At 44.8% G+C, this 63,561-nt stretch overlaps 1 protein-coding gene across 1 annotated transcript; it reads left to right on the top strand.

The window, feature by feature from the left end:
• The first annotated feature begins 3,932 nt into the window (after window positions 1–3,932).
• LOC116658128 (translation initiation factor IF-2-like) lies at window positions 3,933–27,878 on the top strand. The gene is made up of 8 exons (XM_032462360.1): window positions 3,933–4,160; window positions 4,391–5,115; window positions 5,568–5,777; window positions 5,872–6,113; window positions 7,535–7,606; window positions 13,114–13,356; window positions 22,979–23,047; window positions 27,041–27,878. Exons 1-8 carry the CDS (start codon window positions 3,933–3,935, stop codon window positions 27,082–27,084), a joined length of 1,833 nt encoding a protein of 610 aa, XP_032318251.1. The 3' UTR covers window positions 27,085–27,878.
• The last annotated feature ends 35,683 nt before the right edge of the window (window positions 27,879–63,561 follow it).

The following is a 63,561-nucleotide window of genomic DNA, read 5'->3' as shown; positions in this document are numbered from 1 at the left end:
TGCTTTACCACTCCAACCTTTCTGCTGTTTTCATGTTTTAATTATATTTTATTTAATCACAAGACATTTTATTACTATGAAGTGTGACTTGAATAGTGTTTACTTGCTTTGTTCATGGATGTCTTTCTTTAATTTCCTTTTCTTTGTTCTATTTCAGACTCCCTAGCTAGAATAACATTCCTTCGGCCTAAAGTTAATTCCTTTACAATTCTGTTTACACTTCCAAAAATTGAGAAGAAAATGGCCAACAAATTAATACAAACATTAATGATATTTATGTAGTATTTTCACATAAAAATAAATAAATGTGACCCTTAAATATATGAAAAAAGCTTAAACCTATAAATCCTTATAATAAAGGATTTCAAAATAATATACTGCAAGAACATTATTCAGCTACCAAATTATCAACAAATGAAATGTCTGACAACATATTCTGTTGGCCAGCCTCTAAATAATGATGCATTCTCAAGCATTGCTGATGGGAATGAAAAACGGTACAACTCTATGGAGGGGATTTTGCAATACCTAATGAAAGTATACACACGGTCACCTTATAAATTCAGGAATCCTATTTCTAATAATCTGTCCAAAGATACAATGGCATGAACATAAAATGTTATATTTCATCTTTATTATACGAAAAAATTATCAATAAAAAAAATTATTATTTTTAACTCTTACGGCCCTCTTCCCTCTGTCCCAGGGCTAATGCCCCACCGCCCCGCCCCCCGCCAGGCCCCGATCGGTTCCGCTCGGCCGCACTCGCCACGACCCGAGCAGCAGGAGCCCGAGCACGAGGGTCCGCGCTTCCGGAGGGAGGAGGGTGGCGCGCACGCAAGCGCGGATACGCACGCGCGTAAACGCATGCGCGGATGCGCCTGCGCAGACGCCAGAACTGCCCGGAGCTTGAGGAAGCTGGGCATTTCTGCAGCGGCTCCCGAGGAAGAAGGTGGTCTGGGGACTGGGCTGCCGCTTGCCGTAACCTCCGCAGCCGCGGCCGGGCAGGTAAGGGGGCGCTGGTGGGGGCGTGCAGGTCGGGGAGCCGGCGGGTGGGGCCTGGGCTGCGCGTTTGAGGAGGCTCACGGGTTGAGGGTGCGTGGGTGAGGCCCCAACCGCGCGGCCAGTCAGGACCCTGAGGCGAGTGCGGGCCGCCGCCGTGGTTCGTAGTGCCCCCCCCACTCCAACGTTAATAGTCCCTGAACCCCGTTTCTTTGCTGCAGCTTCTACCCGGGTTTGGGGAAGCGAATGCAGCCCCGGGAGGTGGGAGGGCGCCTGAAGGGCCCGGGAGTACTTCCGACCGGCCCTCAGGTCATGGCCTGCTCCCGCGAGGCGGGTGCGTTGCTGTCGCGGAGCTGCGGTAGGAAGGGGGTTGCGCGTGCGAACTCCTGGATTTGTTACCGATCCCTCGCGGCCTGGGGCGGCCTCTGCTACCCCATGTTCGCGGGGTGCACGTCTGGCGGTCAGTCGGCGAGGCTTTGTTGTCAGGGTGCGGGGGCGGCGGCGGGCGGTGGCGACGGGCGGCGGCGGACGGCGGACTTCGGCGGCCGCGGGGCGGCGAGCTGCGGCGGCGGCCAGCGGCGACTGCGGGCTGCGGCGGCGGGCGGCAAGCTGCGGCGGCTTGGAGGTGTGCCCCTGGGAGCCAGCCAAGTTGCTCCTATCTACCCCGTGTGTTCTGGGGGCGGCCTGTCCTGCCGCAGGTTCCCAGGACTCGGGGTATTGGGTATGGAGACCCGGCCGAAGGGGCAGCGGGATGTTCCGTCCCCGCCGCCCCGCCCGGCCCGCCGCTCCGCCGCCCGTCCCCGCTTGGCCCGCCAGGCCCCGATCGGTTCCGCTCGGCCCCACTCGCCACATCCCGTGCAGCAGGAGCCCCAGCCCGAGGGTCCGCGCTTGCGGCGGGAGAAGGAGGGCCGCGCACGCACGCATGGGCGAATGCGCCAGCGCGGACGCCAGAACTGCCCGGAGCTTGGGAAGGTGGGTGCTCCTGCAGCGGCTCCTTAGGAAGAAGGCGGTCTGGGGACTGGGCTGCCGCTGGCTGTCGCCTCCGCTGCCGCCGCCGGGCAGGTAACGGGGCGCCGGTGGGGGCGTGCAGGTCGGGGAGCCGGCGGGTGGGGCCTGGGCTGCACGTTTGGAGAGGCTCACGGGTTGAGGGTGCGTGGGTGAGGCCCCAACCGCGCGGCCAGTCAGGACCCTGAGGCGAGTGCGGGCCGCCGCCGTGGTTCGTGGTGCCCCCCCCCACTCCAACGTTAATAGTCCCTGAACCCCGTTTCTTTGCTGCAGCTTCTACCCGGGTTTGGGGAAGCGAATGCAGCCCCGGGAGGTGGGAGGGCGCCTGAAGGGCCCGGGAGTACTTCCGACCGGCCCTCAGGTCATGGCCTGCTCCCGCGAGGCGGGTGCGATGCTGTCACGGGGCTGCGGTGGGATGGGGGCTGTGCGTGCGAACTCTTGGAGTTCTTACTGGTTCCCCAGCGTCCTGGGGCGTCCTCTGCTACCCCATGTTCGCGGGGTGCACGTCTGGCGGTCAGTCGGCGAGGCTTTGCTGTCAGGGTGCGAGGGCGCGGCGGGCGGTGGCGACGGGCGGCGGCGGACGGCGAGCTGCGGCCGCAGCGGGCGGCGGCGGCTGCGGGCGGCGAGCTGCGGCGGCGTGGAGAAGGTGTGCTCCTGGGAGCCAGCCAACTTGCTCCTGTCTACCCCGTGTGTTCTGCGGGCGGCCTCTCCTGCCGCAGGTTCCCAGGACTCGGTGTATTGGGTATGGAGACCCGGCCGAAGGGGCAGCGGGGTGGTCCGTCCCCGCCGCCCCGCCCGGCCCGCCGCTCCTCCGCCCGTCCCCGCTTGGCCCGCCTAGGCCCCGATCGGTTCCGCTTGGCCGGACTCGCCACATCCCGGGCAGCAGGAGCCCCAGCCCGAGGGTCCGCGCTTGCGGCGGCAGGATGAGGGGCGCGCACTCACGCGCCTATACCCCGGCGCGGACTCCCGAACTGCCCAGAGCGTGGGGAAGTTGTGTGTTCCTGAGAGGCTCCCAAGGTGGAACGCGGCCTGAGGTCTGGGTGGCCGCTTGCCGCCGCCTCCGCTGCCGCCGCCGAGCGCATAAGGGGCGCTGGTGGGGGCGCGCAGGTCGGGAGCCTTCGGGTGACGCCCGGGCTGCGCAGTTGGAAGGGTAGCGGTGCGTAGGTGAGGCCCGGGACTCGAGAACCGTTAGGACTTTGAGGTGCGTCGGGGCCACCGCGTGGTTCGTGGTGCCCACTCCCCTCCACTTTAGTAGTCCGGGAACGCCGCCTCTTCGTTGCCGCTTATACCCGGGGGAAAGCGCGTACCACCCAGGAGATGGGAGGGCACAGGTCGGCCAGGGAACACCCACTGGCCCTCAGGCCATGGCCTGCTCCCGCAAAGCGAGTGCGGTGCTGTCGCGGGGGTGCGGTGGGATGGGGGCTGTGTGTGCGAACTCTTGGATTTCTTACTGATTCCCCCGCGGCCTGTGGCGTTCTCTGCTACCCCATGTTCGCGTGGTGGACGTCTGGCAGTCAGTCTGCTCCTGGGAGGCGAGGCTTTGCTGTCACGGTGCAGAGGCGTTGGCCGGCTGAGGTGGCGGGCGGCGTTTAGCGGCGCCGGGCGGCGGCGCCGTGGAGAGGGTGTGCTCCTGGGAGCCAGCCAAGTTGCTCGTATCTACCCCGTGTGCTGTTCTGGGGGCGCCTATGCTGCCGCAGGTTCACAGGACTCAGGGCATTGGTTATGGAGAGCGGGCGGGAGGGGCAGCCGTGTGGTCCGGCCCCACCGCACCGCCCGACCCGCCGCCACGCCTCCCGTCTACCCTTGGCCCGCCATGCCCCGATCGGTTCCGCTGGGCCCGACTCGCCACATCCCGGGCAGCAGGGGCCCCAGCCCGAGGGTCCGCGCTTGCGTCGTGAGAAGGAGGTGCGCGCACGCACGCGCGGATGTCCCGTAGTGGACGCCGGATCGCCCCGCTGCGTGTGAAAGCTGGGCGCTCTTGCAGCGGCTCCCGAGGAAGAAGGCGTTCTGGGGACTGGGCTGCCGCTTATGTTCGCTTTGTCTGCCACCGCCGGGCAGGTAAGGTGGCGCTGGTGGGGGCGTGCAGGTCGGGGAGCCGGCGTGTGGGGCCTGGACTGCACGTTGAGAGAGGCTCATGGGTTGGCAGTGCGTGGGTGAGGCCCCAACCGCGCGGCCAGTCAGGGCCCTGAGGCGAGTGCGGGCGGCCGCCCTGGTTCGTGGTGCCCCCCTCCCCAACGTTAGTAGTCCCTGAACCCCGTTTCTTTGCTGCAGCTTTTACTCGGCTTTGGGGAAGCGAATGCGGGCCCGGGAGCACTTCCGACCGGCCCTCAGGTCATGGCCTGCTCCCGCGAGGCGTTTGCGTTGCTGTCGCGGTCTGCGGTAGGAAGGGGGTTGCGCGTGCGAACTCCTGGATTTGTTACCGATCCCTCGCGGCCTGGGGCGTCCTCTGCTACCCCATGTTCGCGGGGTGCACGACTGGCGGTCAGTCGGCGAGGCTTTGTTGTCAGGGTGCGAGGGCGCGGCGGGCGGTGGCGACGGGCGGCGGCGGACGGCGAGCTGCGGCGGCGACAGCGGGCGGCGAGCTGCGGCGGCGGCCAGCGGCGACTTCGGTTGGCGGCAGCGGGCGTCGAGCTGCCGGCGGCGGCGTTGGGCGGCGAGCTGCGGCGGCGTGGAGGTGTGCTCCTGGAAGCCAGCCAACTTGCTCCTGTCTACCCCGTGTGTTCTGCGGGCGGCCTCTCCTGCCGCAGGTTCCCAGGACTCGGTGTATTGGGTATTGAGACCCGGCCGAAGGGGCAGCGGGGTGTTCCTTCCCCGCCGCAACGCCCGGCCCGCCGCTCCTCCGTCCGTCCCCGTTTGGCCCGCCAGGCCCCATTCGGTTCCGCTCGGCCCCACTCGCCACATCCCGAACAGCAGGAGCCCCAGCCTGAGGGTCCGCGCTTGCGGCGTGAGAAGGAGGGGCACGCACGCACGCGCGGATGTCCCGTCGTGGACGCCGGATCGCCCCGCTGCGTGGGAAAGCTGGGCGCTCCTGCAGCCGCTCCCGAGGAAGAAGGCGTTCTGGGGCCTGGGCTGCCGCTTATGTTCGCCTCCTCTGCCACCGCGGGGCAGGTAAGGGGGCGTTGGTGGGGGCGTGCAGGTCGGTGAGCTGGCGTGTGGGGCCTGGACTGCGCGATTAGAGGCTCACGGGTTGGGGAAGCGTGGGTGAGGCCCCAACCGCGCGGCCAGTGAGGACCCTGAGGCGAGTGCGGGCGGCCGCCCTGGTTCGTGGTGCCCCCCTCCCCAACGTTAGTAGTCGCTGAACCCCGTTTCTTTACTGCATCTTGTACCAGGGTTTGGGTAAGCGAATGCAGCCCCGGGAGGTGGGAGGGCGCCTGAAGGGCCCGGGAGTACTTCCGACCGGCCCTCAGGTCATGGCCTGCTCCCGCGAGGCGGGTGCGATGCTGTCACGGGGCTGCGGTGGGATGGGGGCTGTGCGTGCGAACTCTTGGAGTTCTTACTGGTTCCCCAGCGTCCTGGGGCGTCCTCTGCTACCCCATGTTCGCGTGTTGGATGTCTGGCAGTCAGTCTGCTCCTGGGAGGCGAGGCTTTGCTGTCAGGGTGCGGAGGCGGCGGCCGGCTGCGGTGGCGGGCGTCGGCGGGCGGCGGCGGCGGGCTGCGGCGCCGTGGAGAGGGTGTGCTCCTGGGAGCCAGCCAAGTTGCTCGTGCCTACCCCGTGTGCTGTTCTGGGGGCAGCCTATGCTGCCGCAGGTTCACAGGACTCAGGGCATTGGGTATGGAGAACCGGCGGTAGGGGCAGCCGGGTGGTCCGCCCCCCCCGACCCCCCGCCCCTCCGCCACGCCTCCCGTCCCCGCTTGTCCCGCCAGGCCCCGATCGGTTCCGCTCGGCCCTACTCGCCACATCCCGAGCAGCAGGAGCCCCAGCCTGCGGGCCCGCGCTTGCGGCCTGAGAAGGAGGGGCGCGCGCGCACGCGCGGAAGTCCCGGCGTGGACACCGGATCGCCCCCTGCGTGGGAAAGCTGGGCGCTCCTGCAGCGGCTCCCGAGGAAGAAGGCGTTCTGGGGACTGGGCTGCCGCTTATGTTCGCCTTCTCTGCCAACGCCGGGCAGGTAAGGTGGCGCTGGTGGGGGCGCGCAGGTCGGGAGCTGGCGGGTGAAGCCAGGCCTGCGCAGTTGGAGAGGGTCGCGTGTAGCGGTGCGTAGGTGAGGCCCGGGCCTCGCGACCCGTTAGGACCTTGAGGTGGGTCGGGCCACCGCGTGGTTCGTGGTGCCCACTCCCCACCACATTAGTAGTCCGGGAACGCCGCCTCTTCGTTGCCGCTTATACCTGGGGGAAAGCGGGTGCCCCCCAGGAGATGGGAGGGCACCGGACGGCCAGGGAACACCGACTGGCCCTCAGGCCATGGCCTGTTCCCGCGAGGCGGTTGCGGTGCTATCTCGTGGATGTGGTGGTGGGATGGGGGCTGCGCGTGCGAACTCCTGGATTAGTTACCGATTCCCCCGCGGTCTGGGGCGTCCTCTGCTTCCCCATGTTCGCGGGGTGCACGTTTGGCGGTCAGTCTGCTCCTGGGAGGCGAGGCTTTGCTGTCAGGTTGCGGTGGCGGCGGTGGACGGAGGCGGGCGGCGTCGGCGTGGAGAGGGTGTGCTCCTGGGAGCCAGCCAACTTGGTCCTATCTACCCCGTGTGTTGTTCTGGGGGCGGTCTCTGCGGCCGCAGTTTCCCCGGACTCGGGGCATTGGGTATGGAGACCCGGCTGGAGGGGCAGCGGGGTGCGCTGTCCCCACAGCCCCGCCCGCCCCGCCGCCACGCAGCCCTTCCCAACTTGGCCCACCAGGCCCCGATCGGTTCCGCTCGGCCCCACTCGCCACATCCCGAGCAGCAGGAGCCCCAGCCCGAGGGTCCGCGCTTCCGGCCTGAGGAGGAGAGGCGCGCACGCACGCGCTGAAGCGCCGGCGCAGATGCCGGATCAGCCTGGAGCCTGGGGAAACTGCGTTCCTGCAGCGGCTCCCGAGGAAGAAGGCGGTCTGGGGACTGGGCCCTGGTTCGTGGTGCCCCCCTCCCTAACGTTAATAGTCCCTGAACCCTGTTTCTTCGCTGCAGCTTGTACCCGCGTTTGGGGAAGCGAATGCAGACCCGGGAGGGAGAGGGCGCCTGACGGGCCCCGGAGCACTTCCGACCGGCCCTCAGGTCTTGGCCTGCTCCTGTGAGGCAGTGGGATGGGGGCTGCGCGTGCGATCTCCTGGATTAGTTACCGATTCCCCCGCGCCCTGGGGTGGCCTCTGCTTCCCCATGTTCGCGGGGTGCATGTTTGGCGGTCAGTCTGCTCCTGGGAGGCGAGGCTTTGCTGTCAGGGTGCGGGGGCGGTGGTGGTCTGCGTTGGCGGATGGCGGCTGTGGGCGGTGGCGGGGAGAGGGTGTGCTCCTGGGAGCTAGTCGACTTGTTCCTCTGTATCCCGTGTGCTGTTCTGGGGGCGGCCTCTGCTGCTGCAGGTTCCCAGGACACATGTCTTCATGTCAGTCTGTTCCTTGTAGGAGGATGCAGTGAGGTCAAGGGGCAGCATCAGCGGTGGGCAGGGACTTTCCCAGGACCCGGCCCTGGCCCAGGTAGCTAACTCTCCTTTCTTTTGCTTCCTGAGTTGGTGGGTGTAACGGCTTTTGCATTATAGGTTATTTCCAGATGTTGAGCCCAGGTTTCTGTGCTATACAGAAGAACCTTTTTAAAAAATCTTTTATGTGTAGTGGCTAACATTTGTAAATCTCAGACTCCCACCCGATTTCTCTTCTCACCCTCTTTCCCTGGTAACCGTAAGATTGTTTACTAAGTCTGCAAGTCTGTTTGTGTTTCGTAGGTTGAGTTCATAGTGTCTTTTGTTTTCGATTGCACATATGAGTGATACGGTATTTTTCTTTCTCTTTCTGGCTCATTTCACTTAGAATGATGATCTCTAGGTCCATCCATGTTGCTGCAAATGGCATTTTTACCTTTTCTATGGCAGAGTAGTATTCCATTGTATAAATACACTGCAGCTTTTTTATCCAGTTGTGTGTTGCTTCATTTAAGTTGCTTCCATGTGTTGGTTATTGAGTATGTAGTGGTGCCGTGAATACTGGGGTGGAGCTATCTTTTCGGATTGGAGTTCCATCTGGATATATACCCAGAAGTGAGATTGCTGGATCACAGGGTAAGTGTATTTTTAGTTTTATGGGGAATTTCCAAACTGTTCTCCCTAATGGCTACACCAAACTACATTCCCACCAGCAGTGTAAGAGGGTTCTCTTTTCTCCACACCCTCTCCAGCATTTAGATTTATGAACTTTTGAGTGATGGCCATTCTGACTGGTGTGAGCTGCTAGTTCACTGTAGTTTTGATTTGCGTTTCTCTGGTAATTAGTGATATTCAGCATTTTTTCATGTGCCTGTTGGCCATTTGTAGTCTTCATTGGAGAAATGCTTGTTTAGGTCTTCTGCCCGTGTTTTGATTGGGTTGTTTGTTTTTGTTACTAAGTTTTGTGAGCTGTTTATATATTCTGGAAATGAAGTCTTTGTCAGTTGAATCGTTTACAAATATTTTCTCCCATTCTGTAGGTTTTCATTGAGTTTTGCTTATGGTTTCCTTTGCTGTGCAAAAGCTGATAAATTCAGTTTGGTCCCATTTGTGTGTTTATTTTTGCTGTTATTTTTATTGGTTGGGTAGACTGCCCTAGGAGAACATTGCTGAGATGTATGTCAGGTGATGTTTTGCCTATGTTTTCTTCTAAGAGTGTTTTGTCTTACGTTTAAGTTTTCAAGCCATTTTGAATTTATCTGTGTGTGTGGTGTGAGGGAGTAGTCTAATTTCATTGATTTACATGCAGCTGTCCAGTTTTCCCTACACCATTTGCTGAAGAGACTGTCCTTACTCCATTGTATGTTCTGGCCTCCTTTGTCAAAGATTAATTGACCAAAAGTTTGTGGGTTTATATCTGGGCTCTCTGTGCTGTTCCATTGATCCATATGTCTGTTCTTGCTTCAATACCATGCTGTTTTGACTGTAGGCCTGTAGTGTTGTGTGCAGGCTGGGAGGGTTATTCCTCCAGCTTCATTTGTTTTTCCTTAGTAATGCTTTGGTAATTCTGGTCTTTTGTGATTCCGTGTAAGTTTTAGGATAATTTGTTGTAATTCTTTGAAAAATGTCCTGGGTAAGTTGATGGGGATCACATTAAATCTGTAGATTGGTTTGTGCAGTGTGGCCATTTTAACAATATTAATTCTTCCAATGCAAGAACATGGGATGTCTTTCCATTTCTTTAAGTCCTGTGAAATTTCCTTAGTCAGTGTTTTGTAGGTCTCCACATAGGTCTTTCACTTCTTTGGTCGGATATATTCCTAAATATTTTATTTTTTTAGATGCAGTTTTAAAAGGGGTTATTACTTTCATGTAAAGATACGCCACTCATTTCTGTATGTTGATGTTGTGTCCTGCTACCTTGCTGAATTCTTTCATTAGCTCTTAACAGTTTTTGTGCGGAGCCTTTAGGGTTTTCTGTATATAGTGTCATGTCACGTAATGATACGTAATGACAGTTTTACCTCTTCTCTTCCAACTTGGATTCCTTTTCTTTCTTTTTGTTGTCTAACTGCTGTGGCCAGCAGTTTCAATACTGTATTGACTAGAGGTGGTGAGAGTGGGCATCCCTGTCTTCTTCCAGATAGTAGTGGAAAGGCTTTCAGCTTCTCACCGTAGAGTATTATGCTGGCTGTGGGTTTCTTATAAATAGCTTTAATTATATTGATATATGTTTCCTCTGTACCCACTTTGGTAAGACCATGGGCTCAGTGCAGTCATGGGGCTGGGAGGACGGTAGCAGCAGTGGCTGCGGTGGTGGGAGGAGGGCGGCTGCCCCTTGTGAGCCAGTCATTTGCTCCTGTCTCCCCTGTGGCCTGGCCTGGAGGCAGCCTCTGCTTCCCCAGGTTCACTGGACCCATGTCTTTAGGTCAGTCTGCTCCCAGGAGGCTGCCGTGATGTGGTCACGGGGCAGGACTGTGGTGTTGGGAGTGAGGCTGCCCTATGCAAGCCCTTGGATTTACTCCCATCTCCCACGTGGCCTGGCCTGAGGGTGGCCTCGGCTGCCCCAGGTTCCGCTGTAGGTTTGTCCCGAGGCCAGCCAGCTCCCAAGAGAGGGGCGTGGTGCAGTCAGGGAGCAGGGGACAGCTGGGGGAGGGGGCCTGCCTTGTAGGAGCTGGCCTCTTTGCTCCAGTCTTCCTTCTGGCCTGGCTGGGGGGTGGCCTCTGCCACCCCAGGTCGCAGGACACACGTGTCCCAGTCTGCCTGCTCCTGGGAAGCGGGCGTGTCATAGTAGACATGGGGGGCGGGGATTCTGCCCTGGAAAATTTTGACAAGACAAATATTTTTGCCTTTACCACTGGCTAAAAGAAAAAAGAGGGAAAAATAGGAAATAAAGAATGAAAAAAATGGAAAGGAAAGAAAGAAAAGAAAGTTTTGTCATACAGATCTATTTGCAATATAAACTAGATATTTTATACTTATTATATTTCTAGTTTGTAGTTTATGTTATAAGCTAATAGTAGCAATTTACCAGAGGTAAGAGAATATGTAAATTTATTCTTGTACCTTCACATTGTGGAATAATATAAAGTGGAGAAGATAAGTCAAAGGTTGCTCTGGTGATAGGAATCAAGGTTAGTATCAATTAGTAATGTTTTTTACAAACTATAAGAAGGGAAAAAACTAAGCAATAAACTGTTTTTTTAGGCATTTATGTCATTTTTTCTCTCTCATGGCTTTTGGAACTTATACAGTATTATGTATTTACCACACGTATTTAATTTACTAAGGTCTTAAGTTGAAAAGTATTTTGATCTTTGTTCCAAGCAAGAAAGGGAATTTAGAGTCCTTCAGTTTTGATCTTCCTTTTCCTGGCTAATATATCATTATTGTTAAATATGTTATTTTACTTTTTTAATCCCAACATACTGAACATACTGTGTTTTATGTACATACATACTGTTTATTTAGATTTACCTATAAGTTTTCATTCCTGTCTGGGGTCATTGATTTTCCTGAAGCACATCTTTTAGTATGTCCTATACATGTTCAAATATAGAGATCTTCTGATGATAAACTCTTGATTATATTTATCTATAAATACTTGCCTTTTACTCTCAATGTTGAATAATTTTATAAGATACAAAATTCTAAGTTTATCAGTATTTTCCCTCATTCCTTTGTAAACGCTGTTCCAATGTCCATTAGCCTTCATTGCTGTTGAGAAGTGTGCTTTCATCTTAGAATCTCTTCCAATTTGGTGTTCTGTATTTTGTCTGTGGTTCCTGTGAACATCCTTTCTCTTTGGAATGCTGTAGTTTCACCATGTAATGACTTGTTCTGGACTTGTCCTTACCTTCTTGGGATATTTTATGTATTGCAGACTTTAGAAGCATGCCCTCCTTTTTAAATGAGTTTTAGAAATACCTGAACTGCTATCTCTTTAAATATTTTCTCTAATCTGTTGTCTAAATGTAATCCTGTCTGTGATCCCAACCAGAGAAGTTTTGTAACTTTCTTCTGTCCCACAGATCCTATCTTTTAATTCTTTAATTTTCTCAGTTTTGTCTAATCTGTGGCTTCACCCATCAATGTAACTTTCATTATAATTTTATTTTTATTTTCTGTAAGTTCGATTTTTTAATGTTTGCTTATTTCTCCTAATTACTCACTGATCTATAAGTTTGTAATTTCGTTTTGTTTTTAGACACTTTTTTTTTTGCTTAGCCATCTTTCAGTCTACGTATTCTCACTGTAACAATTTCACCAGCTAGAAACCGTGGGAGCTTAAATGTATTTTTTATTTCTTTTATTTTGACATAGATTGTCTTTCCTTTCCCATATGTTTGTTGATAATGTATATGAGGTCAAGATCAATTTCACCCTATGGCAACCTGAAGTGTCTACATTAGTGACTGTTTTCTGCAAAAGTAGCTTGCTTCTTTTCTACTGGGAAGAGGCAGAACGTAGCTCATTTCAGGGCAACCACCACCTCTAAGGGGCTTCATTTCTGAGTCAGTCTACAGATCAGGTATTCTTCTTAGTTATTTGATAACACAACACACAAACACACACTGTCGTGGCGGGTTCCTAGGTGGCCAGGCCAGCTCTGCTGCGTGCTTGGCTCTCCAGCCGTGGGCTTCTAACATGGACACTTTTAACTCTCCCGTCCCTCTTCCCTCTGCCCCAGGGCTAATGAACACGGTCCCTGCACCCACCTGGGCTGAGCCCAGGCCATGCACACAGCCCACCGCCTGCAGTCTATCACTCAACTAGGCCCCCTGGCCGCTGCAAGTCTGCGTGCCCAGTACCTCTGCCCTAGGGATCCAGATCACAATCCGGGCCATCAACCACACAAGCCCACAGGCCAGTGGCGGGCAGCCCGGGTCCACCCTGACCTGCTGGCTGAGACGAGTCACAGGGCGCCGGGGTCAGGGCGCCCGGGTGGGAATTGGAACCGCCTCCAGCCCAGCCTGCAGAGCCCTGTGGCCTCGGACACTAGCTGTGCAGCCACACACTAGGCCTGCTCCCGCGTAGGCTGGTGGCAGTCACTATGGTGACCCTAACCCAGACTTCCCTGCCCCATCCACGGGGTGAGTTGTGAGGGGGTCAGCACTTGGATCGAGGGAGGAATCCCGCGGTGGCGGGGGGGCAGGCTGAGGGGTATGGGGCCAGAGTGGAATTGGCTTAGCTGAGGGGTGAGGGGAACCATCTCTGGATGTTGCGGGTCCTGCAGTGAGGCATGAGGCGTGAGCTTGGGGTGTGGGGGTCATAGCGAGGTGGTGTGGGGGCGGAGACTTCCGTGTGAGGAGGAGCCTCCTCTTGGGGGTCACGTCGGAGACTGGGCCTGACCGGCGGTGTTGGGGGGGCAGTAACGGGGAGGGGGAGGCGAGTAGGGGGAGTGGGGCTGGGGTTTGTGGCCTGGCCCGGGGCCGGTGGTGGTTCCGGTTGAGTGCAGTGACCTGGTCTGCGGCGGACTCGGGCATTGGGTATGGAGACCGGGCCGGAGGGGCAGCGGGGTGGGCCGGCCCCGCCCCCCCCCCCCCCCCCCGCTTGGCCCGCCAGGCCCCGATCGGTTCCGCTCGTCCCTACTCGCCACATCCCGAGCAGCAGGAGCCCCAGACCGAGGGCCCGCGCTTGCGGCGGGAGGAGGAGGGGCGCGCACGCACGCGCGGATGCGCCGGCGCGGACGCCGGATCGGCCCAGTGCGTGGGAAAGCTGGGCGCTCCTGCAGCGGCTCCCGAGGAGGAAGGCGGTCTGGGGACTGGGCTGCCGCTTGCTGTCGTCTCCGCTGCTGCCGCCGGGCAGGTAAGGGGGCGCTGGTGGGGGCGTGCAAGTCCGGGAGCCAGCGGGTAGGGCCTGGGCTGCGTGGTTGGAGAGGCTGACGGGTTGGGGGTGCGTGGGTGAGGCCCCAACCGCGTGGCCAGTCAGGACCCTGAGGCGAGTTCGTGTGGCCGCCGAGGTTCGTGGTGCCCCCCTCCCCAACGTTAGTAGTCCCTGAACCCCGTTTCTTCGCTTCGTTTCTTGGTTATAGAGAAGGACACGGAGACGGTGGAGTAGAAGGACACAGAGCACATTCACATTACATCTACATGTGGAGCATATCTCACTGGAGAAAAATGGAGACTGGCAGAGAGACTCCTGCACAGCCAAGGCGCTGAAGATAGGTCCACGAGGAGTCACGAAGGGATGGAAGAGAGGTTCTCGATTTGGAACGCAGCCTCGAGGAGGGGACCCGGGACAGGGAGACACGTCATGGCCCGGAGGTCTTCCCTGGGGCGTGGGCAGCTTGAGAGCGTTAGTAATAAGAATGCTAACCAAGTTAGGGAAAAGAAGAGATGAAAACAGTTTGAAGCTTTACAGGGACCTGGAAAATATAAAAAGAGAACCCCTCACCAGAGGGCTACAGTAGCTAAAACTTAAAACACTGGAAGGGGCGAACAGGAGACTAGGTGACACCGGAGACCCCACGTGACCTGGAAGACAGAACCATGGGAATTACCCAGTCAGAACTACAAAAGGAAAAACAACTTTTTTTTTTAAAAATTGAGAGCAGTTTAAGGAATCTATGGAACTACATCAACTGTCCTAACATTGGCATGTTCGGGCTCCCAGAAGCAGAAGAGAGAGAGAAAAATGTTGAAATCGTACTTAATGAAATTATGGCAAAAACTCAACAATCATGAAGAAAGAGAGACATTTCCAGGCGTAGGAATCACACAGTCCCTAGCAAACTGAACCCAGAGAGACCCACACCAAGACACGTCACAATTAAATTGGCAAAAGTTAAGGATAAAGAGAGAATTCTGAAGACAGAAAGAGAACAACAGAGTCACGTACAAGGAACTGCCACAAAGGTAGCAGTTGATTTTTCTGCAGAAACTCTGCAGACCAGATGGGAGAGGCATGATCTATACAAATGCTAAATGGAAAAAACCTACAACCTAGGGGATGTCACCCTGGAAGATTGTCATTTAGACCTAAAGGAGAGACAAGAACTTCTCAGGCAAGGAAACCCTGGAGCAGTTCATCAACCCTCAGAGACATGTCAAAGGTCTTCCTGGAGGGGAACACACAGGCTATTGCAAGACGCAAGAATTTACAGCAAAGGCAAATCCCACTAAGAGGCAAATTAAAGCCTGAGGGTCATCAACTAAATAAGCAAAAGATTAAAAGATAAAATACATAAAATTAACTGTGACTGCAGTAAACAGCAGTTCACAGGAAGAAGTAAAATATAACATCAAAAAAAAAAAAAAACGGGGGTGGGTCACAGAGGAAACAAACAAAAAAAATGAGACACGTGAAAAGCTGCTCACATTCCTAATCATTAGGGAAATGTAAATCAAAACCAAAATGAGACGTCACCACGAAGACTACAAATAAGAAATATTGGTGAAGAGATGGGGTAAACGGAACCCTTGTCGCTGTTAGCAGGAGTGCAAATTGGTGCAGCCTCTGGGGAAAACAGTAAGGAAAATCCTCAGAAAAACTAAAGATAGAGCTATCACACGGTCCAGCAATTGCACTCCCGCGTATACATCCGAAGGAAACAAAAACAAGAATTTGAAAAGATACATGCACCCCAAGGTACATAGCAACTGTATGAACAAGAGTCAGCATACGGAAGCAACACGAGTGTCTGTCGGCAGGAAAATGGATAAAGGTGGTACGATGTATAAACACGACGGAATAATGCTCAGCCGTGCAGAAGAATGATTTCTGCCGTTTGTGACATTGGTGGTTCTCTACAGTATGAGGCTTAGTGAAGTAAGTCAGACAAAGGCAAATGCTCTAGGATATCACTTGTATGTGGAATCTAAAAATGAATAGAAGTGAATAAATGTAACAACAGGAAAACAGACACACCGATAGACAGATCAAATTAGTGGTTACCCGTGTGGAGAGGAGAGGGGGAAGGGGCTACGTAAGGACAGGGAATTAAGAAATACCAACTACTATGTATAAAATACATAGGCTACCAGGACTATTGCACAGCACAGGGAGTATAGTCAGTGCTTCTAATAACTTCAACTGGAATGTAGTCTCTAAAAGTATTGAATCACCATTTTGTATGTTGTCCACCTGAAACTAATATAACATTGTCAATGAAGTGTATTTAACTTAAATGTATGTATATACACAAATTCATATCAAAATAAGAAACCATCTTCAAATTCCACCCACCACACTGGGGATCAGTCATGCTTCTCTGTGGGGCGTGACTCCGAGACATTGGGCCAAGAAGAGGACTCAGGTTACGAAAATGGACGTGGCTCCTGCCCCGAGACACACGAGGTCTTGGGACGCTGGTCCAGACTGCGTTCTTTCTCTGAAACTACCTTACGTTACAGAAGGCTCATTTGCTGTCCATGAGGCCTTTTCCACATCAGACAATGACTGAGCCCTGTGTGAACCCAAGGCCTTCCAGGCCGCTGTCCGTGGTCCTGACTCAGACTAGCCGGCTGTTTCAGCTACTGTCCATGGTTCTGCTTCTGCTGCTCTGCACGGGGTAATGATATTTTTAGATTAAACAGACTTTGCCCTTTTAGGGTAGTTTTAGGCTAACAGGTATGTTGAGCAGAAAGTCCACAGGGTCCCACAAATTCCAGTGCCCCACACATACGCCCAGTTTCACCTATTATGAATATCTTGCTCCAGTGTGCTACATTTGTCAGAAATGATGACCCAGGTTAATACCTTATGATTAACTGAAGTCCATAGGCAACACCATGGCTCACTATTATCTGCACAATTCTATGAGTTTTGACAAATGCATGATGCCATTTGCATCCAGAGGCCCCGAGGCTGCTGTCCATGGAACTGCCTTGATCAGGTACACTGTTCAGGCTGCTGCCCATCGGTCCACCATTTCAGTAACACAAAGTACAACTTCACTGCCTTGAAGACCCGCTGTACCTCACCTCCTCATTTCCCACCCCTCCCACACAAACTCCTGGCAGCCACTCATCTCATTGTCTCCATAGATGAGCTCCTTCAAATACCGTGTAGTAGGAATCTCACAGAGAGTATAACCTTCTCTGGTTGGCTCCTTTCACTAAGCGATGCGCATTTTCATTTCCCCATGTCCTTTTGTGGCTCAATGGCTCATTTCTTCTTCTTTTTTAATGGTCATTTCTTACTTTGGGGGACTATGGGAGGGTAATTCATTTTTCTGAATGGAGATACTGGGGATTGAACCAAGGACCTCATGCATGCTAAGCACACGCTCTATCATTGATCAATACTCTCCCCCCATTTCTTCTGCTATTAACATCTTTTTTAAACAGCTTTATTGAGATGCAATTGATACACAAAATAAATGCATATATTTAAGGTACATCTGAGTTTGCACATATGCAGACACCTGTGAAACCATCATTAATGTCAAGGTAGTAAATATATCCATTCCTCTAAAAGTTTCCTTGTGCTTTGGGTTTATTGGGATGGGGGGAGGAGCACATGTCTGTGAAGAACATTTATCACGAAATCTACTCTCTTAACGAATATCTGGGTGCATAATGCAGTGTTGTAAACTGTAGGCACAACGTTACACACAGAGCCTCGGAATAGAACTCATTTTGCATAACTGAAAGTTTATACCTATTGAATCACAGCAGAATCAAAGAATATCGCCACAAAAAATCAATGAAGCACAAAAGAAAGAAGCAAGAAGGAATAGAGGAACAATTTAACTACAAGACAGACAGAGAACTATTAAAAACAACAGTGATAATAGGCCTTTCCCTGCCACAATTCCCTTAAATGTAAATGGATTAAATTATCAGAGCAAAAGATATAGAGTGGCTGAGTGGATGACAAGCAAGGTCCAAATCTGTGCCATCACAAGGGACTCACTTTAGGTTTAAGGACACATGTAAGCTGGTCATGAAGGGATGGAAAAAGGTACTCCATGAAAAAGGCAAACGAAAGGAAGCAAGGATGGGTACACTTGGACAAAATAGACTTGAAGGTAAAAACAGTCATAAGAGACCCAGAAGGACGCTATACAATGATGAAAAAATCAATTCTTCACAAACGGCTTCGTCCTTTTTATTCTGAAATCCTATTCCACTGTCTGGATGCATCCACTCACCTACTGAGGGACATCCTGTGCACATCCACGTTTGAATTAAGCTATGAATAAAGCATCTGTAGACATTTATAAACCATAAACATCGCTGCACAGATTTGGGGTGGACATGAGTTTTCAGCCCATTTGAACAGGTGAGTGTCTAGGAATGCAGTTGCTGGGTTGTATGGCAAGATTAGGTTTAGATTTTGGAGAAACTGCCGAGCTCTCCTGCAGATGGGCTTTTCCGTTTTGCACCCACCCGCAGCGGAGGAGGCCTCCTGCTGCCCCACACCCTTACCAGCGCTGGGAGGTGCCGGGTTTCGTTGTTGCTTCTGGACGTCTACCGTTCTAACAGATGCGTGGTGGTCTTACTCGTTTTCAGTTACAGTCTCCAACGACGTAGGATGTGGAGGAAACTTGTGCTTCCTTCTCTGCATCTGTGAGTCTTCTTAGGTGAGAGGTCTGTCCAGGGCTTTTAGTCATTTTTAACTGGGTTGTTTGTTTCCTTGTTGCTGACTTTTAACAGTTCTCTGCATATTTCGGACACGAGTCCTTTATCAGATATGAGGTTTGCAAATGTGTGATTCTCCTGGTCTCTGGCCTGCCTTTCATTCTCTTGACAGTGTCTTCCACAGGCAGGCATTTTCCACTTCAGTTAAGTTCCACTAACTATGTTTCCTTTTCACAAAGTGCGCTTTTTGATTGTACCTACAAACTCACTGCCAAAATCATCCCTCCAGTTGGTGCTCCTGACCGGCTGATCTACACGTGCCCAGGAAGAAGGCCTGTCAGAGACTGCCCGAGGGTGGAGCAGTGAGGCGGGTGGCTCCCACAGTCTGAGGGAGGTACAGAGCGCCCCACCTGCGGAGAGGCTGGGGCCAGCCTCCCGGAGCTCATTCCAGAGGGAACCACAGGCCGTGGGCTGTCGGGGATCATCTGAGCTGACCATGCCAAGCCTCCCGTTCAGGATGACAGCCCACACCAGCCACTGGGGTGGGCACTGCAGGGAGAGGCTGCCCCCACCTGAGCCTCTTCAGTGCCTCTAGAACATTCTGTCACGTGGAGTCAGATGGAGCCGAGTTCCCATGGTGCTGTAAAGTGGACTTGGGGGTGAAGTGTCACAAGACCCCTGGGTTGCTGTGCAGCCCACACCTCTAGGGATGACTGTGGTGAACATGGAAGGTACTGGTCCCAGGCTCCTGAGAGAAGCCAGCCCACGGGGGACACGTCCTGTGGCGAACACGTCCTGTGGCGCACTGTGCAGGGCTGGGAGCCTGAAGGATTCCACCTACCTGGCTCAGACACCCCCACTCTGCCCAAAAGGCCAGGACAGCCTGAAGCTGTTCTGGGATCCAAGGGTGGTGACTGAGGCCTGGAAGCTGGGTCAGAACACACCACTTTTTCTTCTGTTGCCAAAAGAAATGGGAGGTTCAGAGCAGTAATGCTTGTCCAGGGCATCCAGGGGGTTAGGGGAGTAAGCTGCAGGCGTGGCATCTGGTTCAAGGAAATGTCTCAAGCTACGCGAGGGGCCCTTCAGTTAGGGACAGCTGGGCCTCTGTGTCTGTGGGAGATTGAACCCAGGGCTCCCTCAGACACCAAAACCCACTGATGCTCAAGCCTCTTCTGTCAAGCGGTGTAGTGTGTGCACGTACATCCTCCAGGCACGTTCTCCAGTAAGGGTTACTCCTCCCTAGGCTACTTATGACCCCTAATGCAACGTCAGTGCGATGTGAATAGTTGCCAGTGTGTGGCCAATTCCAGTTGCTTTAGGGAATATTCTGGGATTTTGGGGGGGGGGGTTACATATTTTTAACTCACGGATGGATGCTTGGATGCGGATATGGCAGAGTCGGATGGCCAAATGCACTCATTTTTATTAGCACAAGATATCAGCCTTTGAAAAGGTTTCTGTTCTTTTTTAAAAAAAAAAATTTTTTATTGAGTTATAGTCATTTAACAATGTTGTGCCAAATTCCAGGGTACAGCACAGTTTTCCAGTTATACACGAACATACATATATTCATTGTCACATTTTTTTTCACTGTGAGCCACCACAAGATCTTGTATATATTTCCCTGTGCTACACAGTATAGTCTTGTTTATCTAGTCTACATATGCCTGTCAGTGTCTCCAGATTTTGAAATCACACTCTGTCCCTTCCCACCCCCTCCCCACTGGCAACCACAAGTTTGTATTCTATGTCGATGAGTCTGTTTCTGTTTTGTATTTATGTTCTTTTATTTTTAGATTCCATGTATGAGTGATCTCATACTGGTATTTTTTTTTTTCTCTTTCTGACTTACTTCACTTAGAATGACATTCTCCGGGAACATCCATGTTGCTGCAAATGGCGTTATGTTGTCGTTTTTAATGGCTGACTAGTGTTCCATTGTATAAATATACCACATCTTCTTTATCCAGTCATCTGTTGATGCACACGAAAAGGTTTCTATTCTTAATCAAATTCCCCTAAGCCCCACCACGTCCAAGGCAGGCCCCAAGTTCTATGCTGATGAGCACAGGCCTCTGTCCAGTGTTACCGAGCTGGCCTCAGACTGGATGCATCGCCTGGTGGTCACTTCAGATTTACGGCCCCCACTGCCCATCCCAGGATCCGCACATGCACCCAATGGCCTGCAGAAGCCAGTCGGAGGTGGGCAGAGGGGACCAGGGGGTACTGCACATCTGTGCTGGGAGGACCGTGGTGCACTGCAGAACTGTGCTGGGAGGACAAGGATGCGCTGCAGAACTGTGATGGAGGAGGCACTGCAGATCTGTCCTGGGAGGACCAGGGTGCACTGGAAATCATCCACAGGAGCCAGTACAGGGAGCCGCCTGCTCCCTACACACCAGACTTCCACAAAGTCTGACCTCTATTGTCGGAGGACACATGGAGGGCCAGCGTCACGGGTGGTTAAAGAATTTATCAAAGGCCAGGAGGAGTTCAAGAACAAAGGAAAGTTTAACAGTTACGCTGCTACAGTGGGCCGCACAGACGACAGGTGCCCGCGTGTCCACCGAGTGGGAACGTGCAGGGTCTTTTAAGAGGAAGGGGCTGTGAACACAAAGGGACTAGGGAACAGCCTTCTGACTGTCTGTAAGTGAGGTGAGAGGCTTTGGTTCTTGGGGGGATAGTGGATTTATGACTCCCGTAAGATGGAGACGTGGGCTGACGCCAGCAAGACCGTGGGACTCATGACTGATCAGGGGAGACGGGCTGAGCCACGTCGGCCTGAGCTGCGGTGAGGCTGGTCGTTTCCCAGGGCTGTCAATTCTGCCAAGGCAGACACCCGCCAGGAGTTTATCTTCTGAGGAGGAGCAGGCAGGCGCCGAAGGGCTGGAGGTTTGGGGGCACAGGGCCTCGGCAGGCACCAGCTGCCACTGGCTCCGTGACCGGCAACAGCTCAGAAAGCCACGCAGTCTGCACAGCCCTCCTGTCGCCAGCCAGGAGGGGACCAGTGATGACCACGCCCATCATTTTGTCCCTGCGTCCGACTTAGGACCCACAGGGGGAAGCCGGACGTGCCCCCAGCCGTCACAGGGCCCCCTTCTCGCCCCTCGTCCCGTTTCTCCAGGTTCACAGCCCCCATCAGGCACCCCTGAGCTCTCCCTTTTTCCACAAAGAAGCTGTCCATACACAGAAAATATTTTAACACATTAACATATACATCGTGTACTACGCATACCTGTAGTACGTGTGTCTGTCGCAGACCTGCATGTGTGTGCAGTAACACCCAGCAGCACTCACACACGATACAAGCACCGAGCTCCCCCGGCCCCTCCCTGCCTGGAGGCCTTGCAGAGCCCGGGGACGGGCGCAGACTCCCTGGCTGCAGCAGCTCCGAGAACCCAGCCTTTGCCTGTCCTATTAGAGTGCCCGCCACACCCTCACCAGGGAAGGGAGAGGTGCCCACCAGGGCTAGGAGGACAGGAGGGCTCAAGTTAAGGCCTGGTACCCTGGTCTGCAGTGGGCCATGTTGGCAGCATCCCTGTGGGAGGCAGGGAACAGGTGACCACCAGGACTCCCACTGCCCCCTGGGGTCCCTGGCACCAGTTGCCCCACCCCACACACCCAATGAGGCGCCTCTGCTGCGCCTGGACTCCCCCAGGTCATCTGAGACAGCACCCACCCAGAGAAACGGGAACTTCAGGAAGCAGGCGGTGCCACCGGTTTCAGTCCCGTTCTTAGTGTTCGCAGAGTGGTGGTTAGGGGGTTCACACTCCAGGTCCGCAACATGAATTCCTAGGAAGTTCAGCTACCACTTCCTAGAAAGTGGGGCTGCGGACAAAGCGCCCAGCCTGGAGGAGCACAGGTGCCTGGGACAGAGCAGGGAAGGGGAAGGGGTGCCCAGGGGACCCAGGCTGCACGGGAGCCACCTCCACAGCTTCCGCCTTCAGTGAGTGGGGTCCAGGAGGGACAGGGACAGATGAAGCGCAGGGGGGCAATGAAGGGGAGACCCCACCTCAGGGACAGGACCCCACAGAGGTTCAAGGAGGGACAGGGAAAGAGTGAAGGGTGTAATGAAAGGGAGACCCCCACCTCATTGATGGGACCCCACAGAGGGTCCAAGAGGAAGAGGGACAGACAGAGTGCAGGGGGGCAATAAAGGGGAGAACCCACCTCAAGGACCCCTCATGGGGTCCAGGAGGGTCAGGGACAGGTAGAGTGCAGGGGGCAATGAAGGAGAGACCCCACCTGAGGGACGGGATCCCATAGAAGGTCCATAATGACAGGGACAGACCGAGTGCATGGGGGCATTTAAGGGGAGACCCCACGCAGGGATTGGACCCCACAGAGGGTCCAGGAGGAATCGGGATAGACAGAGTGCAGGAGGACGATGAAAGGGAGACCACCACCTCATGGAATGGACCCCACAGAAAACCAGGTTTGACAGGGACAGAGAGAGTGCAGGGGGGCAATGAAAGGGAGACCCCACCTCAGGGACCCAACCCTGAGGTGGGTTCTCCCCTTTATTCCCCCCCCCCGGCACTGTGTCTGTCCCTGTCCTTTGGACATTCTGTGGTGTCCTGTCCCTGAAGAGGGGTCTCCGCTTCATTGCAACTTGCGCTCTGTCTGTCCCTGTCCCTCCTGGACCATCTGTGGTGTCCCTGAGTGGGGGTCTCCCTTAATGCCTCCCACAGAGGGTCCAGGAGGGACAGGGACAGAGAGTTCAGAGGGGCAATGAAGCGGAGACCCCACCTCAGGTATGGGACCCCACAGAGTGTCCAGGAGGGATAGGGACAGAGTGCAGGGGGGCAATGAAAGGTAGAAGCCCATCTCATGAGGTCCCTGCTGGATCTAAAATTCTAGATCTCCTGCTGTACTCACTATAATTTCCCCTTCTGTCTTGATAGACTACCTCATCTGCACTTTCAATCTGTCAAGGGACACTTATTCTGAGTTGCCAAAGGCTTCTGCACCAGGTGAGGCTGGGAGGAGGCAGCAAGTAAACAATTATAATACAAGCATGACAAATGCTCTGACAGGAATTACATACAGAACATGTGGGATCATTGAAGAGGAGAAGTCTAAATCAGTCCAGGAGGTAACAGAAGGTTAGGGAAGCAATGCCAGAGGCAATGGAGTCTTCAAAGGGTTTTAAAGCCAGGTAAAAATGGGCAATGAGAAGGTGGTGAGAGACACATGCAATGAGAACAGTATGTTCAGAGCTGAAGGCACGGGGTAAGAGAGGGGAGACACACGTGCCAAACTGCAAGTAGCTGGATACCTGCAGGCTGAAACAGCACGTGTAGGGGTGGGCGGAGAGGCAGGAGACAAGGCCGTAGTCAGGTCATTCTTAATGCCTCTCTGTCTGAATTTCCTCCTGAAGGCAAACAGTATCCATGAATCCTCTTAGGAAGGGGCATGACAAAGGTACAACTGTGGTAAGGGCAGTGGAGATGGGGAAGAGAGGAAGGATTTGTAGATATGTAGGAGCTGGTACTGCCAGCTCACTGGCTGAGTGGGCGAGGTGAGGGAAAGGAAGGAATTTAGGAAGACTCCCATGTTTCTGGCTCAGCAGATGGAGAGATGGGCAGGAAATCACGGCATGAGGCAACGTGAGCAGGGAAAGGGCAGGAAAATGGAATTCTAGATGCACATGGAACATTGTTAGGTGGCTGGGGGAGGGGGGAGGGGGGACGTGTGGCTAAGTAGACAGAGACACGGGATATTAGAAGAGAGTGGGCAGAGGTGCTAAGCTGCCAGCCTGCTTCCATCTTCACTGGCAAGAAGACTGGTCTTCAAATCAGAAATGGCAGAACAAACACAATAAAGAGAAAAGTGAAGCCCCAGATAGGTGAGGTGAGAGAAAGAGAGTATCTAGTCAATTGAAATGATTTCAAGTCCCCTGCTTAGGTGAGTTACACACCAAGCCTGCTGAAAGAAATCGCAGATGTAATCTCAAGAGACACGACTGGTAGACTTCAAGAAATTGTGGAGACTATAAGACAAGAGGAGGACAACTGTTTTCCAGATTTTCAAAGTGAAGAGAAAAAGACTATAATGGGAAATATTCAGAGAAGTTTCACACCATTTATGACAAAAATCCTAGAATGGCTTATTACATAGATAGCTTATAATTACTTCAGTTAATGCACACAGCTCAGAAGAAGCAAGGAGCGGGTGTTGTTTGCTATCTGATGGAAGTCTGTTTGCACTGGTAGTTTGTCCAGACTGATTGTGGCCTGTCTCCTCTCCCTTCCTAAGCACAAAGTGAGTTGTCTGGCCTGCAGTATGAACTCAAGCTTCTCTATCTGTGATTTGTTGCCTGTGGTACTCAGCCTGTATGTGGCCCTTTATGAAAACAGACTGACAATTTAAATAAAGAAATTCAAAGTCTGAATTCTCCAAGAAATCCAGCATCACCTGTCTGGGTACCCCAGGGAACCGACAAGCAGCATTAACCTCTGTAGTTATTAGCCTAACATCAGTAAACCTTTGTCTATTAGAATCCTACTACCTTATTTTTTGGTGCTATTTTTTTCTTTACACATACTCACTTTAAAGTGAGAACAGGAAACAATAAAGCAAATGTGGTGGAGCATGATGGGGGGAAGGCAGCCTTGTCTTACCAACATGTCTATTCCTGGCAGGCTAAGATACAATGTAAAATATGTACATTAAAATATATATGTACACACACACACACACACACACACACACACAACATTAGTCTTTCAGAGACCTTCTTAGAACCTTAAAAAAACAAAAAAGGCAGCCTATTCAAGACCCAGATGGCTCTCCTGAACTAAAGTAAATCCCCTGGGGGATGTCACCAGTCTCACATTTTACAATTATATGATCATACAAATCAAGCAATATTGGGTTAAAGTTCCCTTCATAAAACAAAACAAAGCAAAACATAATGAAAACCACAACCAAAATCCAAGACATGAAGACTAATATTAAAAAGATCTTTTAGAACCAGGTCTCATATTCAGATCTGTTTGGTTAATATACAGTCATTTATTAAAGCTGAAAATGATTTTTGACTCTGTATAACCTCTTTTGACATTATCCTGTTAAGTCCCTAGCCAATACAAAGTGAGACTTGACTAGGAGGTAAGCTATATCCAGGGTGAGGCCCTAGTCCTCTTCCTCCACAGGCCTAATCCAGTCCCTCCACCAGTCTAATTTTGGTGCATCTCCTCACCAGAAAATCCAAACAAGCACCTTGTACATCTTTGTCCCTTCCTTTCCATCCCCCTTCTTGATATTTAGAGCAAAGAACAGAAGAGTATCTTCACTGAAATTGCTGGGATCATCAATGTATCAAAACATAATTGCACGTGTGTTCCATTTTAAAAGGAATGAATGAAAAGGAATCTTCTTACCGTATTGACCCGATCATGTATGGCTGTGCCAGCTGAACCACAATTGCACCACTTCCTAGCTGATGACATGTGTAGCCAGAATCCCAATCATAATTCTTGGTGTCCCCGTTCAACAAGGCATTTCGGCTCTGACTGACTCCTTCAATCACACTGGCACAATCGGCAATTGTTGCAACATTCTCCATGGGAACTGTGAATCCAACACAAGATTCAGCATCAAGATAAAGAAGCCAAATATATCCCAATAGTGTGCTATGAACAAAATTAATTACTATCAACGATAAAACAGAATTAGAGCATCTTGATTATCTCAAGTCATGAACACATTTTCCACACCCAATAGCTTTTTAAAAAGTTGAGCCTAAGGTTGGAATGAACCAAACCACATATAGTAATCAGTCCTAAAGAATTTTATTATAAAGAAACATGATATACTATAAAATACAGAATGCATAAATACACTGCGAAATATTACTACAATGGGAAACCACACAGTAATTGAGATTAATGAACTACAGCTATATACAAATGAGTGAATCAAAAAACAATATTGAGTGAAAAAAACAAGACACAGAAAAATATGGTGTATGAGTTCATTTACACAAAGGTTTTTAAAAAGGCAAAACTAAAAATTTACTCTGTTTAGGAATACATGCATAAACACAAAACTAAAAAGGAAATTCAGGGAATTATTACACTAAATCCAGGATTATCTGTCTGGGAAGAGGGGAGATGAAATCTTGGAGGGGCCGCAAAACTACAGGTCTTGTTCTATTCTCAAGCTAGGCAATAGGTACACAGACACATGTTTTATCAGTATTCTCTAAAGTGTACATATTTATTACACTTAATTTGTTTAAAGTAGCTTGATATATATAGATTCAGTATTTCAGAATTCACAAAGCAGGAAAACAACCCAGGACATGGTATTAATCCCTTTTCAGAATATACAGTTGCCTTCAGGCATGATTCATTTCCCATTTTTATTTGTTTACTATTCTGAGCATTTCAACACATATGCTTGTCTCTTTGTTCATGAACTGCTGTATTTTGAAACACCAGCTGTTTTGATTCTGAGTCTGTCTATATACATCAACCTGTTCATTTATAAAAGTCTAGGGTTTCCACAAAATGATAGCTGTCCAAAAATGATGTAAATTCTCTAAACACTGAGAAGAGAATGATAAGAGGTGAGGGCCTTTTAAGTCCCTTGGGACCTTTTTCGTGCATTTACTGGTGCTGGGGTTTTCTTCAGACATTTAAGTTATTTTCCCCAAATCTACAATTAACCTTAGCTACTCTCATTCAAGACTTGCAGCTTACTTTACACGATTTTTAAGTGGATTAAAAAAAGACAATTTCTCATTAGATACATACTGTATTTTCAGTAATAATATATTCTGTGAAAAGAGAGAAGGTGAGAAGTACTACTATCATGCCAAAACATTTCTTACTTTCTAATGATGTGGAAAATAATGTTCCACATATCTTCTAAGCAACGTGTTTATTTTCCAAAGTTGGGCATGCCTGTACTTGAGCCCTCATCTTATATACCTTCACTACTTGCTTTGTTTCCTGCAGATGAGAACAGCCATCCACAGATAAAGGAGAGAGAAAGGAAATGAAGAAGGGAGAGGGGATGGATTTTCTGCAGATGAATCCCTTGACTATGAAGCTTAACTCCAAAGCAACAAGCAAAAACATTCATGAAATAACCTGTGGGGACAGTTTCCTGGCAGAGAAGGGGCTTAGAGACAAGTCCTCCATGATTTCGAAAGGAGAAGAGATAAAGGACTATGTTTAGAGGCTAAGTCATGGTACCTCTATTTCATGGAAAAGGGGAAAAGGGGAAGTATTCTGTGATTTGGAAGAGAGAACTTAAGGAAGTGGCATAAGATACACAGTAAACTGAGCTGAGACATAAAATCATACTGTAGGCAGCCTTAGGCTGCAGTAACAGTCTCCATTCTCCCAGGTGCTTAAATAGCACACATTTATTTTTCACCCACCCTATGCATTCACTGATGATCAGCAAGGTGGCTCTGAGCACCGTATCACTCAGGGAACCTTGTGACGGAGGCTTTGTAGTGACATGTGCTTCCTTAATCACAGCAGCAGTGAGAAGAGAGTGAACTGGCTCTTAAGACTCTTCCCCCAAAGCAACACACATCACTTTGCTCACATTTTTTTATTAGCTAAGGCAAGTCACAGGGTCTCACCTAACTTCAAAGGGAGTAGGAGAGGGCTACCTTGCTCTGTGACCAAAAGAAGGAATATTTGGCCAACAATATTAACATCTACAACAAACATTAAACCAGGCTGCAGGAACATTCAATGGACAGATAAATCTAGTTTAGTTGCGTAAAGTCTATAAAATATTTCAATGTATAAATATACCAACGGGACATTTGGATTGTTACTGCTGTTTTGTGATTACAAACAAGTGTCTTCTTGTGCACACAGGTAAGAGTTTCTTCAAGGAATGTATGAGATGTGTGTGTGTGTGCATGGATATATGGAAGTGGAATTACACTCATGGCTGAGTCACCCCACTGGCAGGGTGCCAATCCTTTTTCGGTTAACGTATTAAAAGTTAAAATATTTAATCTTCCCCTTTAGGATTTGCGCTTTCCCTCTCTTGTTTATCAGTTCTTTCCTACCCCAAATTCATAAAGATATCTTCCGATATTTTCTTCCAAAAGTTAAGAAGGTTTGCTTTTCACATTTGGCTCTTTAATCTGTTTAGGATTTATTTTTGGTACCCTATGAAATACAGACCCACTTTCACCTTTCGTTCATAAGGTCAGCCAATTTCCCCAGCACCATTTAGTGAACAGTCCGTCCTTTCCCCCACCAATTCGTTACTTTAGTCACATACGAAGTTTTCATACGTATCCACATCTCTTTTTGAGATCTGCACTGTTTCCCTGATTTGCCTAGTCTTCTGCCTTTACCACGCAGCTTTCCTTTTTAATTGAAGTAACATTGTGTTAGTTTCTGGTGTACAGCACAGTGATCCAATTATACACATATATACGTACTCTTTTTCATTATAGGTTATCATAAGATACTGAATACAGTTACCTGTGCTATACCATCTATTTTATATATAGCAGTTTGTGTGTGTTAATCTCAAACCCTAATTTATCCCTCCTCCACCCCTTTCCCCTTTGGTAACCATAAGTTTGCTTTCTATGTCTGAGAGTCTGTTTCTGTTTTGTAAATAAGTTCATTTGTCTCATTTTTTTAGATTCTGCATGTAAGTGATATCATATGATATTTGTCTTTCTCTGTCTGACTGACTTCGCTTAGTATGATAATCTCTAGGTCCATCCATGATGTTGCAAATACCATTATTTCATTCTTTTTTATGGCTGAGTATTATTCTATTATTTATATATACCACAACTTCTCTATCCAGTCATCTGTAGATGGACATTGGGGTTGTTTCCACGCCTTAGCTTTTGTAAATAGCGCCACTCTGAACACTGGGGTGCATAGATCTTTTTGAATTGGAGTTTTCTCCAGACATATTACTATGCTGCTTTAATTACTGTAACTTTACATTATCTTAAAATCTGCTAAAGTGAACACCTTTCCTCCCTTTCCTTCCCCTTCTCCTTTCTTCTTCAAAATTACCTTAGATATTCTTGGCCCTTTCAGGGAAAATTTTCATCTTGTTTTAAGTTTTCAAGAACACTGGCATAAAATTATTCACAAGTATATTCTCTTTACTATTCCAAATATCTTATTTGTACCTTTTCTTTCTTTTTTGATCAGTCCTATACATGTTTGTCTACTTTATTAGTATTTTCAAGAAACCAATTTTTGATTTTGCTGATTCTTTTTTTTTATTTCCTACTTCACTAAATTCTGCTCTTTTTATTATTTCTTCCTTCTAATCCCTTGGATTTATTCTATTTTTTTCTAAATATCTGAAGCAAATGCTTAACTCATTAATTTTTCTTCTTTTCTAATAAAAGCATTTCAAGCTAATATTTTACCTCTAAGTCCTGCTTTATCTTTATCCTTTAAGTTTTGACATACAGTGTTTTGAAGAGTACTGGTGAGGTATTGTGTAGAATGTTCCTCAGTTTGGGTTTGTCTGACATAGTGTTTTAAAAGTTGATCGCATCTAAGGATTTCTAATTTCCATTATGATTTTTCTTTGATCCATAAATTATTCATAAGTATGTTTTTAACTTTTTAAGTTATCTTTTTGTTACTGATTTTAAATTACATTGCAATATGGATAAAAAAGTGTGGTCTGTATGATACTGACTGTAGAATTTGTTAAGATATGCTCTTTTGTGTCCTAGTACATGGTTAATTCTTATTAATATTTTACATGTGCCTGAAGAGAATGTGTATTCTCTAATTTGGGAGGTGTATGGTTCTATATATATATTTACTATATCAAACTTACTGTGTTGTTCAAATTACTTATATGGCTACTAATTACTACTAGGAGAAGTTCATTTAAATCTCCCATTATGAACAGATCTATCAATTTCTCCTTATAATTCTGTCAATTTTTGCTTTATGTATTTTGAGACCATGTCATTTCATGTATATCATTTTAGAATTACATCTTACTGATGGAATGAACCTTTCTTCATTATGTAATATCACTTTTTACTTCTAATAATGCCTTCACCCTAAAATCTACATTGTCTGACGTCAAATAAATATAGCACTTTTATTTCGGCTACTATTTCCTTAGTATCACTCTTCTACTTTTCTGGTCTCTTGTAAATAACATATAACTGGGCTTTTGAGAAATTCAGTGCCCTTTGTCTTTTAACTGAAAGATTTATATGAGTTACAGTGTTATTACTGATGTACATTAATTCACTTTTATTTCCTATTTAGAAGTTTTTTTTTTTCTGCTGCTTCCTCCACTTCTCTGTCCACTCTGTTCCTGTTTTCTGATGGATTAAGTTTCCTTTATTTTCCCCAAGAGCTATCAGCTATCTTTATTGATTTGGTTTTGAAGTTATAAACTCTAATTCTACTCTTTTACTACATTTCAGACGTGTATACCAGACTTAACAATGTTTAAAATTAAAAGTCACATATTCCCTTCTCCTGAACAATATAAAGGATCTTAACACTTTCATACAAATCACTTGCCTCCTGGCTTGTTATTCGTATCTGACATTTTAGTTCTACCTTGTTTTATACTTTCTCAATCAGTCATTTTTAAAAAATCATTATTTCATAGTCAAAGCTTATTTATCCACATTCACCAATTTATTCACCATTACTTTTTTTTTTATATTCTCCTTTCTTCTTGGTCCAACTTCCTTCTTTCTAAGACACACCCACCAGAGCTCAGCAAAATTTTTGTTTGAAAGTGTATTTTGCCACCGCTCTTGAAAAACAGTTTATTTGGGTATAGCACTCTAAGTGAAAAGTTGTTTCTCCTCAGCATTTTCAAGATATTATTCCACAGTCTTCTGGCTTCTACTGTTATGTCTACTAAAGTCTGCTATCCTTCTGTTATAATTTTTTTCCCTCTACAGTTAATTTTAAGGTTTTCTTTTTGTTTTAGGTGTTTTGCAACTTCACTATGTTGTATGTAGATGTAGATTAGATTTATCCTGCTCAGGACTGAATAGGAGCATGTATGGCTTTTATCAAGTCTGGAACATTATGACCATTATTTCTGTGAGTATTGATTATCCTTCATTTTCTGTTTTAACTTCTTCTAGAATTCCCAGTAGAACTCTGCTGGGATTTTTCATTCCATTTTCTATATTTTTTAACCTTCCTTTCATTTTCCCCCTTCTTTTCCTCTTTTTGAAGCATTCTGGTTAATTTCTTAAAATTACTATGTGTTCACTAATTCTCTTCAGGTGTGTCTCATCTGCTATTTAACCTGCCCGTTTAGTTTTTAAGTTTCACTACCAAACAGAAACTACCCAGTATTGAAAATAAATGAACTGGAGTTATGTGTATCAACAAGGGTCAATCTCACAAAGAAAGTTAAGAAGAGGAAGTCAGAAAAATACAAAGGGTATAATTCCATTTCTAATGTTTAGTGATAGACACCTAGTGAATCTCACCCACGTGGTGAGATTAGAAAGGAGAACTGGGAAACAGTAAACACTAAAATTCAGATGAATGGTGACCTCTGGATAGGAAGGCAGTGAGAACGCACCTAGGGGAGGAACACACAAAGAGCTCTGAAGCTTTGGTAGTGTTCTGTTTCTCCGGCTGGGTGAGTGTTCCTGCTCTCCAAACTTTACATATATGTTCCTTATATTCTTTTGCACAAATGGAATATTGAACAAAATTTTAAAGTTCTACATATTTTAACTGTTTTTATCCAAACCAGAAAGACGCAAGTGATTTCAGGGGGTTTGAAAGAATAAATCTTTGGGGATTCTTTTGAATGCTGATGCCCTCTGTAGTATCCACTGGGTCTTAACTGCAGTCTTTGTTGACTCTCCCTGAGCTTGTCAATTTCCTCCTAAGCTAACTTACTGCTTCGCAATTTCATCCCTCGATAATCTGATTTTAACTAGTGGTCAATTAGTGCAGCAGCATCAGAGACAATCACAAAATCATTACTGATATGGTTCAAGCTCTTTGGGAAACAAGGCTGGGATAAGCACTCAGAATTGCTTTTCTAAAGACGTATTTATAAATGGGTTTGCTAAAGAAGATTCTTTCAGTCTCCAACATTTTCTCTAAGCAAAACTGCCCTAGCAATATCACCCTCTGACCCTCTGGAATCTTAAGGTAGTCTAATGTATGTTATATTAAAGAATTTTGCCTTCGTAACAAAAAATCCCGTATCTATGTGCTGGAGAACAGTATTCCATAGTTTCCACTTTGATCTTGACATAATTGTTCATTAATGTTTTTCAGCGAAAGTCTGGATATACAAAGGGTGCCCAACAAGATAAACACAGACACATCTCAACAAATTCACAGAGATGGACTGTATTAGTCCATTTACCCCAACTCCACTATTTCCTTTCAGGAAATAGCTTTTGCTAAACTCTACTAGCAACTAGTATTTACTTCATCAGAAATAAAATCAGAAGATCACCACTTTTCTCATTCTCATTCCTGTTTTCTTAATAATGAGTCAAATTAACAATATAATGACCAAATGAAGCCAAAAGGCTGAAAGAAGAGAAGGATAGGGACCTGGGCACAAACCCTGTGGATAATGACTTTCTGTAAATAACCAAGATGAGACCATCATTCCAGCACTGTGCTGATTCTTAACATCCAAATCAGTATCTCAATCTGATCTAATTTGGCAATCAGAGATTTATAAATGTGAGTTTCATAGGAGCAGGAACTTTTGTTTCTTTTTTTTCACTGCTTCCCAACTGCCCAGAAACAGTGCCTAGCATATAGTGGGTATTAAATAAATATCTGCTAAATGAATGAATCAGAGCTGGAAAATCACTCCTATGTAGGTTGTGACACTTAACCTTGCTTAACATAGCTCCTTACCCAAAGCTAGAATGTCTAAAAGTTACTGAATAAAGCAGAAAAAAAATTGCTTTCTCAGGGAAAGTTTTCTTAGAAAAGTAAAATATGATCAATCTCTGGGTCCTGACCTAAACAGTAAAAAGAAAAACATGCCCACTGCAGAAGAGCTGCTTTAGAAGCATACGCACACCTTCAGCTCTCTCAGCTTCTCTTCACCTAAAAGTTTATGCCACATACTGCAAGTTTGGTTATTCATAGTAGACTAAAATATTTTCTCATGGAGAAACCATTTGGGGCAGAACAGGAGGAAGAGGAGGAATGTACATAACAATTACGCTTTTAAAGACTATAAATGCTCTTTTATGCCTGATGGTATCCTATCTGCTTTAGTCACACTAGAGGCGTCCTCACAGAAGAGGTTTGACCCAGATGTCACAGGCCCCTTCCTCCATTTCAGCAGGAAATAATTCTGTTATTAATTCTTCTTCCTAGAAACACAAACCTCAGCCTGGCTAGTTGGACTGCCTAATAATTACTCAGTGGTTTGGATAAGTTCTGTGGTGTTTTTTCCTGGGAAAAATTAGAGACTGATTCTAACTGACTGCAATGCACAGAAGGTGCCATACTGTTTCTCCGTCTCGCAGGGGTCGGGCCACTCCCCACTTGAATGTTCATTACCGTCTTTCATATGCGTCTGATAAACTTATTAAAAACACCATCTGGATGGGACTCAGCTTTGTGCTGTATTTCCAGTCTTCCAGTTTCCTCCCTTGTCCCACTGGAATTTCTGCCCCAATTTGTGTCACTTTGTTTACAAAACCATCCTGCCAAAATCCAGCATCCTGAGTCTGTGTCTTTCTGGTTTTCCTTTGCCATTCTTCAGCTACATACCTATTATTACAAAAGCCTGTGCTAGGAGCAAAGGCAAAGGGGAAGTGCCTGAGCAGAAATTACTTTTCCCCCTCTGTACAATAGCAGTTCTGCTCAGACGAATTTAATTTGCTGCTACTGAATGCAAAAGCTGCATGTTAACAAAGTGTATACATTCTGCAAGTGTATGAATATTGGGATGACTCAGACTGTGGGGAACTGCAGAAAAAGTGATCTGAAAACAATTTTACTGTTCTCTGTTCTTACGCAGCACCAGGGGTGGCCAACAATCTGCCCGTAAATTTAATTCAGGAGTAATACATGTTTTAAAAGGCAGTATTACTTCACTAGGACATGACCTGAGCGCCACCTGTACCAGCTATATTTAAAGATAACACTGACATGTTATTTAACTGTCTCCAGAGATCACCTTTGAGAGGTATGGGGAAAAACCCACTTGAAGCAGATTTTTAAAAAATGAAATAGCACTTAGCACTTAGAGGGGACTGTCATCTTCAAAAACAGTGCTTGTGTTGGGCTTCATTCAGTGTTTCCTGGCTGTTTTCAGGACAAATTCTTTTCTAACAGCGCAGTGGTTCACACAGTCATCAGGTGCTTAATAGACTCAGACTAGATTCTTTTCCATTGCCAAGAGTTTCAGAGATACAAAGTATATCCTTCACAAAGACACCTAGGACAGTAGCTTAAGGCCACACATAGATATTCCCCTATACAGACCTACACTTTTTTAGAAAGAGGAACTCACCCCCTAGGGGCCCATTCCTAGGCCTGCAGAGGAACTTGCTGCTGAGCAGGCAACCTTCCAACCCGGCTGAGATCCAACCTCCTGTCAACCTACTCTACAGGAAGAAATACTCACAGCTGTTACGTCTGAACAGCTGTAAAAGAACAACAGCTAATTGGAGCATAAGCCTGTCTTCCTTGAAATCTATCAAAAAGCTACGGAAATGCATTCTGCAACACTGGCTACGAGTTACAGTAATTCCTAGTTTTAGCCATCAAGTTAAAAAAACCGTATACTATATCGCTAAAGAAAAACCCTTTATAAACACTTCCTTCCCCAAATTTTACCCCAGTTCCCAGCTCTGTGAAAAGCCTGCTTCCTAACATAACTGCAAAGGACTCAGTAGTGACCACCTCTCCATATCTGCTGTGCGAAGCCCACGGGAAGAAACGAGACCACGCCTTCTGAAGCAGGAGCCGCATTTCTCTGAGCCTCTTTCCCTTTCTCCTGTTCTCACTTCTGTCTGTTTCAGTTAGTATACACCTCAGCGTTCTCATCATTCCTGTTACAGCGCCAGTTCTGACATTGCCAAGGTCGCCCAAATCACACCATATCTTGAGATTGCAAGGACTTTTGACAATTACGCTGGGCTCTATTTAGCCAGTGACAGGAAGAGTTAACACCTTTCCAAACTTTCAGTGTGGCTTTCCCTCCTCCCAAAATATGCAAACTTTATAACTTCATCAAGCTAGAGCACCAAACATTTCAGAGAAAATGGCAGTTTTCTAGAAGACGAAGATGAGAAATCAGAGGTGGCTATTCCCAGGAGCAAAGTTGAGATGGGGGGTCAGGTGGGGGCTGTGGGTCTCAAACGTGCAAGTTCACCAGGATCAGTGAATTCTCTCTTACCCTGGGGCCTTTGAGAGAAAGCATGTTCCAGAACCGACTGCTTAGGAGGCTTACTCTCTTTGTGTAGTTTTCAAACTCCAGCATTCACACTGGAGGTTTTAGCTGTGAAAAACTTCAATTCAAAAAGACCTTCAAGCATCAAGCATCAGATGTTTAACACCAGTAACCACTGCAGTGTATCAAAGAGGGATTCACTCTGCAGGCAAGGCCCTTTAAATTTCAGACAAAGGAATTTCCAGATGTAAGAAAAAAGATATCCCAAACATTCCAGTTCTGTATTTGAACTAAAAGGCAGTATCTCATTGGGGTGATGCTTCCCTTTTTCTCTGGACATGATGTGTCAGAGAAAGAGAGTTACATCTGCCCCCTGCATCAGGACAAGGTATTCAAGCTGAGGGAAATACCTAACATACAGAGAGTCATTGAAATCTGTCTTGCAAGTTTTGGAAATGGTTTCTCAAAAAATTTTTTAAAGTTGTAATGTGAAGGGCATCTTTTCTATGAGTAGTATCATAAGAGTTCTACATGGATTTATTTTTCCTTATGTCCTAAAAGATGCTGAAATCAACAGAGTTATTTTTGTTCCGTGCTTACTGGCTGAAAGGTCTTGTCAGGCCACAATTCTGTGACTCGAGATAAGAGATGTCACCATAGCTTGAGGGAATATTTCTCATTCATGTTAAGCACAGAACAAAGGATGTCCAAAGGTTTTTTAAATGTCCACAAAAGAAGTTGTGGTTTGCAAGGAAATTTTTGACATCCTTTAACAAAATAGAGCTTTTCTCTTTTTCTTTCTTTCTTTCTTTCTTTTTTTTTTTTTAATTTTAAGCTGGAAGATGCATCTGATTCAAACTTTAACAATTTTAAGTCAGAATGATTCTGGGATAATGGCTAACTCTTGAGTCTTAAGATCCTGAATGATGGTCCTTTAACATTATCAATAAATGTAAAATTTGAGTTTCTACTAACAATAGTTATCAGCAGTGAGGCATTCAAACATTAGTGGAGTTCTGTACATTTTTACAATCAGATCTGTGTCCAGTATGCTCCTAAAATTCCACTTTGGCAGCAACTTCCTGCAACAGACTTTGGAGGCGGAGAGAAAAAGGTTGGAAATGACACCAAACTTACAAATATCTTAGTTCCCACAAACCATCCTGGATTGAGTTGTCTGGGAAAGAAAGACTCTCTGAGAATCTCAAGGGAGTGTGACTGAAATTTAGAAGAAACATACCAGTAAATGTGAATGTTAACTTCTGAATATTGAGCTCTCAGAATGGAGACTCTAATCCAACCCCACAGGACGCCTGAGGGAAAATCTTGCCTTCCTGGGCTCTCCCTGTTTTAGCCTGGGGGGGCCAGCCCAGGGCTGTGGGGAAGTTGAGCTATCCCCTGGGGGAGACTGAGGCTTTGCCTCCCCAACAGGTAAACTGGGGGTCTCTGGGGAACTTTGTCTACCTAGCTTCAAAGACTGACAATCAAAGTCTTGCAAATGACCTGGAACAACTTTATTCATACTCCTCAGTAAAGGAGTTATCAGAAAAAAAACCTCAGCAACACATACAATTTACACTGCCTTCTGGAGGCCAAAATTAATCTAGATTGAGGCAACAGAATCATGTTTTCCAGTAGACTTACGCTGTGTGATGGAAAGTTTTGTGTAAAATACAATAAAAGGCAATTTAAAAACCACCTTTTGCTACTATTTTCAATTAATTATTCTTTTAATGGTTTACACTTAGTGCTTTGGGAAATGAAAAGTGGGTCCAAGTATTTTTAAACAGAGCTTTATAATAAGCATGTTGGTAGCTGTCTTATTTCTGAGTTCTAGCTCTCTTTGCATCATGCTATGTACTTAATTCTGAGAGGGGAAAAATGTCTGCTCCTCCTGCCTGCCCACAGCTCAATCGTCCACTGGACAAGGCAATGGACTGGAAGGCAGGTACCTGAAAAACTCAGTTCTGTAAGCCGTTTCCTACGCAATCTCGAGGAGACCACTGAACTGCCCCATAACTCAGCTTCTTTACCCATAAGGAGAATAAACCCTTCTCTCTACCTTCTTATGAATATTGAAAGAATAAATTAGATCGTGTTTACAGAAGCATCTTCAGATTTCCAGAGAATCATAAGATCCAGGCTTGGTACTTCCCTAACCACGAGAGCCAGACCTTTCTCTAGATGGAAAGGGTGGTGAGACCAGCATTTCAGAAATCTGGGTATTACCCAAGAGGGGAGATGTTTATTCTCATGAGCCACCCTGTAATTGTCCAAGAATAGGTGGCAGGGGAAGGAAGAACCAGTAACAATTCTACTGACCAGCGAAAAAAACTATTAGCACCTGCTAGTGTAATATGCAGCTGGCAGTTTCAGAATAACCAAGAAAGCAGTTCCTTCTGGTCGATATTTGCTGGGCACAGCAATTTCTGACCTACTGAATCAGATCAAGATCATCCGAGTCATAAGACCAAAGGAGGCTCTTTGCGCTAACAGTGCAGTGGCTGGGGATCTCTTCTCATTAAACAAAGGGGTCTGCCCACAGTCTGCCTTCTAGGACAGTCACTGCTTTGAGGTTTCAAGAGCCATCACAACCGAGTGAACAAATCAAAAACAAAATACATTTTAAAAAAAATCAGACATAAATAGGCTTACAATTTATCAGTGATATGGACAGTGATAAATGCTACGTGGGTGCTCTACTCTTCCTGGGGGAAGTCAGGAGGGGGAGCAGGGAGAGAGGAGAGAAGAGGGAGAGGAAAGGTCCTCTACAGTATTTAGATGGTCTTCAAATGTTCATAATTTCCTTAGGGTGTGCTCATTGCCAAGTTGACAGATGTTGCTGGAAAAACCTGTACTACTCTGAAGAAAGGCTAACCTTTCCAGAGTGAGTGAGAGGGAGGGAGACAGCCCATCCATTCAGTGAAGAGATGACATTCAACTGGACAGCAAACTACCCTTAGCATGCTGGATCTTTGAAAGGCTGTGTGATAACACTGCCAAAGAGAACAGTCCTGGGAGAAATCTCATTTCACCATGGTTTTCCTCGCCATGAGCTTAAATTCGTTTTTAAAACTAAATTTTAGATGCCTAGACAAGTAAATATTTATTCATTATTTATTACTTTTCTAAACTACGAAGATTCCGAGTGCTAAGCTGCATAACGCTCGCCTAAGAGAAGTCATAAGTGTTTGCCCACTTTTTCATTCACTCTTCCTTGTACTTTATACACAAAGAGAAATGGGTTCTTCAAAGCAAACTGTCAATGATTTTACTCCAGACTTCCCCACTGGGTGCAAACATACATCCCTTGACAATTCCTAAAGAGAGCCTTCCAACAGAAGACTGAAAATGCTGAGGATTAATTTAACATAGTAGTATTGAGAAACAGACTCACAGACCCAAAAAACAAACTTAGAGTTACCAAAGGGGAAAAGGAGTTGGGGAGAGATAAATTAGGAGTTTGGGATTAGCAGATACTAACTACTATACATAAGATAGATTAAAAAAACAAGGTCCCACTGTAGAGCACAGGGAACTACATTCAATGTCTTGTAATGGCCTATAATGAAAAAGAATATATGTATGTAAAACTGAATAACTTTGTTGTACACCAGAAACTAATACGACATTGCAAATCAGTAAGTTTTCAATAAAAGATTCTGTTTAAATTTTAAATAAATAAATATATTTTTAAAATAGTGGTTTTGCAAAGCTTCAGTCCTTTTCCACCAAATAAGAGAAGAAAGCACATTAGGCCTTCCTTGCTTGAGATCTTCAGCAGTAGGTCAGCCAGTGCAACATCAGCATTTGAAGTGCTAAGAGCTGGGGCTGGGGCAGGAGGAGAAGCCGAGCATGGCCGGACCCCTCTTTGAGCACACACTGACTCTGTCCTCTTCCTGAGGGGACTGCACCTCCTTTTCACCTCCAGGGTCGTTCTCTTGCATTCAAAAATCCATGCACTCTTGCTCATCAGTGGGATCATAAGTCATTTGTTCTTGTGCCCTGGTTGCACTCAGTGTTTTTATCAGGAGAAACTCACCTAATGTCCTCGTATGAAAGGCAGATTACCAACCCACCCATTTAAAGATTAACAGTAATGTGCCACAAAGAAAATTATACCTCCAGCATGAAAACCTGCAACTGGGGGACCATTTTACAGGATCACACTCATTTATATCAATTATCTTGTTTATCAAAGACAATGAAACCCAAACTGGCAGTAAAAAGGTACAGAGTGCACTATGAGGAATAATTAGGTCTCACCCTCCCAGAGGCCAGAGCCATTTAGCACTTCACTTTGGGAGGTGATGTTTACAGTATCTGTTTTATAACTCTCTCCACATTAACTTTAAAATGCCAAAATCAGGCAGTTAATTGTTTATTATACAAAATGTCACATATGTAAAATACTGAGATATAAAATTATTATAACCATCTACTGTAAGAAATTCTGCCTTTTAGATTTTATAGTTTGTCAGTCTCTGGATCTCAGCTTAACTATCATTATATGGACTGTGTATGCCAGGTAGTCACAGTCTGATGAATAATCTCTGCATGCTCTGTGTCCTCAGCCAAATGAGAAATAAAAATAACATATGAAAATTACTACTACAGTTTAAAGTAACATGTACTAAGAAGAATGAGAGAGGTCTGAGTAGCAATATCAAGTGTTCTGATTTCATTCTATCTCTGAGAGTGAGATTCAGAGACTCATGATGCAAAGCTTACTGAAGTAGCTTAAACTGATGAGACTGAGTGTGCCCCGCCCAACTTCTTTAAAACCACTGGGTGCTGCCACCAACACCCTGTGTCTACCCTAGAATCTCTCCATCACGATACTCCATACCAGCAGGAGAATTTCTTTCCTATCACCTGACAATTTGCAGAGATCAAATCCCTTCTCTCTGCAATCCACTATTCCAATCTTGCCAAAACTAACTCTTAGGGCAATTTCTTTGTCTTTAGGCTCAAAGAACCCAATTCCCCTCTAGAGCCATACAAATTAGACAGACAGGAAGGAGAAGAGTGCGGCAGGAAAGACAGGAGGAAGTAACATAAAGCATCGTGTTTCTATGGGGAAGGAAACTAGAGTCCAGTAAATCAGCTGGGGTGGGAGGACTCTAGGAGGGGTCCTTTATAACCCATTAGGTACAGCTTATACACCAAAAGATTTGTGACTAAAATTTAATAAAACAAATGAATAAAAATAGATACCAATTGACTATGGAACCCCCATTTCAGTCCATTTGGAAAACATACCATTTTGTGCCCATAGTAGGTTAATCCCTTCTGACATCACTGAGCTCTTGGAAACATGTGAATCTGCTTGACACCCACACAATCAGTGACGCACTGGTGAGAAACTCACAGCCACGGTAGCTCATCAAGTCATCACATTTATAGTTAAAAAGGAACCTTAAGGACCACTTAGTTCAAGGAATAGATCATTTACATCTTACTACATATTGATCGAGAAAAAAGTAGGGAAAGCTTCTCAAGTCATTTTAATATAACTTTGGTTATAAAATTATTTAGAGACAGGATAAGAAAAGAAATTTATAGGCCCCAAATGTTAACCACTACATATAAAAATAGATAAAAAAACAAATTTCTTCCATATAGCACAGGGAACTACATTCAGTATCTTGTAATAACCTTTAATGAAAAAGGATATGAAAACAAACATATGTATATATATATATATATATATATATATATACGCATGACTAGGACATTGTGCTGTACACCAGAAATTGACACATTGTAACTGACTATACTTCAAGAAAAAAAATTTTTATAGGCTCACTTTCAGAAAATAGGTCTAAAAACTCTAAAATAATTATTAGCCAACAAATCCAATAATTATTTAGAAAATACATATGTCCAAGTAGTAATTATCCTAGGAATGCAAGTATGGATCATGATCAGAACATCTACCATTTCAGTGGATTAAAGAGTGATTTTGAGCAAAGGAGTGTTCCAATAAGATTACTCCAGCCGGAGCGTGGAGGACAGTGAGGATTAGAGAGGATGCCGGGAGACCCATGAGTAGGCAGATGAGGGCAGTAGTGAGGAGACATGGTGGAGGTTTCCTCTAGGGTAGCAGCAGCAGCAGTGGCAAAACAAAACATGGGTAATCAGAGAAATGCAGGTCAAAACAACAACGAGACACTACTTTAAGGCCATCATAATGGCAAAGAGTAGGAGAACATATATGTTTAGTGTGGGTGTGGACACGTGGAGAAACAGGGCTCTCATGCACTCCTGGTGGAGGGAGCACAAACTGGCACTGCCCTGCAGAAAGGCAATCTGGCAGCACGGATCAAAATTAAAGACGTGCGTGCTTAGACGTATGTACTTTAGTACACAGGGGTCGTGCATTTGAATACAGGTCTCAGAAAAATCCTCACGCAGATACAAAGGAAACGGAAACACAGAAATTCACTGCAGCATTGTTTTTGAAAGCAAGAAGCTGAAGGCCACCTAGGGCTCCGTCGCCAGGGGGGTGCATGAAACAGGTGAGAGAGCTATTAACACTATCTACCTTACAAGACTTTGTGAAGGTTAAATGATTTTATGTAAAGACCTTAGTGTCTGGCAAATAAGGGCTACCTAAATTCACTAAAAATATATTCAGAATTATTATGATGAAATACTGAATAACATTAAGAAATAATGATGTGTGGGTCATAAAAATATAATATTAGATGAGAAAAGTATGAAAAGGAGTAAGACTTCTAGCATAAAAACATTTTGACAATTAAAACGCATACACAATCCCATAACGTTACAGATTTTCCAAATACGTGTGATCATTGAGGACACAGTCAAACATATTAGAGATAGTCCCGCGGGGAGGGGAGCAAGAGTGGGGCTCAACAGAGATGAAGAAATATAAATAAAAGAGGAGGCCTTGCTTGGACGATGTACCATGACCTAAGGTAAATGATGAACACAACCATCTACACCAAAAGGACACTTGTTCAAAAAGAAAAGAACAGATCATTAGGTTAGTTTTTTTCATTTTATAGCTGAGAAATTGGAGGCTCAGACAGATTATGTCTTACTTATTACACAACAAATCAGCCGCAGAATGGGAACCAGCAACTGCATTGATCTTCTGGTCCTCATCATTCCTTCCTTCCACCTGTCTGTCCATCCTCTGTCCATCTACCTACCCAGCAAACATTTACTGAATATCGGGATTCCACATGCTGGGAGTACAGCAGTGAATAAAACAGACACAGTCCCTTCTATTATCAAATCACATGAAACAAATGTAAACTTACAAATGAAACTAAGTTCTCTAAAGAAAAAGCCCCAGATCTATCAGCATCATACAAAGAAACTTTAACCTACACCGGGGGTAGAAGGTCAGGCAAAGCTTTTCTTCAGAAGTGACATTTAAGCTGAAACTTAAAGGATCAACAGGAAGTTGCTGAGATAAAGGGGGTGGGGTACGATGAGGTGAGGGTGAGGGTGAGCAGAGGGCGAGAAGCATTCCAAAGAGGGTGGCAAGTGCAAAGCCCTGTCCTGTGGTCAGGGAACGCACGGTGCATTCCAGCAATAGAAGGGCAGCTGTGGCCGGAATGCAGAGAGCTACATGGGGACTGGTACAGATGAAGTACACAGGCACCTGATCATGCAGGGCCTGCAGGCCACGGTGATGACTGTGAGCTTTACCCTAAGAAGGTAGAAAGGCTCTGAGTGATTCTGAGCAAACGAGTGTCCCAACAGGAGCGTGGAGAACAATGAGAAGGACCAGAGAGGATGCAGGGACGCTGCTGAGCAGGCAGGCCTGACAGCAGTGCAGGGGAGACTTGAAGGGGGGTGCGCATTAGGGTGGTAGCAGCAGTGGTGGCAAGAAGGGAATAGACGTGACATTCGGAACATAGTATCAATATAAAAGTTGTGTCTATAATATAAAAAATACCCTGATGATATATATTTTAGTGTGCTTCCACAGCTCACTGAGGTTTCACCGGGGTGTGCTTCCAATTTTCTATAACAGGCATCTACTGAACATTAATTCATCAAAGGATCACTGGGAAAAAGAATAATAATGCTCTTGGGGTGACAGGTTCCTTGGTTTTGAGCAAGAATGAAAGAAAATAGGGCTCCAAGCCCTTTCTTAAACTATCATTTGCCACCAAAGACCATTTCTCTGCTGTCCAGCTCCTCCGGCTATTAGCAAAATGGTAGCCACCCAGTCAGGATGGGGGCGGAGGGGGGGGCGCTTCGGGGGAGGTCCACTGCCCACAGCGGCGAGACTTGCCTGCACTGCCGACAGTTCTCAACTGAGGACTCAATCAATTCATACTTAATATTTTACAGACTCATTTCCTGAAGATTCTAATTTGAACATTCTAACACCTTCTGTGCTTTTACATCTCACTTGAGCCCCTCACTTTTACGTTCCACTTTATCACCATTTTAGTTGATTTCATCACAGCTTCATGGAAAACTTTACCGACGACCATTTCCTGCCATTATGAGGGCAGAACTGAAGTAATCCTCTGCTTGAGTACCAGGTAGTTTTTATGATAATTTTACCACAGGTAATGTTGTGATTTTTAAGTACGTTTCTCTCTTGTAGCACTGTACCGATTCCTGTCTTTAAAAGGATAAGTATCGAATGCAGCTATAAAAGAAACATACTCATCGTGACAATATTAACAAGCCAATAAGTCCAAAAAGATCGCTGTGTCACAGACCGGCTCACCTACCAGGCCCCCTACGTCATACAATCACTTAATTTTACTCAAGTCGGTGACACGCCCAACCCCTGTTATGCTGAATTATAAGGCAGGAAAATGCCATTAAGGTTTAGACAGCCCCTTCCAAGACATTTTATACAGCAGTCTGCTGCAACAGCCTCCAGATTCCAAAGGTTTCATGTGATGCATGGAAACCACAGCCCTCACATCACTGTTTTAATAAATAAGTAATAACATAAAGCCCATTGAAATCTTTCCTTCCACTTCCCTCTTCCCATCTTTAAACATCTTTCTTGGGATGTAAGTGATACAGTAAGCTGCACACAGTTGAAAAGTACACTTGGATGAGTTAGACATGTGTACACTCATGAAGCTATTAGCATAGTCAAGATAACAAATGTTTCCATCATCCTCAAAAGTTCCCTCATGCCCCTTTGTATCCTCCCCAGCCCCAGAGAAGTGTGGATCTGCCTTCTGTCACTATATATTAGTTTCCGAGATCTAGAATGCTTTACAAATGGAATCATACAGTGTGTATATAAATATATACACTCTTCTTTGTTTGCCATCTTTTATCCAGATTCTCAAGGACTCTTCGTTTACTCAGTAGAATCATCAGGTGAATCACTATATTCCCTACTTAACCCAGAAACAAGGCTTTTCTTGACTTAGTGGGCTATATTTGGGAGCAAGTGGGGTTGTTGAGGTGCATGCAGGGCACTGGTGTAGGCTCTGCCCACTCTGCCTTGTCTCTCCCTTAAGATAAGCGATGTGGAAATAGCTTTATTTGGTAAAGAAACATTAATTTTCTTCTGATTTTAAAAGTAACACATATTCACTGATGAAAATGTGTAAATACAGAAAAACACAATAAAAAACATAAAAGTTGCCTGGAATTCCACCACCTAGAAAACCTCTGTTAACATTCTGACATTCTTCCTTATGTTCTTTTTTAATGTGCTGTTATGGACTGAATGGTGTTCCTCCCAAATTCATATTTTGAAGTGGTAATCCCCAGTACCTTAGAATGCGACTGTATTTGGAGACAGTGCATTTAAAGAGGTAATTAAGATTAAAAGAGGTCATAAGAATGCGGCCCTAATCCAGTATGACAGGTGTCCTTACAAGAGGAGGAGACGTCAGGGATGGGGGTGCAAGGAGAAAAAGCCACAAGAGAACACAGTGAGAAGATTGCCATCTGCAAACCAAGGAGGAGGTCTCAGGAGAAACCAAGCCTGCTGACACCTTGATCATGGACTTCCGACCTCTAGAACTGTGAGAAAATTAATATCTGTTGTTTAAGTCACCCAGTAGATAGTTTTTTTTTTTTATGGCAGGCCTAGCAAATTAATACATGCACATCTACAAATATATGCTACCTTTAACTTTGAAAAACTGGCATCAATCTGCCTATAAAGATGGTATCTTACTTCTATTTTACATTATATTATGGGGGTTTCCCTATGTTATGAATGGGCTATACAGAACTTCTGATATGTTAATGTGCCAGAATTTATTTCATTATGCCTCCATTGTTAGACATTTGTAGTCCTTCTCCTTTTTTGGTTATCATAATAAACAAATGTGCTGAACATTCACGTAAAAGAAATGTTCTTCCTGAAGATTTCCTGAGGATAAATGATTAAAGGTGGAAACAGTAGATCAATGGGTATTTTTTAAAATACATAATACATATTACCAAACTGTCTTCTTTTTTTTTAATTTTTATTTATCTTTTGTAGGGGGAGGTAATTAGGTCTATTTATTTATGTATTTTTAGAGGAGGTACCAGGGATTGAACCCAGGACCTTGTACATGCTAAGCATGTGCTCTACCACTTGATCTATACCTTCCCCCTCCTCAAACTGCCTTCTAGGAATCTTGTACTATATAACATGTCTCAGCAGTATATGACACCGCCCATTTCATGACAGCCTCAGCCATACTAAGTATTTTCATTTAAAACATCTCTGCCAACAGGATTTAAAATGAAACTTGACAAGATGATTTTCAAGTTCAATGGAAAAGAAAATCTGAAAGATTAGCTTAGAAAATTTAGAAAAAGAATAGCTATGAGTGTGGATTGACAGTAGTAGACAGCAAAATAGATTCCAGAGCTGCGGTTATTTTAAATGATGTGACAGAATCTATACAGATCCATGACACATGCTATTTTAAATCAGTGAGGGAAAGGATGAAATAATCAACAAACGATTTCAAAACAACTGTTTACATATTTTAGAAATAAGGGTAAACCCCGACCTCAGACCAAACACAGGATGCTAAAAACCCATACACAACAATAAGGAAACAACAACCAACCACTGACAACTCCTACAGAGGAGCATATTTTTATATTTTGGGCTGAGGAGGGAGACTCAAGGCAAGTCACAAAATGCAGAAGCAAGATAAGAAGTGACTGACAGATATGACCAAATCAAAATGAAAAACTTTTGTACAACAAGGACATCATAAACAAAGTTAAAAAGTAACTAACACACTGGGATAAGATATTTGCAACATACATAAAAGACAAAGAATGAACATACATAATTTACAAATTAATAATAAACACAAGCAATAACAAAGTTGACGAAGAATATGAAGACATAATTCATGAAAAAAAGAAATGGCCAAGAAACATAAAAAGATACTCAAGTTTAGTAACAACTAGGCTAATGCAAGTTAAAAAACAAATTATTTTATTTTAGTGGATGTACTTCTGTATTGTTTGCTTTTTGCTGAGGAGTGACTGTTGTATTACTCATGTAAATGAAAGTTTTTAAATTAAAAATATTTGCCAATAAAATGAGCCAAAGGTGGTATTTTGTTTCAGTTTGCATTTCTTTGATTATTAGTGAGGACGGCTCTTTCAAGTGTATTGATTGCTGTGTTTCTTTTTCTTTCTTTTTAAATAAATGTTTGTATACGTTTCCTATTGGGGATTCATATTTTTTTCTTACTTATTTGGGAAGTACTTCATATATATTAAAGACAATTAGTCCTTGTCATATATGTTGCAATTTTTTTCCCCCAGTTTGTTAAACACCTTTGAATTCTGTTTATGGTTTCTGCCTTTGCTTTTATGCTGAAGAAGTAGTTCCTCACCTTGAGATCAGATAAATACTTACTAATAGTTCTCTACAGTTCTTTTGGAGGAATGTTTTGGTATAAAGTGTGAGGAAAATCTCGTATGTTTTCAATTATCAACTGTCTCAGCACCATTTGCAACATTACCCTTTTCATTCTCAACGTATGTGAAATGTCATCACTATCTTGCACTATCTTCTTACATATACTGGGATCAGATTCAGAGTTTGGATGATTGCTTAATTTATCTACTAGTTTCTTCTTTCATTAATGCCATAATATTTTAGTATGTAGTACTAATTTTAATACCTCGTGGTTCTAGACTTACTGTTTTTCATCTTCATTTTTTTTTTTTTTTTTTTTTTTTTTTTTTTGGTGGAGAAGGGATTTCCATTTATTTACTCTCTTGGAAAAAATTTTAAAGAACTTAGTCAAAGTTGTTGTTGTTTTTTTTTAAAGCACAAATGGGATTCTGAGTAGTCCTACATTAAGTTGGCAGATTAAGATGTGTAGAACAACTGTCTTTACTATAATTAAAGTTTTCCATCCAGGAATATGTCTTTCCATTATTTAGTGTTCTTAAAGATTTAGAGTTTCTTTACATTAGAACCTGTGGATTTATTAACTTTATTCCTAGGTAGGTATCTGTTGTTTGTGTGTCGGGGGGGGAGTTAAAAACTCCTAGCAGAGCCCCCTGGCATGCTCCCCTTACAGCCACACTGTTAATGAGCTCATGTCATCCTTCTGCCTCCCACCCTTGTTCCTGATTCTCATCCCATCTCCAGTAATATAAGGTGGTCAGGGATGGGTGATCCTTGGTAAAGACAGCTAGGGATGGACTAGGTGTAAAGGAAAAGTATGGCTCATGAATTGTTACTAGGTATTATACAGATCTTACTGCTATTATGAATAGAATTTTGCCATTATACTAACTAGTTATTGGGTGTACGTGAGAAAACCTGGTTTTTGTATATACTATTGCATCTGGCTATATTCCTTAGAGTTCTTATTAGTTCTAGTAGTTTTCCAGTTCATTTCCTTGGGTATATTACCGTATCACAACAGCAAATAGTGATATTTGGTCCCTTTCCCTCAATATATCACACATATTTCTTGTTCTTTACCTCCTCCCCATTCCCTCTTTCCTCCCTACCACTCCTAAACTTCTAGTGCAATGTAAAACAGAACTGGTAATGAGGGCCAGCTACATGGGCATGCAATCTGTGCTTTCAAACAGGCCCTGCACTCAAAAGGGACCCATACTTAGTTTAATGCTCCATTGTCCTTGCCTTTAAATTCTTAATAATCTTATCTTGGAACTTATGTTTTTAAATAATGTCTGATGGGACAATGGAGCAAGCCCACGAACAGAGGTGGTGTGCAACATACGTGTGTTCACAGTTCCCTGTGTGTGCAGTGCTTGCCATGCCCAAGCACAGAATCCCAGTGGACCCACAACATGTGCAGCATGAGTGAGGCTCAGAGCAAGGACGAGGCCAGGGCGCCTTGACTCTGCCTGAGTAAGCAGGGCTGCAGACAGCCTGGAGAGGCCACCTTCCCTTCCAACCAGAACCTGCCTCAGATGGAGAAAAAGGCAACAATGTTCCAAGAAGCACTAGCAACCCAGGAGCTCTATCATACCCGTTTGTACTCTTGTTACTTCTATTACCCAAATGTTTATGCTGAAATTGGTGACTTATGCTAAAAGGAAGAGCAACTCGATTCCTTTTCCCCTCAGTCCTTCCTTACTAAGGAAGTTTACTGAGTAAACCAAAAGTACAGAGTTTTGGTAGAATGTGTGTGAATTAAGAAGTGAAATAAAAACAATTTAGTGTTGTGCAGAATGTCCAGTGTTCTGATAAAAACTAAATGCATACACGTGTATGAGCTACCAAACATGTACTGTGTAATTTTGGAGATCCTGCATATAAGATAAAGCTCTTATATTTGCATTTAAAACCACCATTGCACAATATAGAGATGAATGATAAAGCTCATGCTAACAATTTAAAGGTTTAATTTTTCTTTACTTAGAATGACATTAAACAGCAAATAAAAACACTATGCCAAGTGAAGGACTGAAAAAGAAAGGAAAAAGCTCCCCCCCCCTTTTAAAATCTTCTTAAGGGCACTTTTTTCCTGCTCTTGAACAACGGGCTCCACATTCCCATTTTGCACGGTGCCCTGCAAATTAGATAGCTGGCCCTGGGAGCAATAATGGGGTTTTCTGTTTGTTTGTTTTAGGTTTTATTGGAACCACCTCTGATTAAACCTCACTATTTATAAAATGGGTTATTATAGAATTGTTACTGATAGTAAAAGCTACATGTCTATCAAAGGTGACTGGCTAAATAAACTAAATTACAGCACCACTATTCAATACACACCCAAAAAGAAAAAGCATGGGAAAATTCTTTTTGTAATGGTAAGGAAAAATCTCCAAAACATTGTTAATTTTAAAAAGACACATATAAATACGTGCTACATTTTTTAATAAAAGGGGGGAAATAAGAATACATACTTGTATTACCTACTTACAATATCAAAATAAAAAATTACCTACCCAGTTTTGGGGTAGAGATTGGGGTACTGAGTTAGCGACCAGGCCAACAAAATTAGACTTTATGTCCCCTTGGCTGCCAAAGTACCTTTCATAGTCAGTGCTAGAGAAACACCTTGCCCGTTTACAACCTGGCTATTTACAAAGCCAGTCTGAGGAGAGTCACGGTTTGTGAGAAGGTGAGAGTGTTGCAAAATGTTGGACACATGCTCTGTGTCCCATTTAACAACAAGCTGTGCACATTTACATCTCCCTGGACACCCTCCCATCCCTCTCTAACAAGGGTGTATGTAAGCAGGATCCAAAAAATTCAATCCTGTAAAATGTACATGTAAATTCTACAAAACAAGAGCAACAAAAACATTTTCAGGCAGTCTTTATTCTTAAATAAACCAAACAACAACAAAAGAACAGGTATAAAAAGATAATGAAACTTAAATGTGCACAAAAGGACCACATACTAAACTGAGAATCCTAAATGACTGTGAGGAAGTCACTTTCTAAGCATTCCCCCACTCTCTCCTCCACATAAGAACTATAGCCCATTCTTGTTTGAGAACATGGGCTCCCCACGTGAGAGGCAAACTGTATTACATTTCTTACGCATTATTGTGGGATATTTATTTTATCTGAATTTGTCTAAAACTCTTAAGATCCTGTGAGAAAATAATGCTTAATCTTCTCCAGGGAAAGGGTGAGAGACTACAAATAACTTAACTCTTATTCCAATGGCTGCCTACTCCCTCTCCTTCAACCGGATGCAAAGTGGTCCACTGCAAGGGGTACTGGCTTTGAAGGGGTCAGAAATAAATAAGCCTTTACACACTGACCTTTTTATGTGATTCTCCCCTAACTCTTCGCCTTCTTCTTAAGACTTAAGGACCCTCACCACCTCTATGGCGGGCGTGGGGGGTGGGGGAGGTCTTCCCTGACACCACCCCCCAACTCAGGCTAGATACTCCCGTTTCCAGTGTTCCACAGCATCTCCTGAATCCTCCCAACAGATGACTTATTTTACTGTGTTGTCACCTTCTATTTAAGTGTTTTTCTCCTTCATTAGCTCATACGACCCTCCAAGGCAGAAGCCGCACCTGTGCATCTCTCTATCCCCAGTACTAAGATACACTTGGCAGCCTCTTAATAAATGTCTGCTTAATGCCAAGTAATTTACAGTAGATAAAGAAGTTGAGTTTCACTGACAATTAGAACCAGCCTTAATATCTGGTTAGAGAAATAGGCTGGGAGAAGCAAAGCCTCTTGGTTGAGACTAGCAGACTCAATAGTGCCATTTCAGAAAATGTTCTGAATTAAGGTCTTTAGGGCCCGTCTGCTACTCCAAGTTTGCTTCTTTGCCAGATTCTAACACATCCACCCGCTAGGGAACTCCCTCACTCCCAAAGCTGTTTCTGCTCCAGAGGACACTTATTTTTTAAACACAGCTGCAAAGCATATAAGTCATATCCCTAAATTCAGCGGATGCCAAAAGCCACGGATTTCCAACTCTGTTTACTTTCCCAGGACTTTACAGAGTTCTAAACACACTTTCAAAATACTTTTAGATGACAGTAGCAACTACAGACTACCTATTCCTATTTCCCGCCTCCAGCTGGGAATGAGTACCAGCCATTTTTGTTGCTATGCAAATTAGCACATTTGTCACACTCTGTACTGTTTACTAAATTCTTCAAGGCCCAGCTCAAACTACCAGTCTTCATGAACCTTTATCTTACTAGGCAAGAAAAAATATTGTTTTCCTTCACAGCCCAACCAAACCTCTAATCTTTCTCCGCTCTCTGCTCGTGCCTCTGTCTCTTATTCTCCACTCTGCAGACCCCTGTGCCTTGCCAAGGGGCTTATTCGAGCTACTTTGAATCGGATGGTAAATCTCCTGGTGGCTGGAGCCCCTTTTACACTTTCTGCCTCTGCACTCATCATCTGTCTGTCTGACTTCAGCTCCATTCACTCCCATGCTCTACACTGTACCTCAGAGGCTAAAACTCCATAACTACATTTCCCAGCTTGGTTTTTGGTGAAGTTCTACTGTAGAAGAAACTGGTGAAAGAATGGAAGATGGGAGGAAGAAAGAACACATTTCTGTCTGCTTCTGATGGTGCTGTAGGAGCACAGCAGCCGACGGACGTGGGATCCGGCGCTCCCGCCAGGACAGCACAGTTCCTGGTGGCGGCAGCGATAGTGAGGTCATTGACACAACTCCTGGGCCTGCGCCGCCTATTTTGGTTGCCCTACAACAATTACTAACAAGCAAGTAAAATAAAAAAGCCACGAGCCTTCCTGGATCCATGCTGGCAGACACAGAGGTAACACTTAACTGCCTACAGCTGGTAATGGAAACTTTTTCTTATTCTTTGAAAGGGTTAAAGAACCTTGAATTTTGAGCCTACAGCACCATGCTCTAGCTACTCTCTCTTAAGCAGAGGCAGAGCAAGGATAAGAATGGAAAGGGGCTTATGAGAGCTTATGGCTTCCAGAAGAACCAGGAGGCCTTAGGAACAGAAACCAGTCTCACGTAATGCTAAATATCACACTCTAACATCAGTGTAGAGCACTTACTGCTCCCCAAGTCTTAGTAAAAGCATATTCTCTATTCATCCACAAGACTCATAGGAAGAGAAGAGCCATTTAAAAAGGAAAGAAAGAAATGCAAATGGCCCTAAAAATATGAAAAGATGCTCAATTTCTCTTATAAAAGAAAAGCAGTTAAAATTGTACTGGGATAACATTTCTCACCTATCAAACTGGCAAAAATCCAGGAGCTTGACAATATGTTCCACTGGCAAGGCTGTGGGGAAATGGTTGTTCTCACACACTGCCAACGAGAACTTTAAAATGGTATAATCCCCATGGAGGTGAATTTAGCAATATCTAGCAAAATTACAGGTGCATTTACCCTTTGACCAAGAATTCCCTCTTCTAGGAATCTATCCTAAAGGCAATAAATAGCACAATTTGTAGAAGCAGAGGACTGAAAACAACCCAAATGGTTCATCAATAGAGGACTGGTTCAGTAAACCATAGTACATCTACACAAATAAGTACTATGAAGCTATTAAAAAGGGGTAAATAAATAATACCCTTCTATATAACTAGCTCTAGGACAAGTGTTAAGTACAAGAAAGCAAGGTAAAGGAAGTACATAGAGCCAAGTACGCTACCAATTTAAGAATGGCGGGGAGGATACAAAATATAAATTACATATGGATTTACTTATTTTCCGTTTTTAAAAAGTATAACCCAAAAAAACTAAAGGGGAAAAAGAAGTTATCTACTGGAGTAGAGGGGACAGGAATAGAAACTCAATTTCTCTAAATACAACTGTTCCATAGATTTGATTTTGGAACTATCTACATATTTTACATAGTTATAAAACAAAAAAATCTTAAAGGCAATCATTAAATATGAAAGCAAAATGGGGCAAATGAATCTATCTGTACACTGAATAGCAACATGACCATTTAGAGAATTATTTTAAGTGACTTTAAAACACAGTAACTTTACTGTGTATCTCTAGTGGGATGTACCTTAAGGATGCAGAAGATAACTGCTAAAATGTTAAACTATTTTCAGTAATCATGTGGTTTAAGGTAGTAGTAGTAATGTAATTCTGAAACTATTTTGTATGTACTGAAGAAAAAGCAAATAAACTATTGTGCTCTAGCACTAGTAACCGAGATTTTCAGTATGGAAAAAAGGAGATGAAAGATCAAAAGATTAAACAAAAACTTTGTGTACTGAATTTTAATTAGAAATGTCGGCATGCACTCTAAGTGCATATATTTCACCTGTTAAATATCTGACATACAAATAAGTAAATAAATACATGTGCATGCATTGCCTATTTCTGTCCACTGAAAAGGCCTAGGAACAGTGATCAACCCAATCGGGAGTGCTCAGGTTGAGGTTTCCAAATGTTATTTCTGACTTAAAGGAACCAGGGCTTTTTGCAGAAATGGCTGATTCCAGATCAGGGGCAGGAAATACACAAGGTGAACCTGGCGCATCGCGTCATGCCACAAATCAAGGAAGTACTGGGCCCCTGAGATCATCAGAAAGACTCAAGAGCCAACATGAAGAAGCTAAGATGGGGACAATTTTAGTATCAATAAAAATAACTGCAAGTTATTAAAAGATGTCCAATTTGTTTAATCCAGTGAATTCAAAATGATACATTCTCCCCTTTCTCCCCTCACCTCTGGCAAGACCTCCACAAACCTCACTGGTCACCTTTCAAGCCAGGTAACCATCTCTTTAATTTGAAACGTAGTAAATGAAAAGAAAGAATAGAGCATTTATCCTTCTTTTCCTAGGCAAACTGCAACTCAGGATTACCAAATGCATGTTCAGGAAAGTTTTCTCTTTCTAGTTACTAAATGAACAAGGAATAACAAGATTAGAATATAACCATTTTGTAATTCAGATTATGAAAGAATAAATCTAGGAAATAATCATGAATGGATGTGAATAGCCAAAAGAGAGGGGCAACCAAAGATCTGTGCTTCTTGACAGACATATACTGTCACCTACAGAGCATTCTTACAAAAAAAAAAAAAAATCTTGAATCAGATGAAGCCTATACCAAACTACTAAATTACAAAAAATACAACAGAGGAACACATTTAGTGTTACCATAGGGTTTAATCACCAAAATCTAGGCTGTTAGAAACTCTACAGGACAAAAAGTTAGTTTCTTCAGCAAATAAATTATAATTGGGGGGGGAGGGTGGGAAGAAGAACACAGAGATAGACATGTGGAAGGGAACCTACAGACTTAAAGAGATTTAAGAATCATAACAGCTATTTATTGATAGTATGGACCTTATGTGAATTCTGATTTAAATAACCTGTAAAAACACATACACTGACTCCAGACTTCGATTCAATGAAGAACATCTGAACACTGACTGCGTATTTAACATTCACAAGGAATTATGGTTCAATTTTGGGGCATTATAATGATATTGTGATTATGGCTACAAAACGGAGGTCTTAGTTTTACAGATACATATTGAAATATTTATGGATAAAATGATAAAGTGCCTGGGATTGGCTTCAAAATAATCTGATGGGGAGGAAGTAGGTAGTACGTAGATAAAACCAGGTTGTCTGTGAGCTGATAATTCTTTAAGCTGGGTGGTGGGTACTATTCTCTCTCCTTGAATAACTAATTGGGTATTCAAGGAAATAAATTTAAACATAAGATTAAATGAAAAGGAAGTTTTGGTAATTATTATGAAAAAAGTGGAGGGATCTGGCAAATGGCATGTACTTATCACAAAGCAGAGTGCCAAGGCGAAGTAAATGCGTTCTCTGGGAGGCTGAATGTCTAAATAGCAGTGTTATCTCTTCTAACGTTCCTTCCATGCATCAGCTGCAAGACAGGTTAGAGCTTCCGACAAATGCCTCCTAGCAAACAGGAGACAGTCATCACAGGCTGACTCTCCCAGGCAAGAATGTATCCCAGCACCGTCCAGAAGCAGCCACCAAATGAGAAGGGGCTACGGTGGCAGCAGCAGATGAGGTGGCAGAGGTGCTGTGGGTAGAGTCTGACACCCAGATCTGGTCCGTGTGGCTGAGGTGGGGCCCATTCCCAGGGACAGATGACCCCACAGGCCTCCACAGCTTCCCCATGAGTGTGTACAGGTGAAGCAGCATGAAGGACGACATGCTGGCAACAAAAATGTGAAAGAAAGCCTTTGGTGGAAAAAGACTGAAATCTTACAGGGCTAGTGCAGTTATTTTTATTTATGTTTTTTCTGGCATCACTGTATGTTTTAAGTAATAACACTACAATCTGATGTTTAAAAACAACACAAACATTTAAAAATTTTAAGGCTTATGAGGAACGTGCTCCTCTAATCAGAGCAGCCTTCATAAGCACCAAGAACTGTGACAGAAAGAAGTTCTGAGCCTCGAAACATACAAGTGAGCTTGATAACCTACTAGTTATTCACGATGACATTATTTTAGTTTTACTTTTTTCCTCCATGAAAACCTGGAGTTTCTATTGGTGGTTCTCAAGGAAGGAGTACATATTTCATAGGAAAGAGGAAGTAGTAGGCAGCTACAACTTAAAAATTACTCCAGGTGATTCTGACATACACTGTGCCTGCCCCCACTAGTGGATCATTCCTTTCTTGCAGATCCCTGAAGAGTGGCCGGCTGAGGCCTGTGTGCAGCCAAAGTGCACCTGAGATCATCAACACGGAAAGCTGGCCATTACTATTTCAAACACCACTGTAAACTCAGCAGAGCTGCCTTGTCAGACAAAGAAAAATGAAATCCCCCCCAACTCCCTGTCCACTCACACCACCTCCCCCTCCGCCCAGCACAGGGGCGGCTCTGAGCTGTGAAGATGTTTGTAAAAGGAGGGCCAAAGGGGATCCCACCGTAGGTCATCAGCCTCCTTGCACCACTGCTCCCACTCAGTGGAGGGACGGTGACAGGCAGTGACAGTGCAGGGCTCTTTGCAGTCAAACTGGTGAGCATCACAGAAACAGGACTGAAGAAAAGGGAATGAAGGAAAGTGTTTGACCAGACACCGAAAAACACTTCTTGCATCTCTGCAATCTTCCTTCATCTCCTGACATGCCTGAGACTATTATAGCTTCTGATCGTGCTGACTAACTCAGTTTGGACAAAACATACAGACCAACAACAGCATCTCTCACTACAACTGATCCTGGGTTTCATTCCTGTGATGGCCTTTCATGCCAGATAGACCTGTTTCTTTGATAATTACAGTGTCCACAAACCTGCTCTTCCTCCAATAAGAAGGCAGAGGCGCCTTCTATGAGCATGTTCAAAATGCAGTGCACTGGGCTGAAATGAATAGCCAAATGCTGTACATTCTGTGACTTTGAAGGTGGTTTGGTCTCTAAGATCCTCCTCAGTAAGGTCGCCCCTAACTACACAACCACACACACGGTGAGTGAGGCCTGCAGTGTATAAAACAACATGAGCAGCAGGTGGAGAGAAGTGCCCTCCCCATATCCCTTCATCGCACAATTCTATGCTCCCACAGAATTAAAAGCCTTGATAACACCAGGGAATGCTTCAGCACAGTTAACTTTCAAGTGACTTAAAAGTCATAAAGATTACCAATGTTTGTATTTCATATTAATAATTATACCCATAGAAAAGTTAAGACAAAGAAATTTATTTTAGATGAGCTCTAAAAGGTTCTCTATATGTTGGGACAATTTCTACGCCTGCTACTTTGTTAATATTACTCTCCCAAATTTCCCTAAGTAAAGGATTATGTTAGGACACGGAAGGTGTGAGGAAAATTGAGACTTTTGACCATTCAAAGAACCAGTCACCATTTGAAAGTTACACTCATCTTTCCCATTCGAGTTTTCACCATGTTTTAGAACATGGGTCAATATGTTCTGCACCACAACAAGGACAGGACTTGCGAGGAAGAGGAGAAATGAGTCCCTTTGTAAAGGTGCAGAGTTGTACTTTACATACACCAAGGCGTGGGCATCTTATCCCCCTACTTGAACACAAAGAGTCTCTTTTCAAAGAAAGCTGCAGTAAAGGCACAGATTCAAGGATCTAATTGGTTAAACTATGATCTTTGCAGGAAATGAGCAAAAACCTGCGGGCATGGATAAAGCAGGAATAACCACTCATGGCATCTAGAATGCTGAGACCTAGGATAGGTTGTACATAGTGCCAGGTTAAATACTACCTAAAACAAAAGCAAAAACAACATAACAGAAAACAACCAAATAAACAACTAAACAAAAATTGAAAATACCCTTTCAAAGGATCAGCCAGGCAGTATTTTCCACAAGATAACTTAATTTTCACAATGACAATTTAGTTACTCCGGTCTTATTTAAGTTATATGCAGGCATTTTCCTGAGGTGGATCTGGGTAAATAGGGCAAATATGGACTGCTGTGTCCACGAAAAGGAGATATTCTCACAGCTGAGCACACCATTTGCATCAAGTCAAAGGCCAAAATACCTGCATAGGTTTGGAAAGTATAAACATTGGATCAATATTACACCGACTTCCTCCCTGATCTTACCTACCATTAAATATACAAAAGCCTTTGGTATGAGAGGCTTTGCTCACTCTCATAAGCATTCTCCACACAGCAAATCTGAATGAATCACTGGAGCATTTTCCATTCTTGACTACTGGTACAATATTTATATTCTTTTAAGTCTACTGGAATTATTATTTTGACTACTTCTAAAAATATTAAGCCCTCTCTTATGTCACTCAGCCATAAGGCATTCAAATCAACCAGAGTTCTTAGTCAAAGCTAAGAGGAGGACTAAGATGAGTTAATGGAATAACAAAATATTTGAAGATAAAATGCCTAAGTGCATAGAAGAAAATGTAATTGTAACACTTACCTATCAGCCCCTTCTCCAGAGTGAAGGTTTTGTTTGTAAACATACATTCAAAAGCCACAATGTGGAAAATCTTGTTCACTGTGTTATGAGTTCCGACTATTCGAATATACCTGGGGATAAAAAGAAAAGAAAATTTGTAGGAAAAAATAAGCTTCTATCACAACCAATCCAAAGATAACAGAATAAGATACACTATGTAAACATACAGTGTACCGAAGTATGGACTTAAAGGAGACTCTGAACTTGGCTTTAGACCCTGTACCTGCTCTTGAGGGCTAGCTCCAACTGAGCCTGGAAGAATTATAGCAAAATTAGGGAGGTACCACTTTCCAGAGAATTATGTAGAACTTACATTTGGTTTACCTAGAAAATCAAAGCAGGGACTATTCAGCTCAACCCCTGGACGTCAGTACAATTATATGTCCATGAGACATACACTGGAGAATAACAAACAGCTTCTATCCTCGCTTTGCGGTTAGGACTGTGCCTGTGCATAGGTGCACAACATACACAAAATCAAATGCTTTCCACCTCAATGAAAGCTTTCATCCATTGGAGGCAAGTGCATGAAATCAATACTGCTTTCTTGTTCAAAGGAAAAATCCACAGAAACTACTGAAAACCACTCACAGTTTCTTGTATTTTAATATTGCTCCTAAATCCTTGTTAGGAAGTTAACCCTATATACTTACGCCAGCGCCCCTACTTGACTGCTGGGAAGCCTTCTCCTGACCAGAGGAAGTGATCTGCAGAGGTGACCCAGCCTGCCTGCAGCCTCCCTCCTGGCCACACGGATCTGGCTCCTGCACACAGTGCAGAGTTTCACGGGGCAGGTCTCAGGCATCTCAGCCTGTTCACCCTCTGTCTCCCTGGAGGCTTCACCTCCGACAAACAAGCATTAACCTTGGAGTGACTTGCTCCTTTCACTCTCCAAAGGGACCTGACAGTTCACAGGTTAATGAACAAACTTACTCTTCTGAGTGTCACACAGTTCCACAGGGAATGTAATCTGCCACACACAGTCTAACTGGAATTCAAAAGAACCAGAGAAAAATAACTAGATTAACTGATAAAGCTCTCCCAAATTATGAACTATGTGCTCTGAAGGCTGGGGCATACTAAACAAACAGATTTCAATTCGAACGTGACAGACTGGGCAAGGTTTTTGTAACATCTTCCCTCAGCTGTGTAAAACAATCGTCAACTCAGGTGATAATCATTTTACTTTTGAGTTAATTGCTGTTCACTAATTCGGTAATTTCCTTACATTTTTCATCACTCCAAGTTAACTGCATGATGTAAATGCTGATTTAAAAAACTCACATTAAAGAGACTCTATTTGGGGGTTTTGTATCATGGGCTACTTTCCCTCCTGTTTCTTCAAGCCTGAATCTCACCACATCCCCTGTGCACCTCGTTTAGCCATCTGCTCTCTGACATGAGCCGAATGTCCATCTTCATAACCAAGATGAAGGCTCTCTCCTGCCCTGGTTGTTCAGTGTGCCCATGCCCACTGCAGGGAGACACCGCTCTTCCTGTGTGGAGAGAGTCAGGGCAACCGCTGAGCTCACCAGAACCCTTTGGGTGAGGAGGACGTTGGCCCTGATCTGTTCTCTCAAGCCCTCAAGGCAGACAGAAGGTGCTGATTTTATGGGGTTTGGATGCGTGGGTGGGGTTTCATGTAAAACGAGTCTAAATGGTCTGGGGAGAGCAGGTGTGTTGCTCTTTACTGTTGGCAATAACAACCTCTCTGGGCTTTCTGGAACGGAAGGGGTGTGTTAAGCCTGGCACCTTGGCCTGAATCTAATTTTGTCCATTTCCTTAAACCCACAGGAACTCAACCAGCATAGCATTTTCAACTGCACATGGTCGTGACAGTCTGAGTGCTGCTGTCTGCAACCTTGGAGGGAATGGAGGGAATGTGGTTTGGTGGAATTTGATCAGATCATTCTCCTGTTCCTGAGGTCGAGTCTCTCAAAGGAGAGAGAGCTCTCCTAATGCCGAAAGGGAGAAGAGCCAGGAACTGAATAACAGGGCCTTTTCCATTGGCAGTTCTTGAGGTGAATAATTCGGTCTGACCATGCAGTAATGTTCCCTCCCCCACCTTTTTTTCTTTTTAAAATATTATATGGAGCTAGGCTCTCCACATTTAGATAATAACCATTTCCCAAATTTTACCCTGGTACAAATATCAGGAATGGGAAAAAATATGGCACCTTCCCCTCCCTCATCCCCAATTATAGGAAACTGAAAATAAAAAACTGTACTGGAATACATTTTACAGCCTTAATGATAGTGTTTGTGATAACTAACAAGATAATATATATGATTGCAAAAGCACTGAGAGATGCCTCCAGATAAAAAGTTCTATATAAATGAAGATAATGTTATCTCTGCTGCATAATCCTGAGGTCAAATTAGCAATTCACCACTGTACATCACACTTCTTGATTAGCCTGTTTTATGTAATGCTCATAACAAGTTTAATTATTCTAGTTCTACAATACTTTCTAAGTCTCCATAAAATTATAGCCTAATTTATAAAAGTGGTATAAAGGCCTTGTTCAAATACACATTTAAAAAAATGGTTTAACCAAGTCACAAGAAAGAAGCCATGCTCCTTTTCTCCAGCAAGGACTTGTTTAGCATACAACTCTGTCCTTTACTAAGGATCTTGACTAGAAATGGCAAATAGGCTTCAACTAACCCCCTCCACCAAATCTGTGACTGGTAGGCAGCCTGGAGCTCTCTGTTAAGAACTCAGGGACCCTGCCAGCTCAGAGGAAGGAGCACCCAGACCCATAAGCAATGTCTAGCAGGAGAAGGAGGCAGCACAGGTATCATCCTTATTCAGGAGCAGATTTCCTTAACGGGGCTCACAATAGAGCAACCCAAGGAAGAAGAGAAGTTATCACATCCAAGCTATTGAAAATTCAAGGGAGGGGGATGGGATAGAATCCCCCCTCCTTTTTTTTTTTTTTTTTTTTTTGAAAAACAAAGCAAAACTTGCTTCTGGGTTATAACACCTAAACAGGAGAAGCAGATACCACATTTTCTCTGTCCAGAGATTATGAATAAGAGGTAAAGCTTACACTTAATTTTTTTCCTTTCAACATCATCTCTCCAAAGCATACTCAGACTCTGATTTAACCTGGTAACAGGGCAGTGGCAGCTAGTGACATCATCAGTGTGCAAAGAGGAGCACTGCTGAAAAATATGACAGCTATTCTTTGTTCTCTCTGAGGTCCTCAACAGCAGCTCAGACAGTTGGGAGAGAATTAAAACTTAAACAGTGCTGAGGAAGGCAGATATGCAAAAGATTGGCCATTTCTGATGAGGATGAATGCTGTCCACACGAGCCCTGTGTAACAGCCTGTTTCCAATATTCTCCTCCCTTCCCTATGTTAGCTGTCTTCTAGTCACTGACAATGCCTGGGTCCAGAACACAGTTCAGTACAGGATGTTTCAATGCAGAAGTTTTAAGGAACTATAATACTGTAGGTGAAAAGAGTCTGTCTTCTTTAATAAAATGCCCTCTGAGGATATAACACTCTAGAATTGAAAAGAACTATAGAGTTCTGAAGTACCTGCTTTAGTGTCTCACAGAATCAGGTTTGTAGCCCAGCCCCATCACTTAATTAGCTGTGTCACTTTGGAAAAAATACGTGTTAAACCTTCTTGAACTGTAGCTTCCTTCTCTATAAAAGGAGGTTAGTGACACAAACCTTATAGGATATTTAAATGAGATAAGGATTTAAGGTGTGTAATGCAATGCTTGGCAGAGTAGGGTGTCATTAAATAGAAATTCAAAGAGTATGTTGTCAGATGCAGAGGTTCTTGATTTGGACTTCAAGAACGCTGGTTGTCCGGGAGAGTATTCCTAGCCGTGGGTGTTAAAGTGGTGAAGAGGGAGGCCCAAAGACAGACTTCAAGAGCGCAGGCAGGTGCTCGCCTGTCTTCTAAGGGCCCCACAGTGCAGGTCTGGGCTACAGAAAGAAGCCACATTCTGAATGCAGATTTCCTGGCTCTACATTGTTTCCTGCTTTAAGCCCCTAGTCTTCAGAGGTCTGTTTAAAATGTTCTTGACCCGACTCAGCTACGCATAAGGAAACAGCGTGAGAATCTTCTGCCCATACGTGGTCCAGTTACCCACATCCACAGAAGAGTTGCTTTTTTGCACAAACCCTGAAAGTTTGGTGTTTTAATTTATTAAGAAAAATAGTACTTCTTAACAGAGAGACAGCATAATACTGTGACCTAGAAAAATTCTGCCTTGGAGATTTCACTGTATTCTCTGCCTGTTCTGGGAAGGTACTACAAATTCCTATTCTTAACCTATCTTTCCATCATTTCTTGTCAGGATGCTACCAGATTTCATTTCAGAGTCACACAGAATACATCTTTAACAAATGAAAGAAAATACAGAAAAACAGCAACATGTACGTCCCCACTTTAAACCCCTGGGCATTCTCAAGTCTCGGTATTCTTTAGTCTTTAGCCTAATTGTGGTTACAGCTAATCCTTAACCTTTGTCTCTAGTTATACGATCACCTAACTTCCGTACTGAGCAGGTTCTACTACAAGATAAAGTTGAGTTTGGTAACAGATATTTAAATGAGCTCTCAAGGGATCAACTAAAGCCAAAATCCATCAGAATTTTATTCTTTGGTAAACAAAGTTTTATTCTCAAACTGGACTTTACATTCTTAGGTTAAACAAAGACTCTTGAGAAAACTAGAGTCAGACTAGTATCCTTAACAGCACAAGAAGGAATCCTTAACATTTTGGCTCTTCCTCTGAGGTAGCCATGGAGAACTCTGAGGAGAAAAGCTGTTCTGTGCTGTGGCCAGAGGCAGTCACCTGACAAGAACTTTTGCTACAGCGTTTACTGGGGACTTGGGACATGTGGAGTTTGGATTCACTATTTCCACGATTTCCTATTTGACCTTTCCTTTCAAGGAGATATGAAGAATGTACATAAATACTTCTCTAGCCCAAGAAGCAGGTAATGTCTGTGGGTTTCCCCAGTACGACAGTTTTCTTCTAGTTCTGGGTACAATGTTAGTGCTCTTACAATCAAACCACAGACTGGAGGGGAAAGTGGCTTCAGGTCTTGTTGCTAAGGCAGCGAGTGGAAAAGAGTTTACTGCCAGAATGACAAAAAGCTTCTAGAAAAAGCATGTTGCAACGGAACAGATTTGTTACTCTTAGAAAACCTTCCCTCTGGCTGATCTGTGGAGCTATAGATTCTCCTCTACTGACTTTAGCAATGGGCCCCAGCAGCATTTGCTTATTTGGGAAAGGTTAAACACTCTGTGTCCAGAGTTAGCCTATGCAGAGGCTACTGTCTCAGAGAACAGCCCTGATGT

Source organism: Camelus ferus, chromosome 20, assembly GCF_009834535.1.
Source record: "Camelus ferus isolate YT-003-E chromosome 20, BCGSAC_Cfer_1.0, whole genome shotgun sequence".
Lineage (NCBI taxonomy): Eukaryota > Metazoa > Chordata > Mammalia > Artiodactyla > Camelidae > Camelus > Camelus ferus.
This window is presented reverse-complemented; position numbering and strand designations above follow the sequence as displayed.

What these genes read in the sequence shown, in the direction of transcription:
- LOC116658128 (XM_032462360.1), top strand. Translation starts at nt 3,933, where the DNA reads ATGTCCCGTAGTGGACGCCGGATCGCCCCGCTGCGTGTGAAAGCTGGG. An exon ending in CATGGGTTGGCAGTGCGTGG is followed by an intron (nt 4,161 to 4,390) that starts GTGAGGCCCCAA and finishes GGTCTGCGGTAG; the next exon opens with GAAGGGGGTTGCGCGTGCGA. An exon ending in CCGCTGCTGCCGCCGGGCAG is followed by an intron (nt 13,357 to 22,978) that starts GTAAGGGGGCGC and finishes CTGTCTTGATAG; the next exon opens with ACTACCTCATCTGCACTTTC.